Here is a 64,011-nt window from a genome sequence, read left to right on the forward strand (position 1 = left end):
GTGGCGGTTCTTTTTGAGACCAGAAATCGAGGGTTTAGAGGGTCTCGGAGTCCCTTCAAACGCCTGTTTTCGGCTCTTTACCGCTGAGCTGTTTCACACGGCCTTTGCGGGGACCAGAAAGCAGGGCTGCTGCTGCTCCTCCTACTCCTCCTGCTCCTGCTGCACCTTCTACTGCTGTTACTCCTTCTGCTGCTGCTTCTCCTCCCGCTACTTCTTGTTCTGCTCCTCCTCCTTCTTCTCCTTCTTCTCCTTCACCCCTCCTTCTTTATTAAACCCCTGCCTTATGCTCCCCATGGACCGTTTGCTTTGTGGTTCGGTTCATAGATCAGCCACAGACCGAACCACAAATCCCTGGTTTGTGTCCATCCCCGGGGGTGGGCTGAATGAACGTGTGAATGAGTGTGTGAATGTGATGGGCTGAATCGGGAACTAGTGGAGGTTCATGGATTGAAGCCAGTGGATGCGGGCTGACAGTCCCCGGTCGATGTCGGCAAACCGAGGGCGGTGGACGAACCTGGAGGATGCCGGTGGAGGGAAGTGCGGTAGCCGGCCCTGCTTACCTCGTGTTTGCCTTGCAGGGCTGTCCCAGGGTGGAGTTTTGGAGAGGTGCGCCTGCAGGCCATCCAGGGAGTCATGACGTTTAAGTCAGGTGAGCCAAGTTCCTCCACCCGTCTGAAAAGCTAGACTGGCAGGACCAAGTGGTAGAGGAGGAAGGAACATGTCCCTGTGTTCTGACTTGTTGCCTGTGGCAGAGCTATTCGGAGATAGTAGTTGGAATATGACATTGGGGAGCTCTGGGTTCACATCCACACTAAGCCATGTGGTGTGGTGTGGTCCCTGGCTCTGGGCAGTCTCGGTCTCTCGGCCTGTCCACATTGCCAGGTTCCTGGGATGAGCCAATGTGGCGGGCAAGGACCACGTGACTCGTTAGTATATGTCTCCGGAAAAAGAGTTAGCTAGACTTTATAAAACTACTTTGAACAAATTAGAAAGATCAGGAGCAGAAGGACTGTTAGGTCTCCAGGCACATTTTAAAGTTCAAGGTAAATATGGACAAACTTGACCCAATCAGAAAATATGTATAAAGACAACAGTCGTGAGAGTCTGACCCACAAATCAAGCAGTCATCAAGACTTGCAATGAAAAAGCTTCCTATGTATTGTAATCCAAAGTACTACACCATCATTAATAAATCATAAGAAAATCCTTGTGCATAGGTACATAATCAGCGTCGTCTCCAGATTATATAACAATGTTTCAAAATCGGATCTTCCTCAGGAGATATTCTGTAGTGTACAAAAATACAATATAGTATATACTATGTAAACAATAGAAAACAGTATAAAATCCTGGTACAGTCTTACTTTCAGAGTTGTACAAAAGCTCTCTGTATTCATGAAGTGCTTGACAAGAAGTCATAAGGAATCTCTAATATAATAATGTTCCTCTTGTTATGAAAAAATATAAGGTATTTTAAATTACAGAGTATTTTAAAATTTAAGCCAACCTAGTAGTAACTTACACTACATTTAGATAGGACGCTGATCTCAATATATGTTCAGGCTCCAATATGCTAAGCTTCTAAATGGATCTTGGGCGTCTCCCTCTAGTGATTCCTAGGAAGGTGTAATTAAAGGGACCTTGCAAATTGCTAACAGGTGATAAGAGGCAGTACACTTAAAGAAACATCACATAGTAGTTTAGAAAAAATCACATAGTAGTTTACAAAAAACAAAGTAGTTTACAGAAAACATGAAAGGTCAATTTCTGCATTTAGTCCATTTGGAGAGACGCTGTTCAGCCGGTGAATCTAAAACATTTCTTTCTGTAAGAGGCGTCGTTTCAAGTCCTTTCTCCAGGAATTATCTGTATAATTTCTAATACAATATATTGAAAGCTATCATAACTATGATTTTGTGGGCATGGCCTGCGGGGTCTGGGGAGGGGTCTGGGGAGGGGAGGGACTTCAATTGCATATAATGCCATAGAGTCTACTTTCCAAAGCAGACATTTTCTTCAGGGAACCGGATCTCTCATATGTCCCTTTCCTAAAACTCCCTTCCCCTTATCTCAAGCAAGACCCTCACGCCAGAGGGTCTTCGGCACCAGCGGTCCAGCAGTCAGGGCACGACCGGCCACCACCAGTGAGGCCCGTTCCCCCATGCTGGAGGGGCTTGGGATGCTCTGAGGCCACCTCTCCAAGCCAGTGCGAGCCCAGCGGCCAGATCACAATGCTTTCAAACCTTACAAAGTTGTCATAAATCAACTGCAACTTGACGCCACCTTCCACTACTCTAAGAATCGCCAGAATAGTTCATCTCTCTCTTCTTCTGAATAAGTCACTATTCTGAGCATTCTTCCAGGTCAAGGCGAGAACAAAGAGTCATACAGAGACACGGCAGCCTGATTCCTTTATGGGCAGGTAGTTCTGATATTACCTTTCTGTACTGGGAGTGGTTGAATGTTCAAGACATGCAGAGTGGGGGCAGAATTATTTACTATTCCCTGAGTAGAGGCTGATAGGAGGATCAGAATAGGGAGCTCGCAGAGATGCTATGGGGGCAGGTCTCCTCCTGGGCCGTAGTTCACACAGGAACCCTTATTTGATTATTAAGTGTACGGGAATTACTGCTTTGCAAACAATGGCTGAATGAAGCAGCAGTTGATTTGGAAAGCCCATAATAACAGGCAAGTCAAATGCAACATCTGCCAGGGAGGATGATCTTTGGCAAGGAGGAGGAAGAAGAGATTGGATTTATACCCCACCCTTCACTACCTGAAGGAATCTCAGAGCAGTTTACAATCCCTTTCTCTTCCCCTCCCCACAACAGACACCCTGGGCTGTGAGGTAGGTGGGACTGAGAGAGCTCTCTCGAGAACTGCCCTCGAGAGAACAGCTCCAAGAGAACTTGTGACTGACCCAAGGTCACACCATCAGCTGCATGTGGAGGAGTGGGAAATCAAACCCAGTTCTCGCAGATTAGAGTCCATGACCTTAACCACTACACCAAACTGGCTCTCCTTAAGGGCCTCACTGGAGGTAGGGTTTTCAAGGCAAGAGACATTTGACGGTGGTGTGCTATTTGTGGATTTTTGAATTTCCTGCATTGTACAGGGGGTTGGACTAAATGACCCTGGAGATCCCTTCCAACTCTATGATTCTATGATTCTATGATTGCCTGCCTCTGCATAGTGACCATGGACTTCCTGGTTGATCTCCCATCCCATCTCTCATCCAAGTACTACCCAAGCATTTTGATACTCCAGTACAATGCATACCATTGTTTACACCATACCCACAAAACACATGCCTTTTCACAATAAAAATGATAAAGTCTTCACAACACTCATGACCCCATACTCCTCTTCATCATTCCAACATAACCTTCTGAGACTTTCCTCACAACCCCTCTTTCCACCCAACTTTCTTTCAGACCTCTTTATAACAGGATCAACACTGTGACCACAACCACATTGAAGAACAGGGACATCCAACATAAACTGACTTTGCATACTGCCCAATTGCAGAAATTACTCCACAGACCCCTCTGCCCCACATTGTGTGACCTTGGACACCACTTATTGTGTAACATCAGGTCTCTGAGACTTTACTTCCATGTTTCTCCCTTTCTACTACATCCTGCTAATATGTACTTAACCTACTTCCAGCCACTGCGTTCTTCACACATCACACCTTTCTAGAGCTCGTTGTATTACTTGTACAACGAACTTTACCACTAGTTGCATATAAAGAGAATATATATAAAATGTTTTATAGATGGTATATGACACCAGACATGTTAGCAAAATTGTATTCTGATCTTTCAAATGCTTGTTGAAAATGTAAAAAAGTTGCTGGGACCTTTTTTCATACGTGTTGGTTATGTGATAGTCAAAAGATATTGGGTCTGGATTCATGAAATATTACAAAAAATGTTGAATTGTACCATTCCTTTTACTCCCAAATTATTTCTTTTGAATGTAAGACCAGAAAATTGTAAAAAAGATTATTTTTATCTTTTTATACATGTATTAACTACAGCAAGAATACTGTATGCTAAATATTGGAGAAGAGCTGAAATACCTTTAAAAGAAGAAATCATAAGTAAAATCCTTGAAACAGCGAAGATGGATACATTGACCTTATTTTTGAGAGGACAACAAGAAGAAAAATTTCAAAATACATGGTCAAGATTCTATACATGGTTGGAGGAATATAATAAACAAACTATATAGACTGTCAATATAATTGGAGACATTAGAGACATTTTACATGATTATATACAGGCTTTATGGACCAAATATCTTGGTTTTCACATGTATTCAACATATAACTGGATATTGTAAGAAGTAATTCAACAGATACTACAAAGATGTAAGAGACCCCCCCAATCTGTATGTATTTTGTGTTTGTGTGTTATGTATGCTTTGTATGTGTGTTTGAGTTACAACAAAATTAAACTTAAAAAAAAAATGCTGGTAGGCCAGAAGAATTTACTTGTGCAACTTTGCGTGTACCCAAATATGTCATTTGAAGGGGACCAGAAGCTGCTACCAGCCAAGGCTGGTGTTGCATTCAAATTAGTGTTATGTGTGTAGTATTGTTAATGATGTGCTAACGGCACATGTGGTAGCTGAGGGTTCAATTTAAACAGGATGCTGGGCAAGTACAAGTACAACAACATAAGGGGTTTTTGCCCTTGTACTTAAAGTGGGCTTAAATGTAGATAAGCACACAAGTCTTTCCATTTGCATGTAGAGTCAGGATACTGACAAGGCAATCGTAAACAAATGCTCTGTTTGAAATCCTACTGAGATCGATTCAGTGAGCCTTATTCATAGGAAAGTGTTCTTGGGATTGCACTGTAATAACACAGTCACCCAGACTTCCATTCACTGGTGTCCTGCTAGCACTGGAACGTGCATTTAAATGTAAGGCATGTGTAACGTGTTTACACTGGTAAGCTACTACTGGCATATCTGTTTCAGAAAAGATCTGGTTAATCACTTTCTTTTTAATCTTCTGGGCAAATGCACCCTTTTTGATGTTCCTCTTAGTTTGCTCATCTCAAATCTCTTTTTTCATTGTCTCATAATAATTGGAAGTGAAAATTGCTGCTTTAAATTTTTACCAATTGTTTAGCATTGTATGGGTTACTTGGCAGTTAAGACTTGTTCTGTCTGGCATTTTACTAAATTTTGTTTGCTCTGTATTTGTTACTGTTCCTGGCTCTGTTTTGCATCGAGGTGTTTTAGTTCTATGCTGTAATAGATATGAGAGAAATGAAAGGAAGGGGAAAAGGTGGGCTTTATGCCGTTCTATATTTGGGGTAGTGGTGATGGAAAATGCTGTCAACTCACAGCTGACATGGCAACCCCATGGAGTTTTCGAGGTAAGAGATGTTCAGAGGTGGTTTGCCATTGCCTGCCTCCGCACCACCACCCTGGTGTTCCTTGGAGGTCTGCCATTCAAATATTTGCCAGAGCTGACCCTGCTTAGCTTCTGAGATCTGATGAGATTTGGCTATCCAGGTCAGGGCTGTATATTTGTAGGACATGGTAAATGTTGGCCTTTTAAGTTATGTGGTTATTGTAAAAAAGAACACTATGTGATGATATAAAAAGATAGGTTATAAATGTTTAAATAAATAATATAGATAAAAGATAGGTGATTGCTTATTCTTTATTACTAAAGAAATAAAAACATTATTTAAATTCCAGGCCTTACAGGTCCACCGCCGGGCCCCTGATGTCAGGGGATGTGGCATATGCTAATGAGTTATGCTAGTGAGTTCCCCTGGTTGAATATAATTCCGGATGGTTATGAACAAAATGATGTATATATGCTGACTTATATTCTAATGTCTGCTAGAATTTTACTGGCTAAATATTGGAAGACTGACAGAACTCCCTCAAGAGCTGAACCTGAAATGAGAGCTGCATGGAATGTTCACTTTTTTCTATCTGTTTGATAACGGAGGTAATTTAATTAAGAATTAGAGGGAAAAAAGGCAGTTCAAATTCCCTTTGGAGGTTGTGGGCTCTGCTTTAAACTCTTTTCCTTCAGCTCTTCATTCTTCATAAGGCTTGTGTATTCCAAGGACCAAGAAGGGAGTAAAAAGGAGTGAAAGTCATTGGGTGGTTAGGAATATAGGAATATATTTGATTATGACTGTTACCTGAAAGGCAGTACCATTTGAGTTCACAGCAGTTTGCTCTCAAGTAATGCACATAGTGGATGTTTCCAGCAGTAGCTAGTCAGATTCCATTTGAAGGTCATAAACAGGAGAAAGATACAGGCCTTCCCTTGTTTTTTACTCCCAATATAAAGGTACACTGCATCTATACATAGAAGTTCCTCTTATCTCCATGTCTCATAGCTCTAATGCTAGGCAGTAATACTAAAAAGCCATTGATGTGGATGAATGAAATGTCAGAAGGGGGGACGGGAGAAGCAACATATACTACAAGGGTAGAAGGTGCTGTATTTTTAACAGCTGCACAGCAGAGCAGACAGAAATTCAGCAGATTCCCCCCCACACACACACATGCACACACTGATGATGAATTTTGCACTTGTAGAATGATAGCTCTGAATAAATCGGTTAGAAAACTGCTTCCAAGCACATATTCCCCACTTTCCTCACCAGTGGACTCTTCACCAAAGGTCCTGCATCTGTGAAAGCACACATATTGATACTCATGAGATTCTGACTATCATTCACAGAAATCAGGATGAGATTAGACTAAATTGTATTTTACATTCTTTCTGGGAAGCATTGCCATCCTTCTAATATGCAATATAAGAGTAAATTTTGCATAATATATTCAGACACACACCAGATTGTTATGCATAAAAAATTTATTGTACCTGAGATCATACATGAAATTAAAAATAAACAGCTCCTGATATAAGTAGAAACATGGATGGATATTTGATAAAACATACACATTTATCAACAGAACAAAAGACATCAAACTGTCTAGACCAGGGTTGCCAACTGTCCGGGGGGGGGGGAATAGACTGGGGAGCTGTTGTCTCTATAACAACAGTTTGATCTGTAAGACATAAGCATTTTCCCTTGCTAAAAACCATGGATCACCCTGCTGCAAAGAGCACAAAAGGAAAGCTGCTAAAAATACAATGGCAAGCCTAGTGTAGAGCAGGGGTGTGTGTGTGTGTGTGTGTGTGTACACATGTGGTACTAGACAGGCTCTCATAAAACGTGATGCATGCCCATGTGGAAATATAAAATGTTCAAGTCTAGAATAAACTTTTAGAACTTAGGCTCATGAATGAGTTTCTTGAACTGATATGGGAAACACTGATATTTGTGGATCCTGTACTGTTTATACACCCACTAAACACAGTGGAGCTGCTTTTGTTAATAATTGATACAGAAACTATCCAGTATTGGTTTATCCACGTGTCAAGCAGAAGACAATGTGGTGCAGTTCAAGTTCCTAATCATCCGTAAAACTCAGTGGATGGCTTTGGGCAAATCATTTTTTTCTTAATCTAACCATAACATTATTGGCAAGATAAAGTGCCACTCATAGTCCTTTGGATGTACCATGCATTAAAAATATGTTAAATAATATAATTCCAACTACATATTATAAATGGGCAGGAATATCTCCAAAGGTTTCAAAAAATATACTAGCATTCAGGCATCTATTTTATGGATGAATCTCTTTCTGTAAAATAAATTATGCGTATAGCATTATAAAGTAGCAGCAGGGTCCACTCCATGATTGATGTACAAAGGAGTTGGCTATGCTGCCAAGTGCATCTTACTTCATTGTCTTCCTTGGCAACAGTTGTCCATGTGGTTTGCTTACACAAATCAATAACCTCTTTTTGCTCCATGGATGTGTGTTACAATAGCATATCTGTTGGTTTGTGCAAAGACAACAGGGTAGAAGATGTTGACAGGAAGACTGTGGATAAACCTCTGAGCATATGTTTGTGTCTGCTGTGTGTACAGGGTCATGTAAAGGACTACAGTTAAAGACAGATCTGTACATTGGAGAAATAAGAATCAACAGTATAAGAGGAAGGGCAGCAAAGCCTGAAAGACAAGGATTGTATAATTGGGATATACATTTATAGCATGGATGCAAAAATCCTAAGGAGAGTTACACATTAATTTCACATCAGATTGGTGAAATCTATGTTCTGGTGTGTGTTGATTGGTCAGTTGTTTGTATCTAGGTTGCAGACAAATGTATTTTCAGCGGAGTGATTGTATTGTAACTTAAGACTTCTCCCATGCTCGACTATTATTTGTTGTTAAGAAAAGTAATTGTTATATTGTATAGTGTGATGATTTACTGGTAATTAAATGAGTGGTAATTGAAGACTATGGAGCTGTGGTGGCTCAAGTGGTTAAGACGCTGAACTGCGAGCTGGAAGGTCAGTAGTTCAGCAGTTCGGGACCTGAGTGCCACATGACGGAGTGAGCTCCCGTCTCTGGTTCCAGCTCCTGCCAACCTAGCCATTGCCTTGCTCTGCTTTCCCACCATAAGCAGCAATATAGTGAAGTCAAACCTGTATTCATCATAGGGTAACAAGCTCTGGGTTATTCAATTCCTGGGGATTTGGAGATGGAGTGTGGGGGAGATGGGGCTTGGGGAGGGGGAGAACCTTAGCAGGTTTTAATGCCATAGAGTTTATCCTCCAAAGCAGCCATTTTCTGCAGGGGAGCTGATCTCTGTAGGCTGGAGGTCAGTTCTAATTTTGAGAGATCACTAGGCCTCACCTGGAGACTGGCAACCCTCATTCATCATTATGATGGAATAACATCCAATTTTTGTAAATTCAGGATATGATAGCAAAATCTTACAGCTACTGAGTAAATATTTCTTCTTTGATATACACCTCAATCGTGTGCCTGTTTATTGAGAAGTCCTACTTTGTTCAGTAGACTTAGGTAAAGGTAAAGGTTCCCGTGTTCGAAAGCCAGTCGAATCCGACTCTAGGGTTGCGGTGCTCATCACCGTTTCAAAAGCTGAAGAGCCAGCGCTGTCCGAAGACGTTTCCGTGGTCATGTGGCCGGCATGACTAAACACCAAGGCGCACGGAACGCTGTTACCTTCCCACCGAAGTGGTCCCTATTTATCTACTTGCAATTTCTTGCTTTCGAATTGCTAGGTTGGCAGGAGCTGGAACTAGAGACGGGAGCTCACTCCGTCATGCAGCACCCGGGTCTCGAACTGCTGAACTACTGACCTTCCACAGCCTGCAGTTCAGCGTCTTAACCACTTGAGCCACCGCAGCTCCTCAGTAGACTTACATTCATATAAATCTACATAGGACTGAGGTAGTAAAGCCCCTTTTAATTTATTTATTTTATTTTATTTCTGTGGCCTTAGCAGTAAGTTCCACTGTGTTCTTGAGAGCAAGCTCCATTGTAAGGGCACATTGAATTGCAGGCACTAAGCCCATTTACTGTGTACTACTCAAAAACAAGCCCCACTGAAACTTCCTCCAAAGTGACAATGCCATCCTAAACCCTCCAGTTTCAATGGACTCAGAAGGCTGTAATTCTGTTTAGGATGGCGTTCTGAGTGAGCTCAGGATTGGAGTTGAGCATGTTTGGAGAGGGAAGTAAGCCCCACTGAATTCAATGGAGCTTACTCTCAGGTAGATGTGCCTGGGATCTCACATTTAGTGACAGCTCCAGTATTTTAGGACTGCATCCGAACAATTAACAAATGAAAATACTATTTTCATTGACAAGACAAGATAGAAAATAAGATTACAAGATATATTACAATATATATTCTACAATATATTCTGTATTCATTGAGGGCAGTTCTGCACAAACATTTTTTGTGCAGTAAGTGTAGATATGCTATTCATTTGTTGTACACAGTACTCATATGCTCTTTAAATTGTGCTTCTTTTTGCAGATATTTAGCATTTGCTTAGCACTCAAAGGGCAACGTGTTTAGCATACTCAAACATGATACTAGTCCCTAAGTACTGTATCCATTGCTATTGTACTTGTCTGTGGTGGTATGGTTGTGAGAACATCAGTGAGACTATATGTTATTAGTAATGAGTGACAGGCCTGAGAATTCTGCTTTAAATTCTTTAAGTGTAAAGGGCCACTGTAGCCCATAAAGGAATAAGTTCAAGAGAGAACATGTTATGCAGGTTATTCAAAACTGTACTTAATTATTGCTGCTTTGTATTCAAGTAAGGCCTGAATTCTGCACAATGGCCAGGACACCTTCACTATTGTGAAGGGCAGGCTCTGATTTAAGGACATTACAGTCTAATAATTCAACAAAGGAATGATGTGCAGTGGTTTGTCCCAGGTCAAATATCAGAAAACTGACCTGACTATTCCCCTTATTTATGATAGACTTTTTTTTGAAGTGACACGATTATTACAAGACTACATATGCTGCAGATTATTCCTTGTTACTATCAAACTGGAAATAGATTATTAGCTTGCTAAAAACTATTGAAATACTTTACAGGGTCTCTTTCTTCCTACTACAGATAATGCATATTAAATATCCCTGGCAAATTACTGTACAGATAAAAATATAAAACAGTGAGAGAATATCATTTATAATTTTCTTATTAAAAATAAACAGGATGACAAGGGCAAATTGAATACTTTTCTGTCTCGACACCTTTGTTTTAGAGAGATTTTACACATGGTGGAACAAAGGCTTGTCTCTAAACCTTTGCTTCTTTGCATTTTTAAAAGCTATATTTTAATGGAGAGTGTCAGCACTGATTGTTAGACTGACTATTTCATGGGGAAATATTTTAGGTTATACAAGTTAGTATTAGAAGTACTGTATTTTCTGGTGTATAAGACTACTTTTTAACCCAGGGAAATCTTCTCAGAAATGGGGGGTCGTCTTATACGCCGGTAAATATGGTACTCTGGTCTTTCTATCGCTTTCAGTAGTACATGCTGCGCTTTGAGCATAGCAAACAACCGAAAAACAAAACAAGTTGGGCGGACAGAGAACTGGAAAAGTTGGGGGTCGTCTTATACGCCCAGTCATCTTATACGCCGGAAAATACGGTAATTTAACTAATTCTGAGAAAACATTGGCTTTCCCCTTGATAGCAGTATCCACAGACTTTTAAGACATACATGTCTGATTGATTTTCCTAACTAATTTGCCTCAAATTATTTAAGAAATTGGATTGTTGTTTGCCCTAGTACATTCCATCCAGTAATATAGTCCTTTTATTTTGTACTCTTTGCATTTGTGTGTGTGCGTGTGCGTGTGTGTGTGTGCGTGCCTGTGCCTAGAAGTCATGGCAACCTCTGGTGACTCCTATTGGGGCATGGATAAAGTTCAGAGAAGTGGCTTTGACTTCTGGCCTTGGTATTCTTTGTAGGTCTCCCATCCAAATGTTTGCCAGGGTTGGCCCTGCTTAGCTTCTGAGATCTGATGAGATTGGATGTGCCTGGGCTATCCAAGTTAAGGCCTTTTAGTTTGTATTCTTATGGTATGATGCTAAACATTCTATTCAGAAGTATGCTCCACCAAGTTCAATTAGACCAATCCAATAGCTTATCCCATGCACATTTACTTGGAAATCCCAGTGAGTTCATTGGGTCGTGATCCCAAGTAAGTATTCTTATGATGAAAACCTACATTCACTTAGTAGATGGTAAGCCCCATTGAATTCATGGGGCTTTGGGGTAAACATGCTTCTGATCTGGATGTCCGATATATATTTTCATTAGTAGTAGCTAAAAAAAGAAGATAGAACTGCCTGTAGAAATCTGCAGATATTTAAGGAAGTTTTCTCCGTTCTGAACTGAGAAATTCATTGTATAAAATGCAGAATGGTGATTGGCTGAATAAGAGCAATTCATTATAACAATAAAGTTACGGACTCTTCAAGAAACCCAACCTTCTACATAAGATCTCAAAAATCTCCGCAATACACAACATAATGGTAATCACCGTAAATGTGTACATTGCAATAAGGAAGATAGTCTTTTCAAAGTGTTCTGGTACCATGCATCTGGTAATATTAAACTTTTTATCAAGGGGTCCTGCATCACATCTGTAGAGTGGGTTCACTTGGAAACCAAAGAGTTGACTCTGAAGCCAAAAAGCCACAACTTCAAGGATGATCCTTAACAGAACAGAGAGAATATAAAAAACGGTGTAGGCAGGCCTTTGGAGGATATCTTCCTGAGCGATGTTTTTACATGCAGCATAAAGATGGAAAATGGCTCCAGGTACCAGTACGGTCACTAGCTGTAGAGCCCAGAATACCTAAAGTATAGCAGAAACTTGGCTGTCAGATCATTAACGATGGTACTGCACTTCCTGATAACAGACAACCATCTGAGCATCTTGTGATACTTGTTTCTGTTTATTTATCATAGATCATATGAAAATAGCCTTTATCTGAAAAATCAAGTGGATTCATTCTACAGTATTATTTTTCTTTTTTAGGACTACAACTAGTCACCCTTGGTTAACAGAAATATGGATCATAATATCTTCAGAATTCAGAATTGCACTATGACAATAATATTGAAGTGTATACAAAGCCCACTCATGAAGGGAACAAACTGAAAAATCCAATTCCAGTTCCAATAACCTTTATTGGCATAACAATAGCTTTAACTGAAAAATCCATTTTGGACCTATTTACAGAGGGTATTGAATCCCTTGACCTGTATATATCTTATGGACACTAACCTATAATATGTGTCTTTACTTCACAGTGGATGCCTGTGCAGGACTAAATAGCTCCAGGACACACCGTATATTTAAGCAACTGATAAAAACTATATAAAGGAGCCAGTGTGGTGTAGTGGCTAGAGTGTTAGCCCAGGATATGGGAAGCCCAGGTTCAGGTTCCTCCTCTGCCATGGAGGCTTGCTGGGTGACCTTGGGACAGTCACATACTCTCGGGCTAGCCTACCTCACAGGGTTGTTGTGAGGATAAACAGGAGGAGGGAAGAATGATGGAAGCAGCTTTGGGGCCCATTGGAGAAAAAGGCAGGGCATAAATGAAATAAATACATAAAGAAGCATGATTAAAACCATATTCTGGGCTAAATATACCCTTCCAGATGTAGCATAGGTGTGCTCCTTTGTACTTTTTCACATTTACATCCTGGAGAAGTATAGTTGTATAACTTTCACACATCCAACCACATACATTTCTAACTTAGATTCTCAAAGGGTGGGAACTCAGTTTCTGTGCTCAAAATATCTTTGAAGCAATTGCCTTAACAAGCTACATTCAGGAATAGAGGGAGATAGTGTCCTATACTCACACCCTTCTACAGGAGCCACCAGCTTTCAAGACCTTGTCCTTGGATTGTAGATTTAGAAGAATCAAAGGGTGACATTTGTTCTAGCTTATAGTCTAGAGTATCATACTTATATGCAGAAAGCTAGTAACTGTGTATACAGCATATGTGGACCATAAATCTCATGATTCAGTGAAATACAAATAAAGCTGGGGAAAATTTATGCTAATTATTAGGAGCATAGTTGCAGAAAGAGGAACTGCCAGAATGTTGATATGCTGGAAAGATTGTTCACAGAAATCTGACCTGATATGAATTAATAGTGGTATTCCTTTAAGAGGTGTACATATCCTTAAAATGAAATGCAGTGGCTCACATATTAGAAGAAAAAAAGTGGACCCCTTGCAGAGGAGATGGTTGACAGAAAGGCATTTGTAGAGGACCTGGCTTCAATGTGTTTAATCTGCAGGGGAAAGGAAGCACTGGCTTCATAAAATAAGATTTTTTTTACATATATAGTTTAAAGATCAAGTCCAACAATAGAATTGCACCTCATCAACTGAGAAAATGTAATTAGCCATCAGATGTAGATGGGGATTTATTGCAAAAGATAATAATATATTGGAATTTTCTGAGCAATATTTAATTATTCTTCAAGGGCCATTTCAGTTTAATTTTGTTTAGTTTGTGGTTCCTTAGTTTGTTTTTTAATCTAATAAAATATAACAAAGACTTTCACATCAACATAATAAGAAGTAACCCTGCAGCCTGTTTCCTGGCTGCTCTTTAGATGATGTTGAAAAACTTGTTATACAGGATGAGGGGGTATACTGAGATAACATTCTGGACAGTACCACTTTTGACTGGGCTGTTTATATATATAAACAACTTTTTTTATATAGTCAAGTTGAACATTGGCTATAAGGATATATTGAGTCTCCATGCAGGGCATTGGAGGGAGGGGGTCTTTGGATGGGAAGCTTTCAAAAGTGAAACCCCCATCTGAATTCTGAAGCGGTTTAGGCCAAAATTCTACCACCATTATTACGCCATTCTATGTAGTATAAAGATCCGCTCTAAATCTTTAAGAACATTTTGATAACTGAAATAGGTTGATGAATTCCTTCAAACAAAATGAAAAATTTACCTGTGGGGTTATGGGTCTGAATTGATTGTAACAGAATAGATTCACTTCCCTCTTGTCGGGTTCACAGCTGAAGTGTAAGGCTTCGTTCCCATAAACTGCAAAGCCCAAAACACCAAGGAAGAACATCCGTACAGAGCCAAAGAAGAGAGTGTGGAATTGACCAATCACAGTTGGAGGCCTAAGCTGTAAGAATCATGGGAAGATTCAATTGGAAAGAACTAAAACATGAAAAAGTCTTCACTATGTATATTTCTTAATTCTATAAAATAGACTATACACTTTTGGTACTCTTTCTCCCAGGTCCATTATATGGAAGCTTGTTGTGCAGTGGACAATGGAGACAATCTTTCAAGACCACTTGTTGTAATGATATCTTGTCTCAGGTGAGTTGCCTGAGACCAAATTCTGATTTCAGAGAGAAATTTCCAAGCAGTGGTCAAGATTTAAATGTCCCATGCGTATGCACAAGGCACTTCTATGCATACTTAGGGGTTCCTGTTGATTTTCTGTCCTGATTGCAGCTGCTTGCACTCGATTGGAGATTACCCTGAAAGGCCTTCTGGGTTCAAGCCTTGTCTTTAGGACAAGGCTATAAAATAGGATTCAGGAGCTACTGAAAAATAAATACATTTATTTTTCCCAATAATTTGTGTTCCATTATTCCAATCAAATATATACATAGGCTGTGATCACACACACAAAATAATCCACTTTCAATCCACTTTCAGTGCACTTTCCAAATGGATTTTACTGTGTGAACTGGCAAAATCCAGTTGGAAAGTGCATTGAAAGTGAATTATTTAGTGTGTGTGATCGCAGCTCCAGTGATTCAAATAAATCTTCAGACTACTGATGATGCAACCAATACAATGGCAATATAACAGTTAACTCTCACCCCTAAAAATCTGCAGTGCAACCCTAGGTCAAAACTGCTTTGTAGGGTGTAAGTTTTTTTAAGGATTGCACTGTAAATGCAAACACACATAGAAATGGAAAGAGTTCATGCTGCTGGGATTACCATCCTTAGCCCTGCCAATCTCTCCCACTAAGTAGAGCGTACTTCTTCTTCCAGCATTTCTCCTGCAGTTCATACTTACACAACCTTCATAGAAGTTCTTGATGTAATTTAAAGACATGTCTTGTAAGATGTTCTCCTAATGCAATCGTGGAATAATTCCTTGCCCTCATTGCCAATTTGCTGTCATCAGGCTCATTCCGATGCGATTTCTCTCTCTCCTGACCTTTGCTAGGGAAAACTCTTGTCACTGCACAATTTTGCTTTTTTTATCTCTGGGGCCCCAATTAACCTTACACTCTCAGGGAGGTGAGGGGGAAAGAAAGGCCCAAACAAAAGCTGTGTGCATGTGGCCTGCCTAATAATCCCCAATGGACATCGTCAGCAGAAAAACCCAACCCTATCATCTAGCAGCCAGCAACACAATAGGAGGGCGAATGTACAACTGCCAACGGAGTCACCATATCCTTGTTGTGCTTCAGCAGCTACAACCACATGATGCTTCTGGCTGCACTCCTGGGGATGGACTAGATGGCTGGCAATAGAGGGGTGGGGGGCAGTAGTGTGAGCAGTAAGCACCCACTGGCAGGGTAAGAAGGAATTCTTTTGTCCTGCATCACCTGGGAGACCCCCCCCCTCCTCTAAGAAACTATCCCTCAGAATAACAGGAACCCAGAATCTTAACAGCATGTTAGAGGCTAACAAAATATACTTTTATGGCCAGGATAGTGATAGTGGGAGGAGGTTCCCCGGGATTCTGTCTCACCCCATCCAATACCTGCAAACCACACGGGGTTGTGCAGACTTCTGCTGGTCCCCGTGGAAATCTTAAGGACTAGCTGTGGGCCCTGTGACAAAGTCAGTGCCAAACTAGCCTTTGAGGGCTCAAAAATCAACGAATCGGTATTCGTTTTCAGCAGTTCCTCCTCCTCACGGGTCCCTTGTGATCAATGCTCCCTCTAAGCTGTGGAGTCCTGTGAGCAAAAATTCTACTTTTGTGAGCTCCTGGCATGAAAGTTGTAAGCCAGCGATTTGGCTACTGCATAAAGTAGTTTGCTCTGGAGCCCTCCTTCCCGAGCTACGACAAAAAAACGCGTGAGCCGGAGGCTAAAAAACCGTGAGCTAGCGCACGCGAACTCAGCTTAGAGGGAACACTGCCTGTGATCCGAGAGACCTCTTGCGCGCCGTCGACAGCTGCCCTTTCTCAAGCGGTCTCATCCACTTCGTTCGCAACAGCCCTTCTCCCCCCACCCCCCACTGATCCGGTTCTTCTCCTTCCCTCCTTCTAACCCGGCCCACTCACGCCTTGCAAGACAGCCACTCCGTCAATGGAGAGCGGGCAATCCGGGCCTGCCTTTCTTTCAGGAAGCCTCCGCTGCTACCTCCGCTGCAAAGAGTGGAGGAAGCCCCCCCGGGAAGAGGAGAGATACGCACCAGCCGCAGCCCCGGCGTAGCGTTGTTGGGGCGCCCCATTCAGCCGTCTGCCTGTCGCTCCACTGGCACCATCTAGGGAGGGGAGTTGCAACCATCCTGGAAGGGGACTGCGCTCTCCGGCCGGGCTGGAGAGCATCACTCGCTGCTATCCCCCGCCCAGAAAACGCTCTCGCTGTCTCCCTTTCTCACACACGGGCGGGGAGGGGAGGGAGAGGCAGGCGGCCCTGGCAGCAAAACTCCGGGCCCCACAGCCCAACACGTGGCTTTTGCCGTCCCATCCGTCTTTGTACGCCTCCCCTGCCCTCAGCCCCAACGCAGGCTCACTCTTCCCTTCCTAGACCAGATGAGCTGCTGGGAATCAAACCTTGCCTGGGTTCACATCTCTGACCTGGGAAACGAGCACCCTTTTGGGTCCCCATTGGGAGAAAAAGCAGGGTATAAAATGTGGCCAATGAAATGAAAATAAATCAGCAAAGTATACATCAATTCAGCGGCATGCCTCCGAGCAGCGCCATTCTTAGGAGATTGCCAAGCGCGCTGCAAAAATGAAAACATTAGATGCCTCTGTATACTTTGATCATGTCCCAAATGTAGTTCCGCTTTCAGAGTCACACATCTAATGACAATAATAAAATGGTAATGCAACAATATCACAGCAGCCATAACATGACAATAAAACAAAGCAAGAATTAAAACTGCACTTCTGCAAGGAGAAACTGATTTGCGGCATGGCAAAGAACTTCTTTGCCTACCTTCTAAGGACAGAGTGAGGAGGCAGACAGGCAAATGTCCCTGGATAGGAAGTTCCACAGTTGGGATACCATCCTCCATCGCCCTTGAACATATAGTTGCATAGTATGCCTCAGATAATTGATTTTATAATGTACAAGCAGGAGACCAGCAAGGACTTGTGAGGGGGTGTGTGTCTCATTTTCCTGAAAGCCCCCATAGCCTCTCCTTTTTTCCTTTGTCCTACCTGCCTTCCTTTTTTTTGTTGTTCAGTCGCACAGTCGAGTCCGACTCTTCGCAACCCCATGGACCAGATCCCGCCAGGCCCTCCTGTCTTCCGCCATCCTCTGAAGTTGGCTCAATTTCATGTTCGTTGCATCGATGACACTGTCTAACCATCTCATCCTTTGCCGTCCCCGTCTTCTTTGACCTTCAATCTTTCCCAGCATCAGGGTCTTCTCCAGTGAGTGCTCCCTTCTCATTTGGTGGCCAAAGTATTTGAGCGTCAGTTTCATTATCTGGCCTTCCAGGGAACAGTCAGGGGTGATTTCTTTTAGGACTGACTGATTTGATCTTCTTGCAGTCCAAGGGACTCTCAAGAGCCTTCTCCAACACCATAGTTCAAAAGAATCTATTCTACGGCGCTCGGCCTTCCTTATAGTCCAACTCTTGCAGCCATACATGACTACTGGGAATACCATTGCTTTGACCATGCGGACTTTTGTTGGCAGGGTGATGTCTCTACTTTTTATGATGCTACCCACCAGCTAAATTATCTTTATCTGCCTTTCTCTTCTCTCCTCCATCTCCCTAGCAGCCTCTTCTTTAGAAAACTCTGGCCCAGTTGTGCAGTGGGGAACTGGCAAGGACTTATGAGGCTGCACCTCACTTTTCCCTCTATCCGATTTCCAAGACTATTTCCTTTTCCCTCCTCCTGGTAGCCCTGATATCCTCACCTTTCCCTGTTTCCTTCTCTTCTTCCCATCCTGTATTTACCTGCTTCCCATCTTTAGCTATATTTCTTTATTTCATTTATACCCCACCTTTCTCCACAATGGGGATTCAAAGCAGGGTTTTTTTTTTAATTCTCCTTCATTTTTATCTTCACAACAACCTTGTGACATGGGTGATCCTGTACAGGCAATCTGTGTACCTCCAAGCAAGGGAAGGGGGGAAAGCTTTGAATGTACCACCTAGCGGCCTGGTTGTGATCTGCTTGTTTTAGATTTGGCTTCTTTCAGAAGAATTTTCCATTTCCAAAGTATTTCAGGAAATGCCAAGGGGAAATAAATTCTGCACTCTGGTGAGAAGAGAGCCTGTTTTGGCCAACAGCAACACAGTGGGATTCAAAGAAGTGGGGAACTTTTGAACAAGGCTTCATTTGAATCCAAGACTCAGTACCAGGCGCTGTCACTGTGTGTCAGTATCCATCCCTGGGACACCTCTTTAGTACAAAGAAAGAGTGCCATGGAACACGCTCAGAGTACCTTTCCCTTCCCAGGGAACAACCACAGATAACCTAGGCACTTCTTGGCTTCCAGGTAAAAGAAGATGGGTCTGAATCATGCCTCACCATCTTTAAACCAGTTAGGTGTAAGAAGGGCAGTGTGTTAAACTTGGACCCGATATAAACCCCTTAAGCCCACTGGCTTTTCTTTAGCCAGGCCTTCTTTCTCATCCAATCCTACTCTACAGGATTGTTGTAAGCATGAAACAGGAAAATGCTACTTCCAGCTCCTTAGCAGCAGGAAAATATTTGGTCCTCACAACTTAACAAAGAAGTAACACTGGGAGCTTCATCAGAATAACTGGCAGAATAGGAATGGCTGGACTAAAGACCCAGTTCAGACACTGGAAGACTAGGGAAAGCGTTGCTCTGCAGACTTCATTTCATTTCAGCTAATAACAGCTCCATTTCAGGGGGGTATTGTTGAAGTGGATGTTCGCCGATAAGGAGGGCAAAGCGCTTTTCAATGACAAATAGGATGTAAGATAACATTTGTTGTCTTGCTCCTGAAGATCCTGCCTGTTGCTACCCTGCTGGCTGTACATCTAACCTCACCGAGAGTCAGTTCTGTGTCCCACCTCGGATTCGGGCTCAAGGAAGAGAAAAGGCAAGGAGGGTTTCCAACAGCCTCCTGTGGGGAAAGCCTGGCAGTCCGTTACAGCGAAATCAAACAGCGCCTGACTAATTGCTGGTCGCGGTAATGTCTTTGCAATGACACAACAACAACCTGTTTCCCAAACAGCGTGCTGGCCTCAAGTTTGTGTTCTCACTGGGCAAGAAGCCCTAACCCGGGGACAATCATCGTTCTTTCCCTTTCCTTGTCCTAACATGATGGCAGCAATTCTTCCAAAGCGCTCGGAAGTTACTATCGTAAAACGATGAAAGGTTAAGTTAAGTCGGCGTAGACAGAGATGCGAGCTACTAAGCCAAGGCGCTGGCCCTGCGCTGTTTCTCCCGAGTGATGAGCGGATGGGACGGACGGACAGATTAATAATGGATGCAGGTGTATTTTATGATAGGCATACTTATCACATACGCGCACATACACACGATCTGCCGATGGACCATGTCTCTGGAAGCCTTCATAACAAACGTAACTGCTCACTGTCTGGTGTTTGCAGTCTACATATTTCCGGGAAAGGCATAGCAGCACGGAGGAGACCGAAGGTTTGACACCCAAACCTCCGTACCCTCACACACGCGAGTCTTTCCCGAATCCCCATTCACTCCCAGGTGATGACAAAGCAAACAAAAAGGAGCCTCGAAGTAGCTGCTGAAAAGGATAATTTCACCAGGCCAGCTAGTTTGTAGCAGTGTCCCCTCTAAGCTGAGTTAGTGTGAGCTAGCTCACAGTTTTTTAGCCTCCAGCTCACAGATTTCTGTCTTCGCTCAGGAAGGACGGCTCTGGAGCAAACTAATTTATGCAATAGCCAAATCACTCGCTCACAACTTTAATGCCAGTAGCTCACAAAGTAGAATTTTTGCTCACAAGACTCCAGAGTTTAGAGGGAGCATTGGTTTGTAGAGAGACGGAGTCAGTAGTGCACAACAACACAGCGGAGCAAGGACTCACCCCCTTATCAGCTTTATAGTCGGTTGTGGCTCGTGAGCATTACTTTGTTCGGGGCTTTCTAGGAGCCGGCCTGTAGTCTGGGAGGTTTGCAGCGGAGATCCCACGCCGAAATTTGCGCAGGGGTTCGCAGAATTCAGTGGGGCTCAGCCGGCAGAACGCTGGAGGAAGGCGGTGCGCGGCCCGCAGTCTGTTCTTAGACAGTTTTCAACCAACCTGGACTGGACGTATCCCTTGTTGATTGTAAGTGGGCGGCTTATTCCCTTCAAGTACTTTTGGAAATCAAACCCTGGGATGTAGTTCGGTCCCTTTGTGTGTGTGTGTGCGTGTGTGCTGAGTGCAGTCAAGTCACCCCCAGTTGTGTGTGTGTGTGTGTGCGTGTGTGCGCTGAGTGCAGTCAAGTCACCCCCAGCTTATGGCGACCCTATGAATTAATGATCTCTAACACGTCCTGTCTTTAACAGCCTTGCACAGGTCTTGCCAACGGGGCCGTGGCCTCCTTGATCGAGTCAATCCGTCTTCAGGTTTTCCTAACATAACGTTCTTTTACCGTGACTCTTTGTCTTCTCATAATGCGACCAAAGTACCATGGCCTCAGTTTGGTCATTTTAGCTTCTAGGGATAATTCAGGCTTGATTCGATCTAGAACCCGCTGGTTTTTTATTTTTTTTGGCTCACAAGGAAATCTCACTGAGTTCAATGGGACTTACTCCCTGGCGTGCCTAGGATCGCACCCTTAGTGCGGTCATGGGCGAATAAGCTCAGTTTCTATTATTTTTCTACGGGAATAGTAATCTGCTTCACCATCGGGTAAACACAACCCGAACAGCAAAGCCTGCGATTTTCAATCTGACAGAAACATTACGGTCTTCCCGGGAGCTGAAGAGCCACTTTGCCTGACCGTAGCCACGTCCACTCTAGAGTGAGTCCCAGTCTAAAGGATTGACTGCCACTTGACAATGTTTGGGGTGGCAGCGTTTGTCTTGTGGCTGAAAGAGTCCGGACCAGTGTTCCCTCTAAACTGAGTTGGTGTGAGCTAGCTCACAGTTTTTTAGCCTCCAGCTCACAGATTTTTGCCTTCGCTCAGGAAGGATGGCCTCAAAGCAAACTAATTTATGCAGCAACCTAATGACTCGCTCACAACTTTAATGCCCATAGCTCACAAAGTAGGATTTTTGCTTACAAGACTCCACAGCTTAGAGGGAACATTGGTCCGGACTATGGCTCGTGAACGCTTTCAGGACTAAAGAACGGACAGTTCCCCTTCGCCACCCCCCACCCCCCACTCTTCTGTCCCTCACTCAAGGCTGGGACCTCAGCCGCCTTGAGAATGGCCTCACTTGCCCTCACTGCTCGTAGTCAGTGTTCCCTCTAAGCTGAGTTAGTGTGAGCTAGAGCACAGTTTTTTGGCCTCCGGCTCACACTTTTTTGTCTCAGCTCAGGAAGGCTGGCTCCAGAGCAGACTAATTTATACTGCAGCCCAATCGCTCGCTCACCACTTTAATGCCAGTAGCTCACAAAGTAGAACTTTTGCTCACAAGCCTCCACGGCTTAGAGGGAGCATTGCTCGTAGTGTCTGCTCGACGCCGGGGCTTCCCTGCCTAGCCCCCCCGGGTCGACCATCTCGTCCTTTCCATCATCACTGTTGCCCAAAAAGTCTTTTCGCCGACGTGGAGCCCGCAGCAGGGAGGGAAACCGTCCCCGCTGTCCACCCCCTCCTCCCCCGGCCCCCAAGAGCCCAAGTCTCTCGCCTCTTGGCAGCTCCTCCTTGCGGAGGCGGACCCCACGGCGGATATAAAGGAAAGGCACATCTGGGGGAAGAGGGGAAGCCGATCCGAGCTCCCCTCCACACCAAGCGCCCGGGCCAGAGTTGCCTTCGCCAAGGGGGGCCCCGCCTCTTCTCTGGCGCGATGCCGGCAGTCCTCCGTCTCGTCGATTAGAAGCCTGGCGGGAGGACGGCGCGTTGGTCCCGCACGGCCGGCGGCGACTCGCCTCCTTCCAGCCCCTCCCCGGCCCGGCGGTCTGGACTCCTCGCCGCGACAACAGGGACTCGGGGGAGCGGCAAAAGTTGCTCCAGGCTCGGCCCCGCCAGATGTTGCGGTCTCCTTGAGGAGAAGAGGCGGCTTCGCCTCCGGGCACCCCCGAGCAGAGCGTCCCGCTGTGTCCGCGGACGAGGCCGGCGGCTGGGCCATGCAGCTGAGCAACCTGACGGGGGATAACGGGAGCGGAGCGCCGCCGGAGCCGTCCGAAGCGGGGCTGCCCTCCTCGCCGGCGCGGGCGCTCTTCGTCGTCCGCTGCGTGATCCCTCTGCTCTACCTGTTGATCATGGTGGTGGGCTTGCTGGGCAACGTCACCCTCCTGCGGATCTTCGCCGGCCAGGGCGCCCGGCGCAGCGTGCCCCACATCTTCATCTCCAGCCTGGCCGCCGGCGACCTCCTCCTCCTGCTCACCTGCGTGCCCGTGGACGCCTCGCGCTTCTTCCTCGAGGACTGGGTCTTCGGCGCCCTGGGCTGCAAGCTCCTCCCGGCCATCCAGCTCACCTCGGTGGGCGTCTCGGTCTTCACCCTCACGGCCCTCAGCGCCGACAGGTGAGGCAGCCTCCCCAGCAAGAGACCCGGGAAACGTCCGCCTTTCTATCACCTCCTTGGGGGGGGGGGGGGGGGGGCCAGGGAGGCTGGGTGGCACACACTAAATAATCCACTTTCAATTCACTCTCAATCCACTTTCCAACTGGATTTTACTGTGTGAACTGGCAAAATCCAGTTAGAAAGTGCATTGAAAGTGGATCATTAGTGTGTGTGTGACTGGGGGGGGGGAGAAGAAGAAGAAGAGATTGGATTTATACCCTGCCTTTCACTTGGAGTCTCAGAGCGGCTTACAAACTCCTTTCCCTTCCCCTCCCCCCAACAGACACCCTGTGAGGTGGGTGGGGCTGAGAGAGCTCTGACACAAACTGCTCTTTTTCAAGGACAGCTGTGCCAGAGAGATGCTCACACGTGGCAGAGTGGGCATTTGAACTCGTGTCCCCGGTCCTACTTTCACACTGTCTGCAGCCATTACACTTCGCCGGTTTACTCCAGGGTATCACTGTGCAAATATTAATGGCTGTTTGTGCAATCTGTAGAAAAGTTAGCAGAGAAACTGCCCCCACCCTTTTGGTGCTTTAAAATCTCTACTGGAGTCTCGGGGACACTAACAGCACTGAAGGAGCTGAAGGAAGTGCTGAGCGGACAAAGATACTAAAAAATAGGTTGGGTCATTGGAAACCATCATCTAATTTCCCTAAATCCTTTGTTTGCCTGAAGGAAGAAGACAGTTTTAACAACAACAACAACAAAGGTGGGAAATTTGGACAAGTAGCCATTTGTGACTGCTAGGTGTCCATAAAAATCCATCTGTTGGCAACTAACAGGGAAAAGATGTGCATCCCAGTGCACATCTGTCCTTCACTCAGGGCTACAGATGGCAACAGCTGTGACCCATGCAGAATTCCAGTCAGTCCTCATGCATCCTCAGTTACATGCAACTTCACTATATCTGCATGGTGGAGAGTGAGGATCCAGGATTTACCCTGCAGTCTTCATGGCAGGAATTGTGCTGCAATAACTTCAAACCAGATATGTACTTTTCTGGCCTCTCTGCTATGTTGGATTCTCAGCCTTCTAGTTTAACTCAGCCTTCTAGTTTAACTTCTAGTCACGGAAGTTGCCAGGTACACAAAAATTGGCAGGTGCATTAGCAGATTAAGTTTATGTGTGTGTAAATTCAGAAAGTTACAGACTGAAATCTGAGAGAGCTGCTTTTAAGAGCCCTTTTTATATATCATATGTTGTCCTTGGGCTTCAATATTCCAGTACAAAAGTATATTGCATCAAATATGGACATAAAGATGTGACAATCTTTTCATTACAAATCTTATGAGCAACCATAGCCTCACAACTCACATGTATTTCACATGCAAATATATGATTTGTATTCATGCACCTTTCATAACTGATGTGGCATATGGTATACTAAACGCCTATTTCTGACTCGACTGCTGGCAAAGTGTCTCATTGTTGTAGAAAGGTTCAACAAGGTCTTGTTGTGAGAGCAGTTTCACAAAGGAAGAGGCATATTCTTCTTCATTTATTAGGTCTACCTTCCTCAGGTCACAATAACACAGCTTCCTTTCCAATGCCAAGACAATGGAAGAAGCACAGTTGTCCTAGTGAGCAAGTTGGGTGCAATGGGTGGCAATTCAGCCAAAAGGATGTCTCTGCGGAATCAGTTTGGTTTGAAAAACACATTCACCTATGGACTTCAAGTAGCACAGTAAATATAAATATAAAATTATATATTTTTTACATTTAAATACATTAAAAATAGCACACTAGATATATAAAATACAGGAATGTTTCCTTAAAGGTATACAACATAGGCAATTGCTGGTACCAATTAACTGTTGAACAAAATTGTAGGTAAACTATTTGGAGGATAATTAGGTATATAATTGAACTGAAAGTTAACCAAACCACAGAGGTATTTTGGACTTCCTTCTGTTTAGAACATGATTTGATTGTCGCTTGCCAATTTGATGAAAAACACATCAGCTCCATGCAGCGACTCAAGTGAAACTAATTGCTGTGAAAAAATTACCTTTGGAAAAAACTGAACACCTGTTGGAACAATTTTTCCAGCTGCATTATTCATATGTATTTATTACTAGTTTTGCAAAAGTTTATTTCTAAGCCTATTCTCGAAGCTGAGCAACATAGTTTACAAAAATTCAAAATAAAAACAAATATCAAATATAATCAAAAGTAAAAAGCACCATACAGCTCAAATACAATATAACATCACAAAATGATAGTCATGCATCTAAACAACGGCAATTAACAAACAAAAACCAGTACCAAATGGTAAAAAGCTATACCTAATATCACCAGAAAACATAAAAATCCAGATAATGGGACCAATTAAATAGCAGCTACAGATAAAACCAATAGGGTAGATGTTGGGTATTACAAGTTTAAAACACTCAGTATATCTGGGGTTAAATGTTTGTTTATGTTACTCACAGGAAGTCACATGTTTCTCATGTAACCAATGTTCTTTAGCTGTAAGAAGCCCGGGAATTTTCTCCCTGATCTAGGAGTTTGATTGGGACGAAAGTGTCAAAGTGTTTTAGCATTTTATGGCTCCTCTTCCCATCTTTGTTTGCTGTTCTCAAGAAGAAGTAAGAGTAGCCATAATAGCTCTCTTCTAGTTTTGTCTTTGTAGAGTAAGGATGTAGCCGATTTAGCTCTGTTGTTATTTTCATCCCAGTTACCCTTCCCATGCTAGAATTTAGTAAAAACTTTATATTTTAATCACACATGGACTCTCAGTCTGAATTATTTTACTCTGGCTCTGCTGGACTATATTATCTCTGCTAAATACCATTTTTTTTCAATATCTCACTATCACCCAACAGTAGATGTACTCTAAATAACAACAAATACAATCAGTAAGATTAGATGATCAAGACAAAAACAAAATGACCTAACACAAGGGTAAACTGAAAACCTAAGGGGAAAAACAGTTTTCAAATTGTTGCAAAAATCAGCTTGATATTAGATGAACTTCTTAGGGGAGAACATTCCAAAATCAAGGCATCACAGCTGAAAAGTCTTGTCTCCAGCTCCCCCCTGCATTGCTCCATATGTGGGCAGCACACAGAGTGAGGCCAATCTAATCCAACCAATCTGAACTTTTTGCTCCCTGGTTTCTTACTAAAAATGAGTTACTTTCAATTCTGAGTAATTAATAACCAGGCCTTCTTCGGAGCAGTAATCTGAGAAAGAATGTAAAAGTCTACACATTTCCACTATCAATTATCGGCGTATAATATGCTGTATCATCAGTTTATAATAGTGATGGCAATCATTAATATAAATATTAAATAGTGGTGGTGCAAGGACACAACCTTGCTTCACACCCTTATTCAATATAATTTGACCTGGCAGTTGACCAGAGGGGCCATACCTCATTTGACCAGAAGGAGAATCATAAGAGTTGTTGGATCAAAAATAATAATCTGTCCCTAGAAGTATCCCTCAGCTTCTCCCAGAGCCTCTTTCTAGGTATTGAGTCAAAAGTAGCCTTGAGGTCTATGAATACAACCACAAGCATATCCTCTTTAAAAGTTAGTATACTTGTCTATCAAGAATTGGGGGGGGGGGAGTGTAACAATGATCAGCAGTACCAGGGCCCTTCCAGAATCTGGCCTGTTCTTGACCCAGGGAATTGCCTCTTCCAACAAGGCTGATAACTTGTTATAAAGAATGGAAGCATACAGCTTTCTCATTAGGGATAACCAACTAATAGGACAGTAATTATGCAGAGCCAAAGGATCATGCTTTTTATAGAATGGCATAATTATTGCATGTTGCTGTATCCTAGATGTTATCCCAGTCTTAATGATCTAGGTAAAAATAGGTGTCAGAATGTCTGCCCACGACATGAGGAACGGCCAGAGAAGCAGATCTTAAACTTTGGGGAGGCTGGTAAGGAAGAAGGCTTTAGGCATTTATAGCTTTAAAGGTCAAGCTAGCTTCTTCAAATATTCCTCCACTCCTACAGAAGTTCCAAGTGTCCTGGCAATGAACAAGGATAACACTGAGATTCTCTCCCCCCCCCCAATTACCATACCATACACACCCAAATACACCCCAAGTATGATTGAATAAATCAGGGGTGTTGAACTCATTTGTTATGAGGGCCAGATCTGACATAAATGAGAGCTTGTTGGGCCGGGCCATGTGTGTCATAAAATGTAATGCCAGGTAGCAGAGATATAAACTTTATAAAGGCCACAAACACAAAGGGTGTTTTTTTTAACTTAAAATTAAAACATGCTTAAAACATTAGCACTATTACAATATTTTGTTTATTTAACACTGTCTGATAACTGACGCCTCTTGCTCTGAATTATTGCATCAAAATGTCTATGCTGTTGCAATCTTGAGTATGCTGTTTAGGTGCATATCTGTAAACTCCAAACCTATGATGATGCAGCAGCAGCAGAACTGCAGGACGAAGCAGAAGACAGCCAGTTCCACTGCAGGCCTGATAGAAGCCCTCTGGGGGCCTGATCCAGCCCCCAGGCTGCATATTTGATACCCTGGAATAAATCATGGAGATTAAGATGTTCAGCCCCATAATTGTAACAGATTGTGGCTGTGGCTTAGTGGTAGAACACATGGCTGGCATGTAGAAGGTCCTAAATTCAGTCCCCAGCATCTGCAATTTAAAAGACTGTGTGAGCGGAAAGACTTCTCCCTAAGACTCTGGAGAGTTGCTGCCAGTCAGAGTAGGCCCTGGTAGCCAATGGTCTGATTCATAATATGGCAGTTTCATGTGTTCATCTGTTCATGGTAGTTATGAAGTAATGAACAGCTCCTACCAAAGCCTATTTATCAAGGAGTTCTAAGTCACCAAGGGGGTAAAACTTTGGGTTTTTCAACACCGCAGCTGAGACCACCTTTACAAGCTCAAGTATGGAGGCTGTTGAGCAGCAGGATGGGCAGTATAGAAAGAGAATTCCCATTCTGTCCAAAGTCTCAAACACCAGCTACATACATTTGAAACTGGAATTCCGAGCACTGAAAAATAGCCAACAAACAGCAGCCATTCCCCTTCCTCTACCATTGAGACTAGATTGATGCGGCACCAGGCAACTTGGAGGGCGCAGTTGGTCCAATTAGGTCTTTGTGATACGTATCAGGAGAGCCTGTTTCTACAGGATTGCATTCTTGGTCATTTATTCCCCCTCCCATGAACCACCTTGTCATGAAGCAACAGCACTGTTATGTTTGATGAACAGTCAACAAGGGTGCCAGGGTCACATTGTTTGAGAGAGGGCCCAGAATAAAGGGCAGGGCACAATCATTAGGTCAGTTTGTGAACGTCTTAGGATAGCAACTAAGACCCATGCTGGCATAACCTGGATATATGCTGGTGAGTTTGAAGAACTGGCAGCATAGCACCCCACTTTAACTGTGGCATTTTAATCCCAGTGCTGGTACAGCTGCTCATCAAGTCTATGCTGCCACAGGGCAGTTTAGAATGCCAACTAAGTCCACAGCCAATCACTGTTCTCCCAAGCACTATGTAAACCTCGGGCAGGAAACCCATATTTCACACACACCCCAATAATTTATGGTGTATGTGAAACCACGTAGGCTATATAGTTGAGAGGGGATGTGGAAAAAAAGGTTGATGGGATGAAATGTTGTTCATAAACTTCACAAAGAAAGTGGTGGGTTGGCTACATAGGAAAGGTGCAAAAACAAACCATTGGAGTCTAGGCCAGCTAATCCAGAGATGTTTCCAGGACTCCATTCTGGAACGGCTTGTTAGCCCCATGTGGGGCTAGAACCCAGGAATTCATGCTTGCTAAACCTGGAATGTTCTACAGCACTATGCCTTTCCATACAGTTTTCTCTGCTCTGATATCTATGGCTGCTTTTGACACTGAGGCCAATCAAGATTCCAGATGCCCCATGATTTGTCACTCCCTATGGTGTCTAGTTGGGCATCTGATTACAGGAATTGTCTGCAGTGTGCATCATGCCAGTTCTCTCCTGCTTTTGCTGCTGACTAGTTTGTTGCTAGCCCAAATGTAAGCTTTGCCTTATTCCCATTTTCCCTTTTGGTGGGGTTTACCCACCATTTTTTACAGTTCTGTTTTGTATACTTTTGTTTACCCACAGTGAGCTATAAGAGAGATGACAGGGATGCCTTTTGTGAGTATTCTGTGGTTTTGTTTTTTGTTGCTCTGTCTTCATGTCTGTATTCAGCCTGCATGCCCCTTGGGGCATTCTCCCTCCTGGATGAGGAACCTGGAGTCTTGCTTGAGAGACACTGTGCAGTTTTTCTCTGCCAAGTGAGCTGTGAAACTGTCATGGTGATGTGGTTTGAATTGCCATGCTTCCTTTCTCCTCTGCAAGCGGAGATTCAAATGTCCATCTGTGAAATTGCCATGAGTTCAGTGGTTTCAGCTCTCCTCCTGGTATGCCAGAGACCCCCATACAGCCCAGGCTGTTGTGTTTCTTTTGTTCCTGCCACTGTTGTGTTCTCTGTGTGGATGAAGGCAAAGTAATATCAAGCAGGCATGGCAGTGTCTATATAATTGGTTAGTTTTGCTAATGTTGCAGACTCAACTATTTTTTCTTTCCAGATCTCTATTGTAGGACAGTCTTCTGTCTTCCATTTCATTGCAAATATTACTCTGGCAGCTGTCAACATATATCTCAGTAGGTCTTGTGAGGTTCTGTCTATATGATCTGGTAGGATTCCTAGTAACATAGTCTCTGGTTTCATCGGAAATTTGGTTTTTAAAATATTTTGAATTTCTTCATGTATATTTCCCCAGTATCTTTTCGTATTAATGCAAGTCCACCACATATACAGGCATGGTAATGTCAATAGCTGTTAGTTGGTGGCTTCCATCTATGTTTGACACTGCTGTGTCACTGGCATGCTGCTCTGTGATTGATGGATGTTGCTGATGTTGCTGTGACTGATTTCGCACAAGGAGCTGCACCGCTGTCGCATCTCCCTTTGCCCCGTTTCCATTGGTCAATTTCCCACTTGAAGCCACGTGGCCGCATTTTGACCCATGGCTTCACCCGATTTTCCCTGTGGTTTCGTGATCCTCAAAAAACAGGATCACAAAACCGCGGGAAAAATCGGGTGAAGCCTTGGGTCAAAATGCTGCCACGCGGCTTCGAGTGGGAAATTGACCAATAGAAGTGGGGCAAAGGGAGGTGCGACAGCGGCACAGCTCCTTGTGTGAAATCAGCCTGTGAGTCCAGTGCACTTCCAGTGCTTTCAGATCCTTGGAGTTGGGCTTTTTGCATTTTCTTTTCTCTACTGAGAGACCATAGGATGCTGAACATGGATGGCAGCATCAGTAGTGTACCAGCATCTGGGGGTTAGGGTTGAGCTGCCTATTTGCTAGAAAATTGAGCCTTCCACATTAGTCCTCCTCCTCCTCCTCCTCTCACCTCTCTCTCTGATTTTCTCTGAATTAATATGTGCTGGTACAGTCCATGTGTTTTATCAGAAGGGGTGGAGATTAGCCATGTGGAAAGATTAGTCAAAATAGGAATGGAGAATTAGGCAGTAGCAGTTCTCTGCTCAGCAACCACAAATGGATGGCTGTTTCTGCTTCTTCTGTGGTACTTCATGCCAGCTTTGCATCTAGACCATGATCCTCATGTTCTTGTTCTGATAGCAAGCACTGTCACAGCAGTCATAGGTCATTTTGGAAAATAATATTGGCAATTTTTCTCCTTGTTGCTCTTTAGTCATTGTGTCCACCACTGACTAGTCATGAGTCTGGCAAGGAAACAGAAAGGATAGTCCCGTGGTGTTTGGTATTAGGACGAAGCATTGGGGAACCAGCCTTTTCACCCTCAATGGCCCATGCCTTCATGGATTCATGCTCAGTGGTCATGCCTCTAGGAGACTGGCTTTGGATTGTGGCCAAAGTAGCTTCCCATTAACATTAAATTCATTAATAAGGGTGGCTCTCCAAGTTTCATGGATTACCCCCTTGATTCTCCCATGCTACATCCTACATTGTTCCCAAGGACATAGAGGGAGGGAACTGCAGAAGATAGGGAAGCAGGAAAAATCCATTCTGTGAGCTCTGCTTCATCCTCCAATTCAACACTTTGACATTGGCATGGCTGCATCAAAAAGCAGTTTCTTGATATATTTCTTGGCCATTTGAAGCCCTTGTGAACACAGTCAATTGTATCAAACTGAGGGATTTTAATGACATTTGGAGACGTATCACCCTTGTCAAACCTTGACATTCTGAATATATTTTCCTTCCCTGTCTGAAATGTATCAGCTCTAATGTACTGTACTTTATTGGGAAAGCTTATTGGACCAAACTCTGAAAACCTAGACATGCTAAGAATTGATGGACGTCTTAAGCCTCATTAAATCACTCTATGGAGTGGCTTTTTATGCGTAGGCAATTTACCACTTGGATTAGGTAAATTATCACTCCACATCATTGTGTAGGCCTTCCCTATGCAGTAGGGTGAAGAAAATTGGATGCTTTTTCTGTCATCCAAATGGTTTATGTCACATCAAAAGAACCCTGATTCCAGGGATCATCTGTTATTGGATTTTTCTGGCTCTAGGACTTTAAACTACTTGTCATGCGATTCAGTCATATATTTCTACAACATAGCCTAAGATAAGTTGAAACTCAAAAACAAAACACTGGTCTCGGTCTCACGGAGAATTTGCCACGTGAGAGGCACAACTGCTGGGTGGATTAAAAAGGCGCGATCATACGGCAACATCTGGCAAGCGTCGCATGCCTGTCTCCAATCTGTAGCGTCCAGCTGAAGATGCAGAATTAAAAAGTAGCTGGGAAAATGTAGTATTTACTGGAAAATGCGGGGCATGGGCAGGCCTCTGATTATGGAAGCGCTGGTATCCCATCACATCTGGTGCCCGTCCGCATCCCACCGGATGTTTTCTTGTAAGCCTCTGTGGTTATGCACACAAACGTGGTACTGCTTTGTTTCCACGCTTCACCATCACCGTGTGATTGGCGGCTGACGGCCTGTGCACGGAGCCTCGGGGGAACGTCGGATCGTGATACCACGCTTCATTTTGCTCCGGAGCAAAAAGCCTCACTTCCCCTCAGGATTATCTCGCTCGTGTGACCGGGGCTACTGTAATGTTTGTTGTGATTACTTTTAGGTACCTTCTAATTACTCAGGGTTTGGACAAGACATACACCTGTGATCTGAAACAGGCATGTATTTATAGCCATTCCCATTCCATATCAAAATCTTGATACACGTTTTCCCCAACTGTATTCCACTGCCATAGCCAACCCAAAGTCCTCTAACCCACTAGACCTCATATTTCTCATGAATAGCAAGCATATTAACTGCTTGTAGTCTGGGAATTTCTGCTCGTTTGTTACTCAGGATCTTAATCCTAGTTTAAACGTAATGCCTGTGAGGCAAAAGAACATGCTCATACAACTTTATGTGCACCTGGAATCTTGTTTAAATATTGTTGCTACCTCTGCAAAGCAACAACTTGTGCTTGAGTTAGTATGCCAGAGATCCACAGAGGTTGTTGCACAGGCATGCTAATTAAGCAACCTATCTTATTAGGATCTGGAGACCTGTGTGTGCATAAGCACTAGTAGCAATCCCGTGTAAACAAGACACTAGGCTTCTAAGCATGGAGCAAGGGTGTGTGTGTGTGTGTAGGGGGGAGGTATTTGTGAATTTGTGCAGGGGGTTGGACTAGATGACCCTGGAGATCCCTTTCAACTCTATGATTCTATGATTTTTGTGACGGTGTCCTGGGTAAATTCTTTCACTTTTCCAGCATTGTGTTTAACTCAGACCACAGTCTCAGGACTCAGGAGATGCATCCAGGCACCTGCACCAATGCCAACTATTTTGAATGTGCAGCAGCTGAAGAACTGCCCTTCTAGCACCATGTGAGACTCTGGAGCCTGCTTTCCCTCTCTTCCATACTGTCCTGCAAAGAGCTGTCTGGATTTACTAGATTTCAATTTACTAAGGGGACTTCCTAATCGAATCAACATGCTTATTGGTTAACATGGTTGTTAATAAAAGGAGCAAAGCTCCATCTCCAAATCCCTGGACATCATTAATCATGACTGTTTGCAGAAAGCTCTAAGGCACTTGAGGGCTGAAGACAGATAGTTTTCATTACGCTTCCTAGGCTGGTGTTGAAAGCATGCAGAGCTTGTCTTAATGTTGTGAAACTGAAATGAATGTCCTTGAGGACTAATTTAAGGATCAGCTGGGTTTAGCCCTCCATGCAGTAAATTTTCCAGCAGAGTATCTGGCACCATTTCAAGATCTGGAGGCCTCAAATGCCAACAGTCCAATGGTCCTAACACCAGCTGTGCTTTAGGGGAGTACAGTTTTTACATCTAAATTTCTTTCAAAGGAGGTTAACTTCTGACACAGGAAGTGTGAGGTCTTGAAAATTATATTCATGTTGTAGGAATCCTTTGTCTTAATTCGTGATGTAGGAGTCCATTGTCTTAATCCCACATGTAGAAGGGCTGGTGGAGGTATTTAGTAGTGAGGATGTAGCTAGTGTTGTTATGGGGAGGAGAATTTCTTGTTCCAAAATTCATTTTTTCCTATATAAGCATTGATTCCTCTTATTCTTATTATCAAAAATAAAGAGAAACTCCCCCCTTTTTTAAAAAAGTGAGATTTCTCTTTCATTTGTTTTTAAATCAATGCATGCAGTTTTTTTTAATGGTACACACCACAGGATGGTGGGATGGTGGTCTAGCAGGAAGATATGAAGATCTGGGAAGACATTGCCTATCTATGAACATCTACAGTGTGAAATTATGGAATTTTGTGGAACCTCCCTACCTGCCCTTCTTGTCGGAATTTCTCTTTGATCAAAACAGAATTGATTAGGAACAGACTCCAGATTCCCCCCAAAGGAAAAGAAATGGACTGTTGGATTTCAGGGAGAAACTGGGTAAAGAGAAATTAAGAGATTTTCTCTTAACACAGGTGTGTGGCACATGCTCGCAAGTACTACTACCTGTATTGTTATTTTATATGCACAAGGACTGAATCCTTACTTCTGGGGCTGTGTCCTGGTAAGATGAAGTCCAAAGGTTGTTCCTTAATATTTCCTTTGTACATTGTATTGCACACAGAAATACATCCAGAATATTAAAATAAGGAGTCCAGGCCATGTTTTAGATATTTATTTTATTTTATTTTATTTATGTCCTGCCTTCCCCACCACGGCAGGCTCAGGGCAGCTAACGCCATATTGGCTTCATAAATAATAAGACAATAAAACAATTTAAACAAATTAAAAACAATTCAGATCATTTAAAAGACAACACACATAAGATGGCAAAGCTGTCCAATTGGCCACCATAAGAGAAAACAGCAACTGGCATCTAGTTCTTTAGCATTTTGTTCTATAGTAAGAGGGCATAGATGTTAAACAGGTGGCCAAAGTAATTTGTAAAGACAGATTTCATGGCTTGATGATAGGCCATTAGGTGTGGCATCTTATCCGAGCGCTTGGCAGAAGAGCTCCGTCTTGCAGGCCCTAAGGAAGTTTTATAAGTTCCACAGGGACCTGTTGTCTTCCGGGAGCTCATTCTACCAAAGTTGAGCAGCGACAGTAAAGGCCCTAGCCCTAGTTGAGGCCTGCCTGGAGACTTTCATGCTGGGGAGAGCAAGAAGGTTTTGCAAACCTGACTGCAGTACTCTCTGGGGAACATATGGCAATTCATAATTCAGATTACAGTTCAGGACACTTTTTCAGGTAAACAATCTATACTGCCCTATTCTCCTGCCCCCCACTCTCACAGATTGGGTTTAGTGTAGGGTCAGAGGGGATGCTGTTTGCTGGGAAATTGGCACAGTTTATTTCAAGTCTATTATAAAAGTGGGAAGATGGCACTGCCGCTAGTGGAGTCATGTTACAGTAACATCTAGACCAGGGGTGTCAAACTCATTTTTTATGAGGGCCAGATTTGACAGAAATATTACTTTGTCGGGCCAGGCCATGTATTCCATAAAATGTAATGTCAGGTACCGGAGATATAAACTTTACAAAAGACACAGGCAAACCCAATTAACAGTATTATTTTTACTCAAAATACAAAGAAAAGCAATTGATTCCAAGGAGTGAAAACAATTGATTTACTGGGGAATCCACAAAAGACCCAATAAATGCATTTAATCATATGCAAGACTAGGTTTTCCCCCCAAGCGATACCATAAAAGGGGGGTATCTTACTCTTCCATACAAATTAGCTACTTTTTGTATATATAGCAGTTCTAGGGGTGAGTCATCATCCTTGGAAGTAAATAAGGTCCCGGTCACATGGAGGATTTGCCGCGGGAGAGGCATGAATGTCGGGCGGAGTATACAGGCGCGATCACAAGGACACATCTAGCAAGCGTAGCACACCCATCGCCGACCTGTAGCATCTGCCCAAAGATTTGGAGTTAAAAAATATCCAGGAAAGCCTACTAGCAAACCGTTTGCTACAGGCCATCGATGGAATACCTATGTGTGATTGCTTAAGCACGCTCCTCTTGCTGTGTTGATGTGCGCCAGAAACACGCGCCGACAAACAAAACCCCAATTTGCCGCCACCGTGTCTGATCGCGTTCTGGCGTGTTAAATTGTGCCATGCAAAAAGCCACACCTCCCCCCGCATTATGTGTTTCCTCTCTTCCCCCACCCTGCCTCTGAGGATCTCAAGGAGGTACACCACACTCCTCCTTCCACCACCCCATCCCCACCACCACCACCACCACCAAAATCCCCGTGAGGTGGGCCAGGCTGAGCAATTGGCCCCGGGTGATCCAGATGACAGGGTTCTGGCTCAAGAGGGGGGTGGTCTGAAGTTGCTTCTCCTCACTGAGCTGCGGTCAGAGGAGGTGGGAGGGGTGTGTGGCTTTGATTGCGTGCTGACCAGAAGCCATTACCGGCTGCTCTTAGACCTCTCGCTCTTAAATCAACTCTAATTGTCTATTTTTAAACAAACCTAACCTAAAGTATGCCGCCTAAAGCTTCTAAGGGCAAAAAGAATCAAAAGAATACCGGGGGAGCTCCTTTGCTAAAGGAATTTTTTGCATTGGCTGAACTTGTCAGTAACTCTTCAGCTTCTTCAGGCATTGGTGATACAAATGCTGCTGACTCTCTCCTCACACCAAACTTTTTATTAGAAGCATTGGGAAGACAACGTCAAGAGCTGAGGCAAGATACAATGGATATGATATCACCTCTAGCCCAACGTATGGAGGAATTGGAGTCTCAATATAAGCAAACAGCTCAAAAAGCAGAAGCAGCATTAAAGAAACTCTCCTCCCTGGAAAAAAAGCTTGGAACCACCTCTTAAGACAGTTGGTCTAGAGAAAAAATCATGATGTTGGAGTCTCGCATAAGAGACAAAAACTTGAAATTTCGTGGTTTTTCATCAAATGCCAAAGCAACAACAAACCTTTTTATTTTCATGGTGTCCTGGCTGCCCGCCTCTTTAAAATTAGAGGAGGGGGTGACACCACTGATACTGCGAGCTTACGAGTAGGTAAAACAACAGATTCTTCCAGGCTGCCCTTTCTGGCAGAGACATTATGGTGGAGCTGGCAGACTATCACACTAAGAGGAAAATCTTGATCGAAGCACGTCAGCAGAGCAGCTTGGATTTTCAAGGAAGCAAAATACTTGTATTTCCAGACCTTCCCCCAGAAATGCTTAAGATTTGAAGAGACTTAAAACCTATTATGTCTAAACTCCAGGCAGCAGGTATAAAATACCGTTGGTTGCGGTCACGTAAAATGTTTGTGGAATATCACCAAACTCAGTATATTGCATATGACTGTTTCTAGATCAGCTTTGTTATCTGCATTAGGTTTGCCTCAATTAGGGCAAGATAGAGCTTGATGTACTGTAATTTTGTAATGTTCTATCATAATAGCAAGCTACATATTTATTAGTTTGAGATATATAAAGTTGGAGGTTCTGGGAGGCCTGAGGAGCATGTGCTCCCATATTGTAGTTCACAAAACCAAAATAGGACCCACAATAAGTAGGGAATACCAAAAATCAGCAAATACCGTGCTACAGACGATTATAAAATATCTCAAATACTTTTAATGTATTTTTGTTTCATATTTTACAGTTTTTTCTCCATGTATTATTTATCATATAAGCCTTAATACATAGAAAGAATCATATATCAAAACATCTAAGTATCGTCTCTTAATATATCACAAAAGATATTGCACAACCCCTTTATTAATATCAGTCCTCCTTAAGTGCTTTTCACTTTGGAGGAAGCTTTGAGCTCACTAAGAGAGACTTTTTGCAGTATTCATTGAAAAATTTGGATTAATATTTTGGTATTTGGCAACTTTGTGCTTGGAAATATCTGTTGAACTCCCTGAGGAAGACACTGAAACAGGAGGATATCTGGACCTCTGTTGGAGGAAGACTGAGCACTTATTCAAAATAGACTTAAAGGAGTCCTCCCTCTTAAAACTTTTGTATAATTAAGGAGGACTGATATTAATAAAGGGGTTGTGCAATATCTTTTTGGCATGGGGTGGGGGAGAAGGGTCTCACCTAGCTTACATTGTAAGCTTCCATAGACCCAATGGTTTCCTGGGCTCCAACGTATACTTTATCAGTTAATCAACTGCAATATCAGATTAAAACAAGAAGATAGAAGATGCTGGAATTGAGGAAGCTAAATATTATCATGTATGTGTCAATGCATAATTTTGAAAGAATGAAAAAAGAAGAACACTGCTTATATAAAGAGATATAAATATAATGTAAGGACATAGAAGTTGAATTGATATAATTTTGTTTAAACATTAGATGATGTTATATATAATTTATGTACTTTTTTGGTTGTAAGTAATATAGTTCTTCAATTAAATAATAATAATAAAAAAGAGGAGGTGGGAGGGGGGAAAACAGCACAACTCCTCTTTATTTGCCTTTGCTTCCATAACCCCCCACTATTTTAACTTAGCTTCTTAGCCCCACCCCCTAGCCATTTCCTTTCTATTTCTTGACAGCTTCAATCACACACAAACACCTCAACACGTGGTGCTCACCCCCACCAGCAGCCTCCTGCTTCCTTCCCTCATACCAGTTGTTCGCGGGCCGGGTAAGAGCCCAAGAGCCCCTAGGCCTTATGTTTGACACCCCTGATCTAGGCCATATTCTGTCACACTTATATTGGCTGAATAGCAGCAACAACTTAGAACAGTTCACACACACACACATTCAAAAGACTCTAAATGGAACATAATCAAATTTCTCAAACTAGACAGTGGATTCTGTGAAGTTAACAAGTATATTGAAATGATGGAATGTCCTCTTGGTTTTGATCAAACATAAGAACATAAGAGACGCCAATGTTGGATCAGGCCAAAGGCCCATCCAGTCCAACACTCTGTGTCACACAGTGGCCAGAAATACCAGTGCCATCAGGAGGTCCAGCAGTGGGGCCAGGACATTAGAAGCCCTCCCACTGTTGACCCCCCCCCAAGCACCAAGAAGACAGAGCATCACTTGCCCCAGAGCCCCTAGCTATACCTTGTGGCTAATAGCCACTGATGGACCTCTGCTCCATATGCTTATCTAATTCCCTTTTGAAGCCGCCCATGCTTGTAGCACCCACCACTTCCTGTGGCAGTGACAGTGATCAAAGAGTTGGTAGTCATTACAAGATAAAATGTGGGCATTTTAAAGAAAATCTATGGATCCACTACTTGAAAATATAATATATCCCATAGAAAGAGGTCACAGCAACTGAATTAAATTATTTATATCCTGCTTTTCTACCTCACAGGGTGCTCAAGCTGTTTGACTACCCATAATAGCCTAATTCTCATGGGGGGCAGTGGTGACTCCAACCTTCCCTTCTGTTTATTACCCCATAGCACTAAAATCAGCATCTATCAGGCCCTGTGGGGCCATGGACATGCCCTTTAAAGATACACCTTCCAGCCAGCCACTTGACAATCAGCTTTCGGGTGGCTTTACCTTCAGGGCAGGAAAGGATAGTGGCAAGGGAGAGATTATTTTGAGGTTGCTATTGATGGCTTTTGGGCTTGGATATGCCCCCATGGGGATTCTGGGTATGATTCAGCCATTTAAAAGGTCTGTGGGAGGAAACTGAGGAGGATGCACCAGTTCTGGTTCCCAGCACAGAAAGGAGTAGATCTCATGGAGAGGAGGTGGAATGGGGTGATGCTCAACTCTGGCTCCTCTCAGTTTGAGACTAAACAAAGTTGCATCATCCAAGAAATTGCAAACAGTCTTGGTCTGGGACTTGACACTAATGAAACTGTAAAATATTCAAAACAGAAAACCTAAACACTCTCAGCTCCACCTACCTCACAGGGTGTTGTAGTGGGGAGAGGAAGGGAAAGTGATTGTAAGCCTCTCTGAGACTCTGAGTGAAGGGTGGGGTATAAATCCAACTCCTCCTCCTCCTCCTCCTCCATATCAATTAAAAAATTAAAAAGACAAGTCAGACAGCAGACCAACGTATCAAAGATAAAACCAAAACTCAGAAATCCTTAACTGGTACTCAGGTCAAAGGCCTGCTGACATACCAGAGTTCTAAAGGAGGCAAGGAGTTCTAAAGGCTGGGCGACATAACTGAAAAGGCCCATTGAGCAGACACTCCAATGATCATCTAAACATGCAGGTAGGTTTATATGGCCATGGTGGTTTTTGAGATATTCAGGTCCTAAACCATTTAGATTAAAAGCAGTGCTTTACTGAAATGACTTGAAAGCAAGTGAAAGTGAAATAATATTGGTATGATATACTCAAGCAAGAGATTATAAGATAAGCATATGGAGCAGAGGTCCATCAGTGGCTATTAGCCACAAGGTATAGATAGGGACTCTGGGGCAAGTGATGCTCTGTCTTCTTGGTGCTTGGGGGGGGTCAACAGTGGGAGGGCTTCTAATGTCCTGGCCCCACTGGTGGACCTCCTGATGGCACCTGGTATTTCTGGCCACTGTGTGATACAGAGTGTTGGACTGGATGGGCCTTTGGCCTGATCCAACATTGGCATCTCTTATGTTCTTATGTTCTTATACACAACTGTAGTGCTGTGTCCCAACTGAAGCAAGGACTGAATCTGTACTTATAGAAGAAAATCTCTCCCACCCCCCTGTGCATGTTGCAGGTAGTATATCTGCAGGCCTTTTTGGAACAGAAGTGCAGGAACTCATGGCTAGTATACTCCCATGCCAAAATGACCAGTCAGAAGCCACAGCCTTTCAATAAAGAAAAGCATGTATTCTTTGAGAAATAATGCTCATTTCCCTCCTCCAATTTTAGGTACAAGGCAATTGTAAATCCAATGGATATTCAAACACCCAATGCAGTTATGTGGACGTGTATAAAAGCTATTGCCATCTGGATAATTTCCATCCTGCTAGCAGTTCCCGAAGCCATATTCTCTGAAGTGGCCCATATCAACGATGCGGATAATGTCAGTTTCACAGAATGTATACGATATCCTCCGAAGGATGATTTACACCCAAAGATTCATTCGGTGATGATTCTCTTGGTATATCTCCTTATCCCTCTCACTATTATTAGTGTTTACTACTATCACATTGCCAGGAGTTTAATTAAGAGTGCACATAACCTACCTGGAGAACACAGCGAACATTCTAAAAAACAGGTAAGTATTTTAAGAGTTTTACTTTAAGAGAGTTTCAAACATCTCATTCATTAAGATCAGATGTTACTTCAAAATAGTAACATTCTACTGCATCTACTGTTACTAAGTTATTCCCACTCACATATTTTGCTAAAACTATATTATCAGAATTTTCTGATCATCTCTAACAACTGTTGCCTCATTTTAAGTTAGCCTGCCAGAGTCCATGTTTTTTTTAATAGGAACTTCCATGTTGTGGGATGGACTCCCCGAGGAAGTGAGAGGGTGCCAATTTTTTGTGGGCTTTTAGAAGGCACTGCAGTTCATTTTAAGTGCTAGGGCTTTCAAGGGAGTATTGGCTGCAGACATTTGGGGGGGGAAGGGAAAATAGTTTCTCAGAATTTTATTGTACTTTATATGTTTTTAATCTGGAATTATAAACTGCTTTAAACCACAAAGAAAAGGTGGAGTATAAACATTTTAAAAATTAGTTAAAAGTTAAACCACCCCCTTCTTCCAACACTGACCAATCAATTTGGTCAACATGGTCAATGTTTAGAGCACATCAAGGGTGGGGGGAGATAACAATAGCATTCAAGATAAGACTTTGGCTGGATGTTGCAGTTACAGCTGAATACATTGCACATTTTCCTTTGGGTCTACAAGAATCCACTGCTCATTCTGTCTAGCTTTAGATGCTCCCACAGCACAAAGGAGCTTTAGTGAGTCCTTGTAGCAGTCATCAAGTTCATGGCCTCCCTACAGTCAGCTAATTGGCCAGTGTGTGAACAGAATGCTGGACCAGGTGGGCCTTTGGTTTGATCCAACATGGCTCTTTTCATGTTCTAATGTTCTATGAGGTTTAGGAGCCACTCAGACCAATGGGAAGCTATTCTGCTATTGGCAAGATAGGCAAGACTTCAGAGGAAGGGTATTTCTTCACTGTCTTTGAACTGAATTTCCTTCACTCAAATTGCTAATAATATTAGTTTCTGGATTTTCTGGTATCACAGATGCACAAATTCTTATTGGATTATGCCTTGGCATGCATCCCCTAATAGTTGGCAGGTGGGGTAAGCTCTGACAATGCCAATCATCTGCTTGGGGGTGGCTGGGAAAATTAATTAAACTTTCCCCTATTTCCTTTTCTGTAGGAGATAGATGCAGAGATTATGACGATGACCTTCACTATTTAGCGGACCCACACAGTATGATCCCGACATGTAGCATTATGTGAATACTTAGTGCTGCATGCAAGGATCTGCTCCTGAAAATAGTCAATAGTGTAAAAAATTACTGAGGTTTCATTGGAAATATAGTATTGGCTTCTAATGCTGTTAATGTTTCTGGACTGTATTTAAGTGAGTTGTGAAAACTAATTCAAAGTATAATTTTATACATTTGGATGAAGGCTTTGCCGTAGACCAGCTCCATTTTCCGTGACTGACTTAACTCTGCTCCTTTTATTATTTCAGATGGAAACACGAAAGCGCCTGGCCAAAATTGTCCTAGTCTTTGTAGGGCTATTTGCTGTATGCTGGCTGCCCACCCATGTGCTGTACATGTACCGGTCCTTTAACTACAGTAAGATTGATCCATCACTTGGTCATATGGTCATTACTTTGGTAGCCCGAGTACTCAGCTTCTGCAATTCTTGTGTCAATCCATTTGCACTCTATTTCCTCAGTGAAAGCTTCCGGAGGCATTTCAACAGCCACCTTTGCTGTAGCGTAATGCCTCATCAGCAGAGGTCTGCCACTTACCTGAATGGCTCTTCAGCCATTCGAATGACTTCTCTGGAAAGCCATGGCAGGAACACTGTCACCATGACAACTCTTTTCAACGGGCATCACCCCAAGCAAGAAATATCTCTGTGATTTAATCAGTGTAATGTTTGAGCTTGGAATGAGATCCAACAGTTATTCATTTACTATATGAGTACTTTATCTAATTTTCTTTAAAATGTACTGATATCATAGATGTGTGCCCTTTACTGTACATTCACATTGGTTTTAATGAAACTAGCCCCCCCCCCGCACTTATCAGCTATACAGTTCATTACTTTGAACAACTAATCTTTTTTTTTTTTTGGTTGGTACTGATGAACATATAACAAAGATACATATGAAGAGGAGTGTATATAAATTTTTGCTATTTAAGAAGAAATACTGATTTACTTAACTGACAACTTGACAGAGGCCCTTGTTTTTTTAAAAAAGGTTGTATACCTCAGTAATGTCTTTTTACAAAAGACTGTCCAGCAAACAAAGAACCACACATGCTGCTAATGCTCATGTATATATGGATGTACATTCACACAGCTATGCTTGCCCAGTCTCCACTGAAATTAATGGATGTTAGCTGACAAAATACATCCCAGTCCAGGGACGCTAGATGTGTGCAAGCAAGAATTGCTAGAGCTGGTGTCTAAATGCAAACAACACAATAACATACCATGTAAATCATGTATCACGACAAATTAGGAACATACCTCAGGATAGTTTGTCATAAATTTGGAAAACTCTATGACTTGGGTCCTAAGGTGTCATTCCATCAGTGCAGCAATGATAGATAGTTCCTTTGACGGAATGGCTGTTCCATTTGTGGATGCCAATTCCCTCCCCTTGCTGCAGCCCCACAATGACCCAAATATTAATCATCATCTCAGATTACATATGCTTCCTATTGTTGACTGTTGCATGTTACCACTTAATGTCTACTGGTTGCCTGGTTTGTATGCTTGATGCCGTTTAACTTAGAGCTTTAAATTCTGTATTGCAGAATCAGTGAATATTTGTGGGGTTTAGATTAAAATTGGATGGATAGATCTCGATTGGAATCATTTGCCCCATGTCATGTTCCAGTAATTTCACAGCAAACATTAATGATAAAAATTAACTAAACTTTAAAACTTAAAAAACCTCCTTTTAAGCACTAAAAATTATCTTACTTTGCCCCATTTTAACTAAACCCCTCATTGTTACCCTTCCTCCTCCATCTGATGGATGATCCCATGCTCAGAAAGGTATAATTTACTGATTTACTAAATTTAACTGATTTATTTAATTGACATGCTTGATTTATTTAATTGACATGAACAAAAACTATTGAGGTAGACTCAGCATGGGTTCTGTAAGGGAAGATCTTGACTCACTAACCTTTTAGTGTTCTTTGAGGGAGTGAGCAAACATGTGGACAAGGGCGACCCAATAGATGTTATTTACCTTGACTTCTGGAAAACTTTTGATAAAGATCCTAATTAAAGGCTCCTAAGTAAGCTCAATAATCATGGGATAAAAGGACAAGACCTCTTGTGGGTCAAAAACTGGCTAATTATTAGGAAACAGTGAGGCTGAGGACAGACTGGCAGTATGAAGCTCGAGGAAGGTGGGGCAAAAAGACCGGACCAAGTTGTGCCGGGGATTCCTGGTCACACTGCACCTATTGATGCGGGAGCATACCGGGGAAGAGGCGCAAGTGAGTGTTCGAACTGTTGGCCCACTCCTGGCGGAGGCGCAGCTGTAAGTGGCTTTTTTCCACTCCAGCGACATGCGCATAGGCACAGCACCGCAGCAATGAGGCTTGTTTGCGGCTTTTAGCGTGCACACTTCCGGGAAGCAGGATCAATGCACTCTCCAGGATTTGCTACAGCTTTCACCTGGTACTTTTCGAACTCGGTAGGGAATCATCATAGGATGGGTTGAGTATGGCTGGGGAACGCCTAACAGCTGTGGCTGTGTGAACCGACCCCTTTAATCCGTTTGTGCAACATGCCTATATCAGGCCAAACTGCCAGTCTGAACTCAGACTGAGTATAAATGGGCAATTTTCTTAGTGGAGGGTGGTAAGCAGTGAGGTACCGCAGGGATCAGTACTTGGTCCAATGCTTTTTAACTTGTTTATTAATGAATTGGACTTGAGAGTAAGCAGTGAAGTGGCTAAATTTGTGGATGACATGAAATTGTCTAGGGTGGTGAAAAGCAGGGAGGATTGTGAGGCACTCCAAAGGGTCAAGGATGGGCGAGTGGGCGTCAACATGGCAAATGGGGTTCAATGTGGCCAAGTGGAAAGTGATGCACATTGGAGCCAAAAATCCTAACTATAAATACATGTTGATGGGTCAAAGATGGAACATGGAATTTTTGAGAAGGTGAAGTATCTATAGAAGAGAGAAGGGTGGTTGAGGGTGCGTAGCCATATAGGAAGGGCAAATAAGCAGAGGCATGGCTCTGTGAGGAAATGCAGGGGAGCTAACTTCTATCTATTCACTAGAAGAAACTTAATGGTGAAAATAAGACTAGACTGATAATCTTCAGTGCCCTGATGCAGTTGGACTCCCTATTCTTTTGTATGCATCAAAACTCGTAAAGCCATACATTTTTCATGTTACTTGAAATTGCTTCTGAACAGGAAAAGTACTTTGGGGTTAACCAGTGTGTGCCTCTATACTCTTTTGTGCTACCATTTCTATAAAAAAAAGTCTTACCTGAATACCCTAATTTTCTCCGTACATTCTTCCCCAATACTTTTTATATGATAAAAAATGTATCACATACTCCCTACATGACGATTCCTGGCCTTAGGTTGTCTGATGTCATGCGGGCCAATGTGATTGAATTCATTACAGACCCAGTTGTATCTCTTCAGTTGCCTGCTTTAATATGGATTCAGTTATGCTGATAGAGAATGATTGGTAGATGTTTCCAGTAATTTTTTAAATCTTATTTTGTGGCACGAGCAGTGGGAGCCTTGTAGCACAGTGTGACAAGGAGGGTTTGGTTCCTGGCAGAAAAGGAAGACAGCCTGGTGATTTCAGCTGGAACAGGTATCTGGCTGACAGGAAATTGGTACATCCTGAGCAGACAGCTTTGCAGATGCCTTGTCTCAAGTTCAATTTCAGTGGAAGAATGTAATGATATTTATGAGCATTCTTTGTAGTGTGATGTTTGTAAATTGTTGCTTTTGAGTCTGTGCAATTTTCTTAAATTGTGTTTTGATAGAAAATAATGTGCTGTACTTCCCAAATGTTTGAGTGGTCCTGTTATTGCAATTCAATAAGTATTGTCAATGTACTTGAATTATAAGTGAATCGGAGCTGTATAATAATTATTAAAATGACCTAAACAGAATGTATCAAGGATGGACTTTTCTTTTCCAAGTTGTTAAATTATCTTCACAACTGTCTTTATAAGCTTCAGCCCAGAGTAAATTAGTTGTGGTACTCAGGCTATAGTTCTATGCACACTTACATTGGACGAACACCTTATGAAACACCATGGAAATTGCTTTTGAGCAAACATGTATGGGATTGGGCTACTGGGCCCATATTAATGGGGAAATTGTGATCACATTCACTTAGAACCTGTGGACTAAAGAACAAATAACTGTATACAATGGGATATGCCTTCAAGTGTCGTCTTAATATTTCTTTACATTTATTGATTTAGGTTATTTTCCTACCCTGGCTCCCAAAGGAATGCAGGTTAAAATATGTTTGCATTTTTACCTTTCCAGAGCAAATCACTAGCTCTGAGCCTATCAACCACACATGATGCTGGGAATTCATGTTTGGATCCTCCGATATGTAGGTTCAGCTGGAAAAAAAAATCAATGTGGAGAATGGAACATGGATTGGGACCACAGCACTAAGGAAGGAAAGTTAACTCTTTCCCCACATGTCATCTTCCTGATCCAAAATCCTTCTATGCAGGCAGCTTTAGTTTCAACAGGGAAAAAACAGGCACAATGATGGGTATCTTAAAACAGTCCAGGAAGGGTGTACAGGTAATAGAATGAGCAGGAAGGGGGAAATATATTGTGAAGCTGAAAATGTAATAAACAAAAGTCCAGGCAGTGCTTCCACGCAGGAGTGCCACAGGCAGCCAATGGGGGCACTGAAGCATACCTCAGAGTGGGGTTGAAGAAAAAAAAACCCCAAAGGGACGCACCGGAGAGGAACGATCACACTGCTCATGTTTTTCCATGCCGTGCCTGTGTGATCAGATGCCCAGAAACCTGCGATGGAAGCACCTTGCTGAGGTAGCCACCAGAATTTTCCAGTGGCTATTTAATCTGTGCGGGGGTCATTTTAGCATGAGGTAGGGATGACTGGGACATGGGAGCCAGTTGTGTACATTTGATCATGCCCATTTGATCCAGAGGGGAGTGGTGGCTATGTTGGGCCAAACTGCTGGTGTGATCACACCCTTTGATTGTGATCCTTTGGGTAGATACTTTTATTTTGTCTCTGTGAATCACTCTAAGTGCTATACAAAGAACAAAAAGAGTATTTTTTTAATTAAAGAAAGGGGGTGATTTCATTTAGTTTTTAGTTTCTTTGTATTATTTTTGATAGAGGCAAAGGACTAAAATCTTGAAAGAATAAATTTGAGTTTGTAGTAAGAAAAAGTTCTTTATTAAATGGGATTCTTATTTTGGGTTTGTGTGTGATACTGTCTAGTTAGAAGCTCTCCTATTATGCAAAGGATTATACATGGTAATGATTAAATTACATAGCTCCAAAATCGAATTGTGCTCAAGAAATGAAATGACAAAAAAGCAAAGCAAATTATAGCTGAGAAGATATTCTACATCAAGGCAAAAAAAAATTAGTAGAAATCCTGCCAAAACTTAATTCAAAATTAATCAGGAGCATAACATATATATGATTAATTAAATGCAAAGAAGAGATCTTCTGAACTATTTATTTCATTGGAACCTGATATATAATTAGCATTCCTATGAGGAAAAACCCAGCATAAAGTAATGTAAAAGTGTTTGGACTCATCTGATCTAGAATATGTTGGACTATGTTTGCCAACTTCCTGGACAGTTTTAAGATACCCAACTTTGGGTGGAAAATTCCTGGAGATTTGGGGGTGGGGCCTGGGAACAGCAGCCTTGTGAAAGGGAAAGATCTCAGAGGGTATAATGCCATCAAGACCACACTTCAAAGCAGACATTTTCTTCAGGGGAACTGATGTCTGTAGTCCAAAGGTAGTTTCAAGTCCAGCAGCAATTTAGAAAACAAGTTATTTTAGGGGAGGGGGACTATGAGCTTTCGAGACTCAAATATCCCTTCATCAGATACAAGCAGAGAAGGGATACATATGAGCCTTTATATCTCAGTCTGAAGGCGGAAGGAAAAGAAAGGAGTCAGGATGCAGAGGTACAATGCAATCAGCTTGATTAAAGCAGAGAGAAATGCTTACTGGCAGAAAATTAGCATCTGCAGTGAGATAAGAATCCTATGTCCCTATTCAGCCCTGGTAGGGCACTGGTCAGAATCTGTGAATGAAGTCATGGTCAGATAGTTGCCCCTGAAACTTCTCTGTTTAAGGACTGCCACACATTGGTCAGCAATGGAATGTCATGGAAAATTAAAGTGGTCTCCCACTGGTTTCTGAATGTTGTTATTTTTGATGTCAGATTTATTCCTATTTATTCTTTTGCCTGCTCTGAATTAAGTTTTGACAGGGTCAACAGCATTTTTTGGAAGGGGAGGTAGTGTTAAGTGCCCTCCATGTCTGACAGGAGAGAATGAAGATTCCCAGTCACTACCCACAACTAGAAAAGACACCTTTAGACATTTTTCTACTAGTTTAAGGGGAGGGTGGGGTATAAGTTTGATAAATAAATAAACATAAATTATTGCTTTACAAATGTTGACCTTATAACCTTAACTTGTTATTTAGTGTCACTTTGCATATCTTGATCATCATCATGTTGCATGTTAATTTGCTGTTCATTCTCTGGCTATACGTTTGAACCTTGCCTGCCATTCTAATGTGTTTGATAAAGTGTGCATGCACATGAAAGCTCATATCTTGAATAAACCTTTGTTGGAATTAAAGGTGCCACTGGACTTTATTGTACTGCTTCAGACCAACACAGCTGACCGACTGGATCTTAAGTAGTACTGTTACTTTAAAATCTACTGTTCTAGCGCTTTATTAGATCATTGTTCCAGCACTTTATGATAACTGATAATTTAACTGTTATGGTTGTTTTATGACTGGTTTTAATGGTATTTATATATGGAATTTTATGGAAGCCACACTGAGCCTGCCTGGCGAGGAGGGCAGGGTATAAATGGAATGAATAAATACATAAATAAATATCTCTTGCCTTGAAAAGCTGACCAAGGGTCACCATAAGTCAGCTGGGGCTTGAAAGCAAAAACAAAACCCTTTCAAAAACTTGTTGGTCCCCTCCACATTGCAACCTTCCAACCATATGGCTCTTATTCCATGTGGGTTATGCAGCCCTGGGAGTAAACTTTAGTCTTATACATTTATTTATTTAAAACATTTATATGCCATTTTTCTACCCAAATAGAATCCCCAAGGTGGTGAAATCAAGCATTAAAACATATTAAAAAGCATTTAAAATTATATGTATAAATATTTAACAATACCATTAGAACATATGGACACATATAGAAGACATATGTTCTACATGACTGAAAATATATAATCAAGTCCCCAAGCACAAGCTAAAAGTGGTGCATAGTAATAAACTGGGCAAATGCAAAGTACACTACAGAGAACTGCCAGCTAATTTTTTTTATTGCGAATGCACAGAATTGCTGAATTACTTTCTCTTATTTCAGGCATAATAATGTAAACGAACATTAGGGAAGGATAAATCATACCATTAAAAGTGAGAAACAATTCCCGATTGATAGATTGAAAATTTCCAGCCACGATTACCCTCTGACCTGATTTAGGACTACAGTATGAATTTAGTGATGCCTTACTGCTCATTTAAAGGGACTAGACAAAGAGGAAATTATTTATTAATTTACTTTTCAATCTAAGGGTAGCTTTGTACATTATCTCAAATCTTGCCAGCTGAATAAATAAGTGACTTCTGGATTTGGCACTGCGCATCTCATTACAGTTAGAGAAGATGAGCATCTTGCCTGCAATCAGTTACGCAAGCTGTTGGGAGCTTGTTTTTCTCACCACAGGGAAGATGTGCAAGACCCATCTTTGAATATAATAAGATACACATCAGCCGCACATGGAAGGCCACTGATCTGGCTTCTTCGATATTTGAAGCTGCTCTGAAATTCACATACTTTTAATTTATTGGGAATATGGGACTATAGAAGATGAACATCTGTTCCTGTGGATGGGAAATGGAGCATGATTCAGATTACAGATGATACCAAAATTATGGGCAACCCATATCATATAAAGAAGGAGACTACATTAGAAATGCAATATTATATTAAAGAAACAAATGCGGTGTGGATTATAATTCATGCCTTGGCAAACTATGGACGTTTATGTACAGTTCTGTTCTGAAACAGAATCTTGTTTTTATTTGTCTCAGAAGTAGATTTGCCAGAATATTTCTTTATTATTTAATAAAATATGTATGCCCTAGCTTTCCCTTTGTGGCTCATGGTGTCTTACGATTCATAATTAAAACCACAAAAAATTCAATTAAAACTGTTTAAACCCAGGAAACACCCATAGCACAAATCCCATCAAATGCCTTAGCAAATAGGCAAGGCCTCCTAAGAGCCTTCAAGGACAGCACCCTCCTAACCTTCTTAGGGACTCCATTCCATAAACTGTGAGCCACTATTGAGAAGTGATGGGCTCTAGAAGATGCCAAGTGGGCAACCTTTCATGAGTCAATAATCAAAAGGTGGTGACTAGAGGACTGTAATTGGCACACAGGGACAGAGAGAGAGAGAGAGAGAGAGAGAGAGAGAGAGAGAGAGAGAGAGAGAGATGGTCATCCAGACATATGTGTCTAAAGCCATAAATGGCTTGGAAAGTCATAGCCAGAACCTTGAATTGAGTTGGGAAATGAACCAGCAGTCAGTGCTTTTGTTTTTAAATAAACAAGTGATATTGTGATTCTGCTCATCAAGCACAAGGGTCACATTGATCGAGAAATACGTAATTGTATTTTGTAAAATTATAAAAATTATAAATAAAACATATTCTGTTTACGAACAAATGCTAGCCTGCGAGCAAGAGACCAGAACAAAGATTGGTACTGCTTTACATGTAAACTTTTTCTTGAATGTACTACTGGAATTTTGACGAAGATTTTTTGAAACAGCAGATTATGACTGAGAGTGGTAAACTCCTTGTAGTGCTGCAGTTTTCTCTTGGGCTGATTTATTGCCCTGTGATGTGATAACATTGGTCTTGGGCTGATACCTTGGAAAGGAATGACAAGCAGAAGTTTTATTGAAGCTGTGACCACATGCTGACTCTGCATGTAAACACAGGTTTCATTTTGGAATACAATTTGTACCTTCAGAGGACTGAAAACCTAACACATGACTTTCTTCATTGCACTTCTATGCATCTTTTGCAACTGTGGATTTTTGCATCGCTGTAATCTTGTGCAATGGTGGTAGAGGCTTTGTTCTCCCCTGTATGTGGACATTGTTGTTTATTAGCGGTGTTGTATTCCCTTTTTGTGGGTTTTTTGTTGTTGTAAATTTGTAAATTTCAGTTTCCCAATAAGAACTGTATGTGTGCATTTTGTGTGGCTGTTTATGCTTATTTGTTCCTTGGCTATTTACAAACAAAACATTGAAATAGCTACCTTCAAGTACAACACCTTTATTTGCATATAAAATAGCTACCTTTATACTGGTAGGACAGGGGGGCCACAGAAAGGAAACAAAGTCGGAAGGGGGCCACGGTTGGAAAAAGGTTGAGTCTACACTACTTTACATCACTCTTCATTCCCTCCCTTGCTCCTGGGACTGCAATGTATAAATATAAACATGTCCCATGTCAACAGGTATACTTTGACAAGCCTTTATTGGCATATGTGTATATATACAATAGGAGATCAGATTAAATATAGATCGGAAAATTCAGATCCATATAGGGTAAAATTGGAGCTACGGTGCAGAAAAACAGCATAAAAGCAGAAAAACCTAGTGGTTACTTATCAGAACGTATAGCCCTAGCACCAAGAAGAAACCTTGCTACTATTTCAGTTATTTCCGTATCTTGATTATCAAGCAAAAACAGAACCTTAAAATCAGGAATCTCTGGGAACTGAGCTAATATAGGGTACAGAAGATCCTGGCGAGGCACCAAATAAAAGGGACATTGAAGGAGAACATGGGTGACAGTTTCAACACAGTCCTTCATACAAGCAGGGGTCATTTCCTGCAGGAGCACACAGGAGCAGAGCTCCGGCAGTAAAGAGACCAGGGGGTGGGCACATGCAACAAGCCCCGCCCCCTGCTCCCAGCAGCCCCGGGCAACGAGGAGCAAGAAGCAGCCAGGTAAGTTGCAGTGGGTGTTGCCTTCTGACACACGTCTGGTGATGTCAAGGAGTGTGGCATATGCAAATGTTATGCTAATGAGCTCCTGCACCTCTTTTTCTACAAAATGACCCCTGCATCAAGGACAGCACCTGTTGGAGTAGGGGATCCCCTGGAATCTGCCAGAGAGAAGAGCAGAAGGAAGAACATTAAATGTGGCCAAGGAGATGGCTCTGCGCAAATTTGGAGCTTTAAGTTGATAAAGATATACAGCTGGAAGATTTGCATTTGAAACAATCCCTAAATTTAGGGGAGAGCAGGTTCTGTTAGCCCAATAAACTAGATTTTATTTTTTAAAATGCCTCAGGCTCAGAAAGCAAAGATAGAGATTCTAAGGGTAAGTTCAAGGAGCATATTTTGACTTCGATGTGAGTAGCCAGCTAGAATTGGCAAATTCAGAAAGTAATTGATACAGATAACTAGAGGGGTCAGAGTTGAAGTGGAGTCACAACCAAAATTTAATGGTGTGGATCCATGCCTTAGTAGCCATCAAATTCTGTCCGCACTCCAAACATAAAGCGGCATATGGAATGTCAACAGGTGTGTTATACATTGGAGAGAAGGAAATAAGTCTGGAGTTACTCTGTGAGTGGGTTTCATTTTAAAACCTTTAAGAAATGCTGATTTATATTAACATGTGTGAAGAAATGCCTTTTTTCCTGGGAGGTTTGAGATAAGCCAGAACCTCTGCTGTGCATTGTAAAAGTTTTGCTTCTTCTCTATGGGCAGAGAACAGGCAGTTCAATTGCTTCCAGTTTATCTTCAAACAAATGCTAATAGGTCTAGCTAGAGACAATAGGGTGGGTCAAGTTCTCCCCCTTTCTCCTAGCAGGACACAGAATTTTGGAGGACTTTAGGCTAAAATGGATCCAGGAATAATCTCCAGGAAGAAGCTCTAGGTAACTGCTTCTTTCACGTGGCATAGGTGGAGAAACAGATAAAACATCCTTGCAGGAGGAGGAAGGTCTCTCTTTTCTTTGGGTGTTGAGGCCATGAGTGCACATAGACCTCTCCTCTGGGAATGCAGCCATTTTTGACCATGTGCTTGCCCAGAGAGCTACAGACAGATGCAAGGTAATGGTCACTCTGTAGAGATTTATAACATCCTAAGCTTTAGGAGCCTGTCCTATTTTAATATCTGATAGGGCATGTACAGAGAGAGAGAGACACACAGAGGATTTGTGTTTTACCAATTTCTTTTGTTTCCCTTGCTCAAATCTGGTGCTGTGCTAAAAGTATGCTTGTAAACATTCCCTTTTCAATAAATACTTTATAACTTTGGATGCTGGGAGTGTTTCTCTGTACCACACAGACCTCCACCATCTCAGACAATCTATTTTAAAAGGAGAGCCAGGGGGAAGGCAGGCAGTGGGCAAGTGCACAAGGCAGTAGTTTGTCCCCATGGTGACCAAACATTGGGCAGTGCGAGACATAGAGGCAAGGCCTCAGATCTTGGAAAAGAAGCTTCCCAGTGGGCAATTCTGGCTAAAGGTCATCTGGTGGAGGCAAGCTACTGGAGAGAAAGAAAAGCCTCTCCAAGTGTTGAGAAAACTTTGGAGGGCAGGGCGGAATAGGGCCTGCAGGCCAGAGCAGGCCCATTCTGCCACAACATGGATAGTTCTTTACACATACTATTCAAGGCCAAAAGCACACAAAGACTGAACAATGTGGTCCCTTTTCTAAAGAACGCTATTACAACTTGGAAATTCATGTATTTTAAGCAAAAGATGAAAGAAAACAATAAAATGAAAGATAACCAAATTATTATGGAATTATTTCTGATGTGTTTCCCCCCCTTTCCTGTTAATTGTGGAGCCAAGAAATTTAAAAAAAAAACTTTTTTCAAGATGTACAGCTGCAAATGCTATTGGTACAGAATGTCTGGTCTTAATTTGGCTTTGGCTTTTGTTCATTTATGTCTCAACTTTTGTATCACTTTTAAACAAAATGTTCAATTATGTTTACCCAAAGAAGGGCTTTATGGTTTTTCTGTTGTTGTCCACCTATGAAAAGCCATAATTTGTTGTGACATCAACACAATACCTCAGCAAGAAACTAAAATAACATAATTGTGTCCCAATAGAGAGGGGAAAGAAAATTTCTGGTTTTAACAACAAAAGAGAATAACAGTCTTTTGCTGAACTTAGGTAAACATGACCAATAGCCGCTTCTCCAGAAACTGCAGTCTTCGAGTATTTAGGCTCCTCACATGATGGAATACTGAACAAGTCTCAGACGTATCTCACCATATGTAGGGGAATGTTTGGATGTGGTCTGTACACACATACATGTCTATTCAAGAAACACGGAATGTTACGTATGAACTAGACCTTAAAGTTTACACAGAGATGCAGTAAAATAGGAGTGCTGTTGCCCCCCATGAAAAGCACTCCTTATTTTGGTAATAGGTTAAAAAGGGTGACTACAGCCTGGAACAAAAGCATTTCCCCACTGAGAGTCAGAGCAGTGCTTCCTCCCCTAACTGATGTCACACAACCAGAGCAGTAAGAATGCAGTGGCATCTTTACAGGAACTTCTTTTAGAGCCCATATTCAACTGGTGCTCCATCAGCTGCACTGGTCCAGACTGAATACTGGATCTAAAATGGTTCAAGGTTTTGGAATTAACTTTTAGACCACTAAATAGTCTGGGACCAGCATATTTTTGGGACCGCCTCTCCTGGTATATCCCCCCAAGAGGTTACGCTCAATGAATAATAATCTACTGGTGATCTCTGGCCCGAAAAATATTTGGCTGCCCTCAATCAGAGACAGGGCCTTCTCAACACTGGCTCTGACCTGGTGGAATTCTCTGCTGAGTGAGATCTAGGCCCTGTGGGATTTGATGTTCTGCAGGGCCTGCAAGACAGAGATTTTCCACCAGGCCTATGTTTGAGGGCAGTGATGGCTGCCATTTTAGATTGGTTTCCCTTCCTCTTCCTTCCCCTTCCTCCCCCCCCCCTTTGGTATCTGTTAATTCGTTTTACTGACTAATTGTAGAGTATTTATTTTCCCTCCCTGTAAGGGGTGCTCCCTTTTATACACCATCTTTTGTAAGGATTGTTTTAATGTTTTAATAATTTAAATGATAAATATTGTTTATGTACATGTTGTCACCCACTCTGAGCTCTGTCTGTACAGGGAGGGTGGGTTATAAATCCAATCAATAAACAAACAAACAAAGGAAGGAAGGATACATAGTTGCAGCAAAGAGTCATGAATACATATAAAATAGGGGGTTAAAGCCCCCCCAAAGGATAAAAGGAACACCGGAAGCTTTAAAAAAATGGATGCCCTCAGTGGTTGTTGCTAGGCAACCACAACTGTTTTTCCAATAGCATTCCAAAGCTTGGTTTCTCTCAGTAAAAGGCAAAGGGGATGGGGCAGGACCCTATCCAGGGCTTTTAAAGGAAGAAGGAGGAGGAGGAGGAAATTGGATTTATACCCTGCCCTTCACTTGGAGTCTCAGAGCAGCTTACAAACTCCTTTCCCTTCCCCTCCCCACAACAGACACCCTGTGAGGTAGGTGGGGCTGAGAGAGCTCTGACAGAAATTCCTTTTTCAAAGACAGCTCTGACAGAACTATGGCTTGCCTAAGGTCATCCAGCAGCTGTAAGTGGAGGAGTGGGGAATCAAACCCAATTCTCCCAGATTAGAGTCCATGCACTTAACCACTATACCAAACTGGCTCTCATGAGAAGGACTCATGAGGGCCAGGTCTGGCAGCTACCACCAGGCGACTTGCTATCATGTGATCTGCATGACTCAACAGCACAAAAGCCAGTATGGTGTAGTGCGGAGGTGTTGAGCTCATTTGTTATGAAGGCTGGATCTGACATAAATGTCACTTTGTTGGGTTAAACCGTGTGCTGGGTGGTCTATTGGAGAGGGAGGCCCGGGTGCCGAGTCACGTCCTCGGTGGCCGGACTAGGCACCCAATGTGTGGAAGAAACTGACAAAGAATACCCCCTTGTGGGCCAAAGCACAGCTGCTACACGGGTGGGGCATTACTACAGCAGCAGAGATGGCTTCCAGCAAGCCCCAACAAAGGATTCTCTGCACACACACCCCATGTGCAAACGCTGATCCCTGCAGTCATCCAGGACAACATCCCTGGAGCTGCAGGTCAAGTGGAGAGGCATGAATGTGGCTGTGGTGGATCCCAACTTACCATGGAGGCTGTCCCTGAAGTGAAGGGGTTTGACTGCTGCTGCTGAGGTTGTTCCGCCATGCTGAAGCCACAAGTGGAGTGTCCTCCCTTCCCGCAGCCTCTTGTTCCCTTCCTTGCACCAGTTCCTTGTGGGCAGTTTAAGAGTCCTGGACAGACCAGTTCCGGCCCCCGGGCCTCATGTTTGACACCCCTGGTGTAGTGGTTAGAATTTCAGACTAGGATCAGGGAGACTCATATTCTAATGACCACTCTGCCGTGGAAGCTCACTAGGTGATCTTGGGCCAGTGACACATTCTCAGCCTAACCAGCCTTACAGTATTGTTGTGAGGATGAAATGGAGTGGAGAAAAATGATGTAAGCTAAAGATGAACATGGGGGAAGATAAAGGCAGGTTGGCTGGTGGGTGGGAAGGAGAGAATGAAGCAGGAAAAAGAGATAAGGGGGCTTTCAGGGAAGGGGAAAAGGAAATAGTGGGTGATCGGAAAATGAGATGCCCCTGCAAGTCCTTTTATATCCCCCACTTGTTAAAATCTAAAGGACAAGCCACTGATGTCCAGAAAACCCATGGCCCTGTCCACTTATATATTTTGTTAATTTTTCTTCTGTTCTGTATGTCCAAACAGCTGTATCATTATTAGTAAGAGTGGGACTACAGTAAAGGTATGGCATAGAGCCCTTAAAGTCTGTGACTATGGCATAGAAATCAGCAGGCATGCAAGCCTAGTAACTCTTTCAATTAATCACACCAAGCTCTCTAGTGTTCAGTGTTAGAATATAAATGGAAGGGGATTAACGTACTAATTATCAGAGTACGATATCTGAAACCAGGTCTTTAAGCCAACTCTAATCAGACAGATGTATCTTCTTGGCAAGTGAGACTTTAATTCTTTTCTTTTGGCAATAGCACTGCTGAAAGAAAATCAAGTTGTAATGGCAATTTCCCCCCAGTTGTTTAGAATTGATTCATTGAGACTGGGTTACCTGATTTTAATGTAAGGACAGTCAAAAGAATTAACCCCATATTTTTTCCAACCCCCCACTCTCAACATTCTGTCAGCTGTCATTGGCTGCTCTTAGGGAGAGGTTGAACCTAGCCTGTCCATCATACCCTGTCCTCCTAAAGTCATGCCCATGCACTTATTGGGGGTGCGGTGGGGATGGATTTATACAGTCCCTCTGACAATTGTAACTGCCAATTCTGAAGAGGATTCTGTCTTTTTATGGCCATCCACCCTTGCAGGAATGATTGGAGGATGTCAAGACCATATTTTCTAGGGCTTCCCTTTAATTGAAACTCTGCTTTACTGAAGTGTTCAGCTAATATATTTGCAAGGTGTCAGCTGGACTATGTTTTGGTTTGCAGAGCCTGGATTTAGTGAGGAATACTTAGCACTATGAGGAGCTGCAGTGGCTCAAGTGGTTAAGACGCTGAACTGCAGGCTGTGGAAGGTCAGTAGTTCAGCAGTTCGAGACCCGAGTTGCTGCATGACGGAGTGAGCTCCCGTCTCTAGTTCCAGCTCCTGCCAACCTAGCAGTTCGAAAGCAAGAAATTGCAAGTAGATACATAGATACTTCAGTGGGAAGGTAACAGTGTTCTATGCGCCTTGGTGTTTAGTCATGCCGGCCACATGACCACGGAAATGTCTTCGGAGAAGCTCTGGCTTTTTGGCTTTGAAACGGAGATGAGCACCGCAACCCTAGAGTCGGATTCGACTGGCTTTTGAGCAAGGGAACCTTTACCTTTACCTTTTAACTTAGTACTATAGTAGCAAGGACTGCCAGGAATAGAAGCTTCTTATCAAGGACAGGAAGGTGTAGGTATTTTTGTCAGGTTATGGGCAACACTGCACAACCAGTGGATCTCATTTTAAAAACTATTATTGGACCATACCAATTACTATAGCAGGTAAGGGACTAGATGATTAAATGTTTCCTGATAGTTAAAAAAAACCCCTCCTTTCAGAATACAGGAAACTAGTCCTAGCTTCCTCCCTATTTTTCACAAGTCTGTTGTTTATAACAATGGTGGTGGAAAGTGCTGCCAAGTCACAGTCGGGCCTGTGCTGAAAGATCTGCGCTGGTTACCCATCTGTTTCAAGGTACACTGCAAAGTGCCGCTTCTTACCTTTAAGGCCTTAAATGGCTTGGAGACAGGATACCTGAAGGACCTTCTCCTTCCTTATGCAGGCTCCACTTCCAGGTGACGTTATTTCAATGTCCCTGTTTAGGGGCACGGTTTCCCCTTCCAGCCAACTGGTCCATGGTGGGGAGAAGCCCCTGAAAGCGGGGATCCCCCACTCGGGCCTGGGGCTGGCAACCCTACTAACCTCCAAAATAGCCATTTTCTCCAGGGGAACTGATCCCTGTCATCTGGAGAATCAATTGTAATAGTGGGAGATCTCCAGACTCCATTTGGAAGTGGGCAACCCTAGCCACTGGCCTGGTGGAGTCTTCCCCTGCCCTGTCCTTCCCTGAGGTTTCAAGAAGCTCTTCTGCCCACAGGCCCAGGCCCCAGGAGGCCCTAGCTGCTGCTGGCTGCCTTCTCTGGCCTACTCCTAGGTGCAGCCTGCTGCCTGAGCCACACCTTCCATCTGAGGCCTGCACTGGGCCTGCCAGGCTCTGAGGCTGCTACTGGTGCATTATTGGCCATGGCCTCACCCCTACCCTCCTGTTGGACTGCATACCTCAGCAGTGCCAGGGCAAGGCTGATAGCTCTGGATTGGGAATTACCTGGAGATTTTGGGGGTGGAGCCTCAGGAGGGCAGGGTTTGGGGAGGGGAGGGACTTCAGTGGGGTATAATGGACTTCAACGGAGCATCTGCAGCGTCTACCTTCCAAAGTAGGCATTTTCTCCAGGTGAACTGACCTCTGTCACCTGGAGATCAGTTGTAATCCCAGGAGATCTTCAACTACCTCCTGAAGGTTGGCAACTCTACTGCTTCTGGAGTCTCCTCTGGAGGAGATGAGTGTGAGGGTGGGGCTACCACCCCCAGTCACCTCTTATACTTTCCAGCTTCCCAGCTTCCCAGGGAATCTGCCTTTCAAGGCCTGCTCTCTGTGCCTCCGCCTTCAGAGGTGAGGTGGTTGGCGACTATTTATCATGTGGCAGAGTTACACACAGGAAGCATATAATAATAATAACAATAATAACAATAATAACAATAATAACAATAATAACAATAATAACAATAATAACAATAATAACAATAATAACAACAACAACAACAACAACAACAACAATAAAAGGTGTAACCAAGTTGATACAATGGGTATGCAGACTGATTGGGCAATCCCCCTAAATACTAATATCTACATTTTCACTCCACTCCATTGCAGCTGAGAAGAGTTCAAAGATCTTTGTCACATCTCCCTGGAAAGCACAACGCTCACATTCCTGTGACAGATGGAAAATAGTTTGGTGGGCTGCACCACAATCACTACCGGCCCCGCAGGGTTGGCATCCGTCAAACGCCCGCTGAGGCTCCGATACCGCCGGCCCAGGGAACCCCTCCTCCACATCCTTGGAGGAGTCCACGGAGTCTGACGATAGCCAGGCGTCTGTGATAGAGTGGCAATGACACCAACCATGGATTTTACCTAGTTTGGACAGTGGTTGGCCGAGCATTAGGCCCAGCTGTTGCGGGACCTATCACAGCAGCAGCAAATGGCCCAGGCCGCCCTGGTAAGTGAACTACAGCAAGCTGTACTCACCAGGCCAGCCCAGGATGCATGCGCGGGACCAGAGGGACCACAGAAATGTCTGTGGCCACCTCTGACCAAACTGGGACCAGACGATGAAATAGAGGCCTATCTTAAACCCTTTGAACGAGCCACTGAGATGGCCACATACCCAATGGGCACATATCCTTGGCCCGTATCTATCTGGCGAGGCCCAAGCCGCTGTGAAGGCCTTGGGAAAAGCAGAAGTGGCAGACTACACTAAGGTGAAGGAGGCCATCCTGGACCAACTAGAAATCACCCCGGAGACCCACAGACAGTGTTTCCAGACCTTCCAACTGCAAGGATTGGCGTGACCCCACACTGTCATCATCACCCTTAAGGAATCCACGACTCGGTGGCTCCAGCCGAAGTTGGACAATGCCAAGCGCATAGTAGAGTTGGTAGTGCTGGAACAGCTCCTCCAGATTCTACCCCCTCACGCCCGCCATTGGGTGGCATGCTAGACGCCCACCCGGCTCAGCGAAGCTCAGGAGCTGTGGGAGAATTTCCAGGCTGCCAAAGGCCATGAGGGAAGCGTGAGGGGTGAGAGCAGATGACCAGGGCGGGGCAGGGCACCGCCCAGCAAACCACTACCAGGCCAGCCCATAGAACGGGTGGGAGAAGATGGGCGACCGGGGAGGGCAAGGCCTAACCCTCTCAGGGGAAGAGCAGCCAGAGGCGGCGGTCAGCCCCACTGGCCTCCCCGTCCTCCACCATGGTGGGGAGGGGCGGGTCGCAGAGATACAGAGCACCCCATGACTCCGATAGCAAACCCACCGTCAGGAGGCCCCGGTCCCTGTTTCACCTGTGGGCAGTGGGGGCACATGAGACGTGACTGCTCCCTCATGGAGTGTGATCTCAGGCTCGAGGCTGCCATGCAAACTTTGACTGTAGGGTGGAGGGCCCTGGCCTGGCTCCTCCCTGTAGTGCTGGGCAACCAGAACCTCATGGCCCTGGTGGACCGTGGGAATTTTCTGTCTTTGGTGCATTCTCACCTCCTCCCCTTGGGGCTCCTGGTAGTGCACATGGCAACCGTGGTCTGCTTCCACGGCCACAAAGAGCATTGTACCATGGTGATGGTCTCCTTGGTCTACCTGGGGTGATGGTGGGAAGTCCCCCTGGCCTGAGTGGCACGCCTGCCTTTTCCCATCCTGTTGGGGCGTGATACGCCATGCTTCGTGGAGGTCTTGGTGGCAGCACGGCCACCAGAGGAAGAACCGGTCGCCGAAGGCAACCCTGAGGGAGAATTCGCCTGCTCAGCACACGATCGTCCCACTCCCGCCCCTACGGACCAAGACCTGGAGAACACCTATGACGGATGGCTACAGGATCTTCAGTTCAGTCCACACCAGGAACAGGCCTAAGCCTTGGAGGGCTTGAGGTGATGGACGGCAGTAAGCAAAGGGCAGGTGGTGGAGAAGAGGTTGAGACAACTGTTACCTTGGATTTTTCAGGAGGGAGGGCAGTGGTACCAGGAGGTAAAAGGGAGATTAGGACCATACCGACAGTTGCTGGTACCCCACCGGTACATACCCCAGGTCCTACAAGAATACGTTAGCGCGGGTGCTTGCCCATTTCTTTTGGCCAGCAGTCGCCAAAGACATTAAAGAGCACTGCCGATCCTGCAAAGTCTGCCAACGGATGACCTGATGGGCAGAGCCACGAACCCCCCTTTCTCCTCTACCCATAATGGGGACGCCGTTTGAGCATATTGCAATGGACTTCGTAGGACCTCTGCCTTGGACTCCATGGGGTGCTCGATATTTGCTGGTTGTGATGGACTATGCCACTCGCTTCCCTGAGGCAATTCCCCTCCCCAGTTTGAAGAGTGCCGGGGTGGCACGAGCCCTCATGAAGTTCTTCGTCTTGGTAGGCCTGCCCTAAGAGATCCTCACAGACCGGGGATCCCCTTTTACGGCACAGGTCATGAGGCAGGTATGTTACACGCTTCAGATCCGCCAGATTTTCATGGAAGTACACCACCTGCAGACAGACAGCCTCGTGGAAAGACTCAATCAAACATTGACAAACATGTTACGGAAGGCAGCGTACGAGCGCCCCAATGCATGGGACCTCTATGTGGATCCCATACTCTTCGTGGTCTGGGAGACTCCCCAGGCCTCAACCGGCTTCTCCCCATTTGAGCTCCTGTATGGGCGACAAACACGAGGCATCCTAGGAGTGATGGAGGGTCGACTGCCAGAGACAGGGGACGGAGATGTGGAAGAAACATGTGAATACGTCTGTAAGCTGAGGGAGAAGCTAGACTCGGTCCGGCAGGAGGCTTGGAGCAACTTGGAACAAGCACGAGAAGCTCAGAAGCGGTGATATGACGTGGAGATGTGCTTGCACTCATTTAAGGTTGGGGATCGCGTGTTAGTATCCCATGTGGTTATGGCACCGGCTCAAGGAGACCCTTGGCAGGGACCTTTCAAGGTCACCAAGGTCCTCGGGCTGCTCACGTACAAAATCCAGTATGGGCCACAGCAGAGGAAGATGGTCCACGTGAACGACTTGAAAGAGTGGCATGAACGAGATGCACCTGCAGAGGAAACCCACTTGGCCGAGGACCCGGGAGAACTTTAGGAGGGTACCCCCCCTTGGCAGGATCTACAAGAGCCCCTTGCTGACCCTGTCTTCGACAAAGCCCTCTTGGAGAAACAACGGAGCAACCTACAGCGAGTGTTGCATGACTGTCCAGGGGTCTTATCCACTGCCCTGGGGTGCACTTCCCTTGCCGTCCACCACATACCAACACCCCCGGGGCAGGTGCCGCAGACTCCATGGCAGTCAGTGGCCCCAAAGTTGCAGGACACCATATGGAGGGACCTACGGAGTGGCGTTCAATTCCATCCCCTACCCATCTGAGGCCCCAAACACTCCCCTTCTTCTTTACATCTCCCAGAGCCATCGGACCTCCCCCGCCTTGAGACGTCATGGCCACGGGGTGTGTGTGTGTCTGCCCCCGGAAGTCAGGGCGGGCTTGACACTTTCTTTCAGGCACCAGACCAAAACACATTTCTTTACTCAGACTTTTAATTAGTTTTTTTTAAAAAAAATCTTATCAGCTTTTTAATGGTTTGCTTCAGTTTTCTGGATGGTTTTTCTGCTACTTATGTACAATGACTTGCTTCACTGTGTTTATCTTGATTATACAGAAACTGCAGAACTCTGGCCAATTGTACCTCCAGATGCAGCTGCTTCAGACCTGATAGCCTGTACGCATACTCTGTACGCATACTTCTTTTTAATGGCTTGTTTTTAATATTGTAACCTGGTTTTATTATAAGCTGCCTCAATCAGAATTCTAAGGAGGCAGAATAGAAATATTCTAAACAAATGAATGAATGAATGAATAAATAAATAAATAAATAAATAAAATATGTATAAAAGCAGCATATGTGTATACTTCCTGGCAGGGGTCATTTCGTAGAAAAAGAGGTGCAGGAGCTCATTTGCATAACTCATTAGCATAACTTATTTGCATATGCAACACCCCCTGACATCACCGGAAGTATGTCAGAAGGCAACACCCACTCCTCAGGCTCCACCCCAAAAATCTCCAGGTAATGAGAACACAGCACCCCCCCCCAAAAAAGAGGAAAATACCATTTTTTTCCAAAAAAATCTATGACATAACAATTCTGAGTACATTCTGTACCTAAGAAAAAAGCAAATGTATATTGTTATCTCTTCATCCTCATATGAATGGAGTTTTCTCTATTAATTTCACTCTGTAAATCTGAAATTTGAACACTCAAACTCTTATTGAGTAATTTTAATCTTCTATCCCCTCCTTTCTGTTTTGTTTGGGAAAGAAAGAAAGAGAGAATGAGAGAATGAGAGAAAGAAAGAAAGAAAGAAAGAAAGAAAGAAAGAAAGAAAGAAAGAGGGA

At 43.4% G+C, this 64,011-nt stretch overlaps 2 protein-coding genes across 2 annotated transcripts; one reads left to right on the forward strand and one right to left on the reverse strand.

Annotated features, from left to right (window-relative positions):
* Positions 1-11,874: 11,874 nt before the first annotated feature.
* Positions 11,875-15,545, reverse strand: LOC107114734 (gap junction epsilon-1 protein-like). The gene is made up of 3 exons (XM_015416323.1): positions 15,507-15,545; positions 14,410-14,592; positions 11,875-12,270 (listed from the first exon to the last, which is right to left on the reverse strand). Exons 1-3 carry the CDS (start codon positions 15,543-15,545, stop codon positions 11,875-11,877), a joined length of 618 nt encoding a protein of 205 aa, XP_015271809.1.
* Positions 15,546-22,854: 7,309 nt separating this feature from the next.
* On the forward strand, positions 22,855-42,789 carry NMBR (neuromedin B receptor). Its single transcript, XM_015416324.1, has 3 exons — positions 22,855-23,252; positions 40,585-40,933; positions 42,388-42,789. Exons 1-3 carry the CDS (start codon positions 22,855-22,857, stop codon positions 42,787-42,789), a joined length of 1,149 nt encoding a protein of 382 aa, XP_015271810.1.
* The last annotated feature ends 21,222 nt before the right edge of the window (positions 42,790-64,011 follow it).

This window comes from Gekko japonicus, unplaced genomic scaffold (assembly GCF_001447785.1).
Source record: "Gekko japonicus isolate JY-2015 unplaced genomic scaffold, Gekko_japonicus_V1.1 scaffold832, whole genome shotgun sequence".
In the NCBI taxonomy this organism is placed as follows: Eukaryota; Metazoa; Chordata; class Lepidosauria; order Squamata; family Gekkonidae; genus Gekko; species Gekko japonicus.

Coding starts and splice junctions, on each gene's coding strand:
- LOC107114734 (XM_015416323.1), bottom strand. CDS start 15,545: ATGTCTTTAAATTACATCAAGAACTTCTATGAAGGTTGT. Junction 14,593..15,506: donor AGAACTTCTATGAAGGTTGT/GTAAGTATGAAC, acceptor TGATTCTTACAG/CTTAGGCCTCCAACTGTGAT. Junction 12,271..14,409: donor TCAGACCCATAACCCCACAG/GTAAATTTTTCA, acceptor GCTATACTTTAG/GTATTCTGGGCTCTACAGCT.
- NMBR (XM_015416324.1), top strand. CDS start 22,855: ATGCAGCTGAGCAACCTGACGGGGGATAACGGGAGCGGAGCGCCGCCG. Junction 23,253..40,584: donor ACGGCCCTCAGCGCCGACAG/GTGAGGCAGCCT, acceptor CTCCAATTTTAG/GTACAAGGCAATTGTAAATC. Junction 40,934..42,387: donor GCGAACATTCTAAAAAACAG/GTAAGTATTTTA, acceptor TTATTATTTCAG/ATGGAAACACGAAAGCGCCT.